The 69,529-nt window shown below is 46.1% G+C and overlaps 5 protein-coding genes across 5 annotated transcripts; 2 read left to right on the forward strand and 3 right to left on the reverse strand.

Moving 5' to 3' along the window:
• The first annotated feature begins 9,436 nt into the window (after positions 1–9,436).
• Positions 9,437–19,992, forward strand: fgfr1b (fibroblast growth factor receptor 1b). The gene is made up of 16 exons (XM_076029782.1): positions 9,437–9,583; positions 11,805–11,903; positions 11,993–12,165; positions 12,253–12,376; positions 12,469–12,659; positions 14,237–14,381; positions 14,496–14,686; positions 14,769–14,914; positions 15,526–15,647; positions 16,325–16,435; positions 16,988–17,178; positions 17,262–17,384; positions 17,482–17,552; positions 18,558–18,695; positions 18,773–18,878; positions 19,444–19,992. Exons 1-16 carry the CDS (start codon positions 9,475–9,477, stop codon positions 19,525–19,527), a joined length of 2,124 nt encoding a protein of 707 aa, XP_075885897.1. The 5' UTR covers positions 9,437–9,474; the 3' UTR covers positions 19,528–19,992.
• Positions 19,993–23,005: 3,013 nt separating this feature from the next.
• On the reverse strand, positions 23,006–25,779 carry stc1l (stanniocalcin 1, like). The gene is made up of 5 exons (XM_076028565.1): positions 25,598–25,779; positions 24,995–25,137; positions 24,588–24,695; positions 24,406–24,509; positions 23,006–23,854 (listed from the first exon to the last, which is right to left on the reverse strand). Exons 1-5 carry the CDS (start codon positions 25,713–25,715, stop codon positions 23,569–23,571), a joined length of 759 nt encoding a protein of 252 aa, XP_075884680.1. The 5' UTR covers positions 25,716–25,779; the 3' UTR covers positions 23,006–23,568.
• Positions 25,780–29,774: 3,995 nt separating this feature from the next.
• On the reverse strand, positions 29,775–42,296 carry LOC142890591 (cGMP-dependent protein kinase 1-like). Its single transcript, XM_076029783.1, has 21 exons — positions 42,030–42,296; positions 41,052–41,285; positions 39,921–40,056; positions 39,760–39,826; positions 39,582–39,681; positions 38,220–38,333; positions 36,463–36,568; positions 36,271–36,334; positions 35,979–36,056; positions 34,997–35,091; positions 34,841–34,906; positions 34,641–34,715; positions 33,029–33,125; positions 32,765–32,904; positions 32,121–32,210; positions 31,889–32,030; positions 31,621–31,784; positions 30,423–30,545; positions 30,259–30,321; positions 30,078–30,144; positions 29,775–29,989 (listed from the first exon to the last, which is right to left on the reverse strand). The coding sequence occupies exons 2-21, from the start codon at positions 41,266–41,268 to the stop codon at positions 29,891–29,893; spliced, it is 2,103 nt and encodes a 700-aa protein (XP_075885898.1). The 5' UTR covers positions 41,269–41,285; positions 42,030–42,296; the 3' UTR covers positions 29,775–29,890.
• A 564-nt stretch (positions 42,297–42,860) lies between these two features.
• On the forward strand, positions 42,861–45,839 carry lage3 (L antigen family member 3). Its single transcript, XM_076029786.1, has 3 exons — positions 42,861–42,981; positions 43,237–43,365; positions 43,452–45,839. Exons 1-3 carry the CDS (start codon positions 42,932–42,934, stop codon positions 43,564–43,566), a joined length of 294 nt encoding a protein of 97 aa, XP_075885901.1. The 5' UTR covers positions 42,861–42,931; the 3' UTR covers positions 43,567–45,839.
• Positions 45,840–47,195: 1,356 nt separating this feature from the next.
• On the reverse strand, positions 47,196–52,548 carry wdr45 (WD repeat domain 45). Its single transcript, XM_076029785.1, has 11 exons — positions 52,413–52,548; positions 52,075–52,191; positions 51,907–51,981; positions 51,189–51,293; positions 50,986–51,091; positions 50,801–50,895; positions 50,636–50,715; positions 50,331–50,539; positions 48,682–48,783; positions 48,435–48,580; positions 47,196–47,696 (listed from the first exon to the last, which is right to left on the reverse strand). Exons 2-11 carry the CDS (start codon positions 52,121–52,123, stop codon positions 47,587–47,589), a joined length of 1,077 nt encoding a protein of 358 aa, XP_075885900.1. The 5' UTR covers positions 52,124–52,191; positions 52,413–52,548; the 3' UTR covers positions 47,196–47,586.
• Between the last annotated feature and the right edge of the window lie 16,981 nt (positions 52,549–69,529).

Below are 69,529 nucleotides of genomic sequence, written 5' to 3' on the forward strand. Positions count from 1 at the left end.
TGCCTGCCTGCTGCCCGTCTGTCTGTCAGCGCGACACAAATATTGAGCACTGGGTTGGGCACTTTAGTTCCACCCAGGAACTAGTGAAACCTCCAACCATCTCCACAACTACACCACAAACTCCCTGTGGCTGCAGGCTGCGTGACCTCTGGGTGGGGTAGGAGGTGCGCCCGTCAATGCACTCTTGAAAAAGAAGCTTGCGCACGCACGCACGCGCAGACGCGTCCGCGCAACGCACGGCCAGATTTTTACGACCAAAGAGTTTGCAGGTTTTGCACGAGCCGAGGGACCACACAGGACTCCGAAGGGAGGATAAAACTCTCACCGTTTGATTAAACGCAGGCCTGTAAGGGCAGGGTGCTCGCGCTCGTGCAGGAAGACTCGGGCGCACTATCATACAGGCCGGACTCTTTCATTAGCGCGCGGGGCTGAACCTTCTGCCTAAAATTACACACTTTCCTCGCTGAGGCTCAGGAAGCCTTCAGGATGTTCCTGTTTAGCGGCGGGCTGGAGATACTGGGAGGAGTTGAAGCAGGTCGCCTTTGGTGACACCGCTGCCGATTTGCATAAAAAGTTTTTTTTTTCGGGCTTTCCACGACTGGAGTCGACCTGCTTGAAAAATGGAAATGTTCTGAGGAATTTAGAAATAGACAACAAACCAGAAGAAGTCAGTACAAAACACAGTGCTGACAGGATGAGTCGAGAAAACTTTAAGAATAGCCATTCAGATTCCATAGATTTCTCAACTTGTGCTATGAATTCATTTCTCTTTAGAATTCAAAAAATTTCCAGTAAAAATCTATATTTGTTCGGTACCTTGTCAGATAGATTTAATGAGAAGAGCAAGTGACAGCAAGTGACTGCACAGCTGTGCAGCTGTAGGAGTTCAGGCAAAAGTCTTGAGGTTGGTTTTGGGTGACTAGAAAAGTGTTTTTTTTTTTTTTATTGGTCTGGTCATTCCTGGCTCCCTCTCCCTCTGCTCCTCTTCATCGTCTCTCCAAAGTTCTGGGGTTTTGGCTGCAGCTCCAGGTTTGGGTGGGTCCGCTCCAGACTAGTCTGACTGTGTGGTTTAACAGGGTCAGCGGTTAGCGCTGCATGGGCCGGGGCTGCTCACCAAGTCACAGAGACATCTGCTCCGAGCAGCGAGCGCTCAAAAACAATGACGGAATATCCAGCTACGATGCGTCCGGGAGGTGGAAAACGCCCACTCCGAACTCTTTACTGCCACGTTTGTTTTGGAATCCACCAGGGCTTTATTGTCTGAAAAACACAAACATCGCATTGCTATTTGCTCTGAGACCCTTTTGCCTTGCATTATCCTGAATTAGCGTTGCAAAATTCCACCTAAAATGACCAATTATACAGGGGTTCCATGTGGTCCTTTATTTTTCACTATGCTGGGAATGTGGCTACGAGCAATACTTCAGCCCACCACCAGAGGGTGAAAGGATATGGCTTTATTTTGATTATATGTTAAGTTGCTTGCAGTTGGTGTTATTATTAATAACTGTGTATTTTCTGTATTAAAACACAAATCATGAAGTCACAATTCTTTAGTACCATTGTGAAAAGTGTGGATTTAGGTAAAGTCTTTCCCCAGATGGATCCCTCACGTCCATGTTCATCCATTCAGTGGTACAATGCATGAAAAATAAAGCTAAATATGCAAGATAGTGGGTATAGTTCACCCTCCTCCAGGATATAAAGATCATGATTACAATTTATTATGTGATCTTTTATTCAAGCAAGACTTACTTCCTGCAAAATCTATTATAATAAAATGTAAGTTGGAGAAAGACAAGGTTCATGTTTATGACTTATATGTACAGTATAACCTTTTGAGTTTACCTTTATTCAAACATTGTCCCTGGACATGCTAAAGTAACCCCAAAAATGCAGACAGTGTCTTTTCTGCGAAACAGGTGCGGAAAATGGCGTTGGCGTAACGTCTAAAAGTGGAGTGGCCGCAAAATTATTAAGAAAACACAGCCTGCTGAAAGGCAGCACATAGCCGCACTTCATAAGCTGCGGTTCAGCAGGAATTAGGGCCACGTCCTTGTGGACGGCAGCACTGTTTTTCATGTCCTGCGCTTCACCACAGGCAACTTTCAGTGACACAACCGACGCTTAACTCAAGTTAAAGTGCGGCTTTGATCCAAGACTTGCTGCAGCAGATGAGGGGCAACAACCTCAACATGTCGAGTGATTACAACAAGTCATAAATGTCAGATCTAATGCAGAGTGCAGCAACTTTGTATAGCGTCACAGCAGTCTGTGCAACAAATGTTTTTTTTTCATTTTCATTCTTTTCTCATTCTTCAGAGGAAATGTTCTTTTAAAAGTCATTTCCAAGAGCTGTGCGCAGGGACACCACAGACTGTTAAACACATACTTGCATCCTGAACATGCTAGCAACTTTTGTTCCATGTTGCATTGGTAACGCCCAGAATTAATTTAGATGCGTAAATGTATCACTTGAGTATTCTTTTTTTTTTTTTCAGCCAAGATGGCCAATGCACCCACCATCCACTTTTTTTTTTTTAGGGGACTGTGAGTGTATCTATAAACTGCTTCAAGGTTGGAGATGCTATTCTCCAAGTCTTGGTTGTAACCAGTGGTTATGTGAGTTACTGTTGCCTGTCCATGGTCTCCAACCAGTCTGACCAAGTTTCTCTGACCCCTGACATCAACACATTTTTCGGCACGCAACTGCCGCTCACTGGATATTTTCTCCTTCTGTGCACCGATTTCTGTAAAAACCCAGGCGATGCCTGTGCCAGTATGAAAATCCCAGTAGATCAGAAGCACTTTGACAAACGCTCAGACCAGCGGGCCATCTGGCACCAACAACCGTGCCACGTTCAAAGTCACTTTCTGATACTCGCTTTGAACTACAGCAAGTTGCCTTTGCCACGTCCACACGCCTCAATGCAATGGGTTGCCGCCACGTGATTGGCTGATAGGCGAGACATATTAATGGTGAATTGAACACTGTTCCTAATAATGTGGCCGGTGGGGGGGGGGGTATGCAGCAGTAATGAGAATTTTCTCAAACTGGATGACATTTCACATTAAAGGAGGAACAAACAATGGCCCTGAAGAGTTTGAGCATTTTGTAACTTGATGGCACCCATTTAATGCCTTGTACCAATTGCGCTCTGGAACTGGAGGGTTTAAAGCTGCTGTTTCTTGTCGATGTTGTCCCTTTGAGAGAATCAGAAGTCGGGCTTGCATTTGGGCGGCAGTCTTGGTAAATCTACTGAACATTAACATTCAGCAAAATAGAATATCAGCATTGCAGCAGAGTCTGTTTGTTGATCGCACAATACGCTTTCTGTCTCCGACCTCCGCTCACCAAACACCCAAACAGAAACACTCAGATTCATTGTTCGCAGCCTGACACTCTCAAGCACACATTATGCCGATCTGCCACTGAATTCACAATGGAGTCCGTGTGTGTCTGTGTGTTTGTGTGTGTGTGTGTGTGTGTGAAGAGTTGTACATTTCAATGCAACATCATTGTCATGTCAGATCAGTGTGCGGAATTAACATAAAGTACAACAACTGGTGTTCTACCAAAAACATGAACAATTTAGAAAACCCAAACTTTAATCTTTAAGCTCAATTTTTCCTCCACTTCAATTGAGTTTTCAGATGCTTCACTTTATTCCCTATTTATAAAATTACCATTTAAAAAAAGTTATAGAAATAACCCAATTGTTTTGGAAAACTAATTTCAAGAGTTTTACCAATTCTAAAACAAAACAAAGCACCCCAAAGATGTGCAATTCATTCAAATACGACACATGCTGAATATGTTCCCAAAACAGAAGTCTCTTTAATGGACTTTGATTTCGTATGATTTGATATGAGAGCTGTAGACAATCGTACGCACTCTACTAAACAGTAGTGAGCAATGATGGGTGACTTTTAATAACCTAACCTAAATATCCAATGTGTAGCACTTTAACACCAGTTTATGGCCTCCCTCAATACTCAACCCTCCGTTTATGACAGGATGGCAAATCCTGCGGCTCACGTGACGCTCTCAGTGCTTTTAATGAGCACGGGTTAATAATTGTCCACTTTCCATCTTGTCACACTTCTACAGTATTACCTGTAATCACAGGTCAAACGCGAAGTTTGCTGAGCAGCAGAGCATGCAGTGGTGATGGGAAGGGCATTGGGCCCTGGACTGCTTTCAGGAAATGTTTATCAGTTCACTTGGAAAACAATGCAGCCCTCCTATTTACAATTCTTTTGTTTTCACTCATGCGCTGCTGTCTATTCATTCGTTTTCACCACACACACCAGGGGAGCCTCGGCGCTTGTGTTATTATCAGGGCAAGCCTTGAAATGCTTCCACATTTCCCACAAGTTATTTTTTTTCTTTTCCCTTTTCAGTGCTAAAGGTGGTTTTTTTGGAGCCCACTCGGAACGTCAGTAACAGTCGGTATCCCAATACGTATCAAACCCCCAAATCGAATCAAGGTGTCCGAGTGTAAACGCCATGAATAACTAATCTACTTTAGAGCTGTGGCTGGCCGCGCACAGCAGGAATTTGAAAAGGAGAGGAAACAATCTTTTCCCCCGACCGACTCCTGCGAGACAAATGGGGGTCGGGCGGAGGAACACACACACACACACACACACACACACACACACACACACACACACACACACACACACACACACACACACACACACACACACACAGTGCAGCGAGTGGCAGGCGAGACGCTGGATTGCGCCACTCACTCATGCGCGCAAACTCCCTCGGAAACTGGAGTCAGGACCGTGTGTTTAAATGGCGCAGACGCAGGGTATTAATGAGTGGGGGGTTTGCTGCTGACTGGTGCGTAGAAGGAAACACCCACTGGAGGCGTTTCTCCTCGGCGAGTGTATATTGAGACAATGCCGTGAATGGACTGCGCTTTTCCCACGTTTTTTCTCTCGCCCCTGGAGCCAAGGGGACGTTTGGAGCCGCAGCGCCGAGGTTGAACGTGCGCCGCCCGAGGGGATGTATTCCGACTGGCGAACCACTTTCTAGTCGCTAAGTTGAACTCTTAATTCCCGTGCAAAACTTTTTTTTTTTCTCCCCCTCCTCACTGCCGAGACGGGGATAGACAACTTGTCCTCGGCGTTTCTCCCCCCAATTCCACAAAGCACATCGGTTAACGTCTCGAGAGCTGAAGTAACCTTTGGTTCACAAAGTTAGACTTCACTGAACTGCGGAGAACTGATTCAGGTAGGACATAATTTACCATAAAACTGTTTTTAAAAAAATATATATATATCTATTAACAGTAATACCAGGCGTATTAAGATATTCTCCTTTCTGGGAGCGGCTTCGCCGTCTGTGTTTGGCTGTTTGTTTATGGAGCAATTTAGATTGTTTTGTTCGCTGTTGTGTACCGCACGTATTCTTGGGGCTAATTAGCTAGCTTGTTAGTTTATCGTTGAGAAGCTAAAGCACCGTAAACAAACTGCATCACACAAAACAGTGAAGTAATAAAAACAGCTATAACAGAACAGGGTTTTTTTCTGTTACGAAGTAATGCCAGCGCTACATAACGACACTATTCCCTAAGTCAAGTCTTTGGTTCCGTGGTTTTACACACACACACACACACACACACACACACACACACACACACACACACACACACACACACACACACACACACACACACAGCTTGTTACTGTGGTACTTAAGGAAGCAGTTGTTGAAAAAACCTCTGCGTAATGAATTTTCTGCTGGACGTTGGAAATGACCTGAACCTAAGTCTATATAATTTGCTTTCATTTCAAGTGACATGGTGTAATACGCTAGAATACCTGGAGTGCGTTATTTCTTTCAAAGTAACCCCTTCATACATAACCTTTAAAGCACTTCAATTGGAGTTTGGGGACAAAAGTTTTGCTTGAATACTTATTTAGAAGAAACAAACTGCGTTTTTTCTTTTTTTTTTCTTTTGTAAAGAAACACTGACAAAACCTGAATTCCCATGATTATTGTTAATTCCTCATCCCTTTCACCGTTGAATACCTTGGATTCTTTATTGGCCTGTAATATTGTCGCAATAATTTCAAGAGCCGACCAAAACCATTGCCTCCATTTCTATTGTTTACGGTAAATGCATTGTCAAGTAACATATCCAAGACTTGTCTTTTTTGCCATACCACTTCCTATTTGTAAAGTAACTAACTGATTGATAAACACATCCAGTGTCTCGCAGCTCCTGAATCTAGAACTGACGGCTGCAGCATGCATCCGCTGCAGTTCTAGCGGTTAGCAAGACCCCTACAGTTTAGTGCCACACTTATCTGCAGCCGCTTGGAATCAGCAACATGCGTGGCGCCGTTTTGCAGGACTAAGCTATGTGGAGTGTGCATGGGGAGTCTGACTCACAGCCTTCTCACACTGCTGTGAAAACACCTCCAGAGTGCTCATGCCTCGCGCTTCATGCTAATTTATTCTTATTTGTGCTGCACATCTGTCCGGCCGTCGCCCTCTCCGTCTTCCTCGCTCGCTGAAACGCAACCTCTCCACGAGATTTCCACTCTCGTGCCTTCAAATTCAGCGTGCTCTCTTCCTGTTTGGCACTGGCTGCGTGCTGTTTTCAAGCCCAGACGGACGGCTTGGCGGATCAGTGGTCGGTGTGTCAGTATGACAAGCATTCCGAGCCTGCCAGCCTTCTGTAGAATCTGGTGTGTAGGTGAGGGCATGAGACCGAGACGTCCATCAGAGGGTGGAAGAAAGTGAGGGAAGTTATGTAAAGCACTGAAATGGTGTCATGATGATACATTTTGATTGGTGGCATTTGGTGATTTAAGTAAGAGCACATGGCTGTTCATATGTGTTTTCATGTTATGTGGAGTCCAGTTATGGAGCAGGACATCTGTTTGTTTGTCAGTTTGGTGTCCTCAAGAACTTTCCCTCTTCATTTTCTTTGAGCTTGCTGATTGTGTTGTTCGGATAATGTTTTTTATTCGTACTACTACTGCTACTACTACTACTACTGCTACTACTACTACTACTACTACTACTACTACTACTACTATTACTGCTACTACTTCTACTTCTACTACCACTACTACTACTACTACTGCTACTACTACCACTACTACTACTACTACTGCTACTACTACTACTACTACTACTACTACTGCTACTACTACTACTGCTACTACTTCTACTTCTACTACCACTACTACTACTACTACTTCTACTTCTCCTACCACTACTACTATTACTATTACTACTTTTACTACTACTACTACTATTACTACTTCTACTTCTACTACTACTACTACTGCTACTACTACTTTTACTACTACTACTACTACTGCTACCACTACTACTGCTACAACAACAACTTCTACTACTACTACTGCTAATAATAATAATACAGTTTATTTGTTATGGTGCCTATCATGACACTCAAGGTTGCATCACAGAAACAATTAAAAACACAAAGTACCTGAAACAAAACAAAACAAAAAAATCATACCACAAAACACATAGCAATAAAAATACATTAAAATGTATTGAAATAGAACTTTATATAAAGACTGATTAGTTTAAGCTCAATCTTCAAATGTGTGTTTTAAGAAATCCTACACTTCAACATCTTCATATAGGCTCTGGATTTTGCACAAATATTTGATAGTGTTACCCAACAAAACCATTTTTTTGTCAAGGCCCATATATCCTTTCCTACATGCAGTGTTTGGCAGACAGCTTAGAATGTAGCTTCACCTGCTGTAACTCGGCAACAGGTTTGAATCGTAACGTTTGTTTTTTTTTGTGAGTGAGTGAGTGAGTGAGTGAGCGAGTGAGTGAGCGCGGAGCCTTTCCAAAGCACGCAAATCTGTTTAATTCCCACAAAACCCTGAGCTGATTCACGATGCCCCCAGCTGCCCAAAGTGTCTTCTGTGAGCGTGCGCGCTATTAAATATGCCTTCATAAACCTGACACACTGCTGGTATGCTCATCACACTCGGCAACGCCACCCGCAACCGCATGCCAGAGCCCTGCACACATGCTCGTCTGTGCAGAATGAGCCACTTGTCCTCTGTTACGTCCTGACTTGAGTCGACTGCAGTTAGCGAAGCCTCAGATTGGATCATCGAAGCCAGCTAGTGTTCATACTGGAGTGGAAAACTCAAAAGATAGGTTTTTATTTATTTATTTTTTCTTAGTTTTTGAGAACCTTTTGGTTGGGAACAGAACCGTCCCAGTCAGAAAAATGCTGTTTTTGTATGCAAAAGACAACGTGTTTGGGTCAAAAAAAAGACACATGGCTTCATCCGTACTCCTCTCATTCCCGTCTCCGTGCAAAGTTAACGCGTTTCCCAGCTTCGGTTTCGCACCTCGGTGGTGACAGCAAATGGTGGCGGTGTTTGTTTTTGGGAAGTCCTCCAGCAGCCTGCGAGTGCGACTGTGAATGCTCCCTCTCTTTTGTTTGACGCCCCGCAGAAATTTAAGGGTCACAGGTGAGCCTGTGGGGGGTGGGGAGAGAATGGGGGGGGAGGGGATTCCTCGGGGTGCCGAAGGGTTTACGGCTCCCCATCACCGCGTCGTCGCCTACGCCGACCAACAGCTGCACAGGTGTGAGCAACATTTGTTGCGCGCTACGTGAGGACTCCAGTTAATCCCATCAGAGATTTCTCACCTCAGCAAGCCGGAGTTGTCGTCGTAAATCCACGCAACCCGTCGACCCTCGCCGGGTTTATACCCAATTTGCCGTCGATAAAGCGGCCGCTTGTTTTCGGTTTTCCGAGCTTTAACGCGATTGGACGGCGCGGGGAATCGACTGCCGCGAGTCAAGGGTTCAACTTCTGTCTTTTTGTGCTGCGTTTGCATGTTCTCAGCGCGTGTGCGGGTCCACGGGCAACAAGAAAACGACAAGAAAAACAAAAACAAAACAACAAAACAACATTGGGTGCAAGATAGAATGCACCGCGAGCAGCCGTCTCACAAACGCTGCTGCTCGCACGCAGCTGGCCACCATTTGTCGGTAACACCTGGTTTACACGCACAAAACAAAGTCATTAACGGTGTATTTTTGAACCAGAGAAACCCTAATGAACGTATTATTTTATTGCGCTGTTTCGGTTTATGGAATTTATGTAGATTTTATTTTTTTTCAAACGACGATATAAAATAAAAATGCCATCAGACTTGCTGCTTAAAGGGCTTAAAATTTAGAGCCCTTTTTCTAATCGGAGTGAAAACAGACACGAGCCAGAGCCTCTTCTTCTTCTCTTCATTTACATAGAATTAAAACCAATCGTGCTTAAGTATAGCAAATCATTTATGTCAGCAACCGTTTTTGAAACTGATTCCTTTTTTTTGTCAGTTGCAACTGAACTGCGAACTAAAGACTAAAGTGATTTCTGTCCTCCCCCCCCGTCTGCAGCTTGTTTTCCCGGCCCGGACTTCCCAGCGAGTGGCCGTGTTGGGACGCCATGTCTTCCCTGCGCTGCTTCCAGCTGTTGCTGCCGTGCATCCTGCTGGTTCTGCTGGTCCACTTCCCAGTAACTCGGTCCAGACCGGCCACAGAGGACACCAGCACAAGTAAGAGAATTCACAGATGGAACGGAGACGCACATGCCTGCGCGCTCCTCTCTGCAGATATGTTGCACCGTGCACGTTTTCCGCTCGCTGCCACTCGGCACATTTGGGATTTGACCTCTGACTCGAAGAAATGAACCGAAAGACTCATTATTTTTCATAACAAGTGAACAAGTTTGTGTCGGTGTGCTGTTCATTTCTTCAAATACTAAAGTCCGATTCTTAAATTAGACTTGCTGAAGTTTAATAGGGCAAGATAAAGAGGAAAGATGGCGATTTTTGCTTTGTCAATCTGGCTAAAGTGCTTTGATTTTTTTTTCACCCTCTTTTGTTCTTTGAGCCTTTTAATGTTCACTGGCACTTGTTGTGGGCTTGGACTTTTTTCTTTTCTTTTTTTAAACTCGTCCCGCAAGTTGTTTTGGACTTTCCTCCTCCTCCTCCTCCTCCTCCTATCTTTTTCTTTGACGGCTTTTGCGTGTCTGCTTTGTTACCGCAGTTGTACCGTTTTAGAAACTGAAGAATTATATAAAAGGTTGTAAAAAAAAAAAAAAAAAAAAAAAAGAAGTTTCCAATGAGGGAATTTCTTTAATAGGAAGGCGCTCTGAGAGGTTCAACCATGTCGGGCGGTGAGGCATCTGAAGCTGGTTAGAGTGATTTTCACGGTGGAACCAGGGCTCGGCTCTCGGGGTGCTGGTTATGGTCTGTATATCCTGTCCAGACGCACAAACACGTGCACACACTTTGCAGTCTTACGGCTTCTTGGGCTGAAGTATGAAAAAAAAACAAAAAACAACCTTCAAAATCCTTCCTCTCAGTATTTGCCTGCGCACACACAGGTATTTGCCCCAGATCGAGGCGCACACACCCACACACAAACACACAAACACAAACCTATATCCCGCATGTGTCGGTCCCTTTTGTTTCCAGCCATCTGGACTCCAGCTGAGCGCGAGCGGGTCTATGCGATACTGTTGTTTCTGAGCCCATAAATTCTTGTTTTTTTTTCTCGGCCAAGTACACGTCAAAATTAGCCTTTCCTTTCATAAACAAGGCCTGCTTTCAATTTCCCACCTCCACCGCTCGTCCTCTCCCGAGCAAAGGGCTTTGGTCCTTTCAAAGCCCACCACTTCCCTCCTGTTGGTTCTGGGTGCAAAGACCTTCAACGTTGGTCTCAGTGCCGCGAACCCGGTTCCTGTATAAATGCATCTTAAAAACAACTCACTAGGCAACCTGATCTTTATATGGACTCGTTGATGTGTTTCACAGAAGCTGCACTTTTTCCAATGATCTTTTTTTGAACGCAACACATTTTTTGGGCGGATTTTCGGCTCAAAATATTGATTTTGCAATCCGGGGCGCCTTTCGCCAGCACCCTTGTTGATGACACTTGGGACACGAGCAGGAAATCAGAAGAAGCAGGGGGGGTGAATCCACGAAGCCGGATTAACGATTAACTTGCATTCTGACGGACAGCACGCTGTAGTACGACGCACTTCACACCCACTCACAGCGACCAAGTGTCGTTGCTGGCGCACCAAACATGTTGTCGTCCCCGCGGGAGCTCCTTGCAGCTTTTGGGGCTCGAGAGCTCGCGTGTGTGAGTGTCTGTAACCACAAAAACAAGAATCTGGCTTTAAAGGAAGGGTTCACCTAAAATTAACCTTCCGCTATTTTTACTCCTTACCTTCTGTTGTTGTTGTTTTAAAAATGATGGATTTCATGTCCACAGTGTTCATCCATGGGTTTGGAATTATTCCCCTTTGAAATAGTCAGAGAACTGTTACAGTTTTGGATGAACTCCCGCTTAGCTAAAAATGTTTTGGACCATTTCTTTTTTTTTTAAGTGTTGCAACAGCAGCGTCCAATCAAAATGGAGAATCTGCTGATGTTGTAACGTGTAAGTTTCCTTGTCCCAGTTTTTTTTTTTTTTTTGAGGAGCCAATTTTTCGAACCTTTGAACCCGTTTTAAGAGAACGTGAGTCAGTGGAGGGAAACAACAGCAGCGTCTTGTTGCCCGCGCTGTTAATAACGCCTGCCGTCAGGGCGGAACTCTCGGATGTTTTCGGAAGTGGCGTAACTCAACTGAGCTGCACTCCTGAGGTCACAGGTCAGAGGTTAATCCACAAAGCCATTTTTTTTTTTTTTTTTTTTTTGGGAAACTTCTGAAAGCCTCGGTAAAATGATCCGCCGCCCCTTCTCAACACCTCGACCCCTCTCGCCGCAGACGCCGTCAAATCCTCCGAGGACGAAGAAGACGACGAGTCGTCCTCCGAGGAGAACAAAGTGTCCAGCGAGCAGTCGGCGAGCAACGAGAAGCTCCACCGTAAGCCAAGCCTCCCCTCCTTCTCTCCCCGCGTCGCGTGCTTTCGCACCATAATTGTCAACGCGTTGCCATTCGTCCCGCTCCCCCAGCGTCGGCGCCTCGCTGGGTCATGCCGGAGAAGATGGAGAAGCAGCTCCACGCCGTCCCTGCCAGCAAGACGGTGAAGTTTCGCTGCCAGGCCGTCGGGCACCCGGTGCCCAGCCTGCGCTGGTACAAGAACGGCAAGGAGTTCAAGAAGGACCAAAGGATCGGAGGCTTCAAGGTGGGCGGCCGGGCCCTTGGGGGGGGGGAGAGATCGGCGAAGCGTCAAGGCCACCGTGGTCGAATTTCCCACTGTTGTCCCTTTCAGATCAGAGACCACATGTGGACGCTGATCATGGAGTCGGTGGTGCCGTCCGACAAGGGGAACTACACCTGCGTGGTGGAGAACGAGCACGGGAGCCTCCAGCACACCTACGTCCTGGACGTCGTGGGTAAGGAGAGAGAGGAACTCTCGCTGGCGGAGCCGAGCGTCTGACGCAGAGCCCCTCACCGCCTCACTAACAAAATGTCTCCCGCCTTCCAGAGCGCTCCCCCCACAGGCCCATCCTGCAGGCGGGCCTGCCGGCCAACCAGACGGCGGTGGTCGGCACCGACGTGGCCTTCGTGTGCCGAGTGTTCAGCGACCCGCAGCCGCACATCCAGTGGCTCAAACACATCACCGTCAACGGCAGCAGGGAGGGGCCGGACGGGAACCCTTACGTCCTCGTTCTCAAGGTGTGTTGTGCGTTGTGGAATGAATCAAAAATGATCGTCTTCCTGCTACATTTAACCTCTTTAAAACGTCAGAAACTGCAACAACAAAAAAAATCAGTTTGTTAGCGTGTAGCCGTCCCAGGTTTTTACTCCTTGCGGCATTTTGTTTATTTTTTATTTGCAATGGACTGAACAGGGGAGGCAGCGTGTCGAGGATCAGCCGCTCTGTATTCCCAGTTCAAACGTTCCACATCTGGGAAACATTGTCAATCAACTTTGTTTGAGTGCCAGCCATCGCTGATGTAGAAACACTCGGCCTCCTCTCATTGTGCCAGATCAAGCAACAGCTTGATCCAGCTTTTTTTTCTTCTTTTTTTTTTCCTTCTTTCTTTCCTTTCTTTCAAGGGCGGGAGGGGGTGGGGGAAGCGAGGTGGTCTTTGTAAAAGATTTAGGGTTCGACATTCTCTTCCTATTCATGTTCTCCGCTCCAGGACTTGAAAGCCGGAGTTTACGACCGATCCGGAATGAGCCGCCGCGGCTTTCCTTCGCGCCGGCGTTTGGCCTCCTTCTCGGAGACGGCGTCCCTCTAAATTCCTCCGTCTGTCACCACGTGCACTTTATGCATATATTCCGCTCTTGCAATAGTAACAATACCCAAGAACGGACTTGGCGCGGGGGCTACCGCTCCGGTTTCCCCTCGGGGGAACGCCGCACACCTCCGACGGAGCCGAGCACCGACCACATCTGTGATGTGTTATTTCGTGATGAAAGACTCACGGGCTCGGTGGTTTGTCGAGTCTGGCGCGTCGCCAGGAACTGCGCGCGTGTTATTATGCCCTCCCTCCTCCCCCCCCCCGAATACAATTAAAGGCCCGGTGATAAAAAGCCGGCCTTTAAACCAGAATCCCGGCTTGTTTGCTCATTTCTCAGCCGCGGACGCCGGGAGTCTGTTCAGGCCGTGCAGTCTCAGTACACTTACAATACCATTAGCTTGCAGCGCGGCGGCTCGGATTAAAGCGCTCCGTCGACTTCTCAGCGCTTTGTTTCTTCACGCACAAAACACTTTCCACGGCTGCAATCCCCTCCTTCCTGAGCCTCGCCGTGGCCGGATTACGCCGCCGCCCCTCCGCGAACGTGCGCCGTGAGCGCACAGCACGTTTTATTTTTCTATTTCTTAATTTTTTTTTCTGACTTTTTTTTTTTTTTTTTGGCGAATCCCACGTTCGCAGCGCCGCCGCTGCTACAAATACTCAGCAGAACACCACAGCTCAAAATACTCGGGTGAACCCGGGTGCAGCAGCGACTGCTCAAATTCCTCCGCTGCTGCTTTCGCGATGCGGGCCATTGTTTAGCCAATTTAGAGAATGACCTAATGTCTGCGAAAAAAAAGAAAGAAAGAATGAATTTGCAATTTGTTTTTAAAGGCCTCGTCTGGGAGAAGAAGCAAGCGGCTCAGAGCTGCAGAAGGAGCCCAACGATGGAACATTGTGTTCGCTTCAGGCTGCTTTATGGGGCTTTCTGTTCGCTGACGATGATGAGATGCCTGGGATGCAAGTTTGATTTTCTTTTCTTCCCCCGTCTCTGTCATCTCTGCTCAGACTGCAGGTGTGAACACGACGGACAAGGACATGGAGGTCCTGACTCTGAAGAACGTCAGCGCCAACGACACGGGGGAGTACACCTGCCTGGCGGGGAACTCCATCGGCGTCTCCCACCACTCGGCGTGGCTCACCGTGGTGGACGGTGCGTTGGACGCCACGCCGACTACCGAACCCGGGCGCCGTCTCCTCAGCAGACGTCTCACTGTTTCTCTTGTCTGTCTCCCCCCCCCCCCCCCCCCCCACCTGGCGGCTGCAGAGCTGCCGCCCTCGCCGCTGCCCTCCCAGACCTACCTGGAGATCTTCATCTACTGCCTGGGCTTCTTCATCATCGTCATCCTCACCGCCACCGCCGTGGTCTGCAGGCTCTGCTGCGCGCCCAAGAAGAGCGACTTCAACAACCAGCTGGCCGTCCAGAAGCTGGCCAAGAGCATCCCGCTGAGGAGACAGGTGGGTGGGGGGGGGGGACGGCTCCGCTGCCGTCGCTCCAAACGGACAGGGCGCCTCTGACCGAGACTCTCCTCCCGTGCAGGTTTCGGTGGAGTCGTCGTCGTCCCTTCAGTCCGGGGTGTGTTTGATACGCCAGTCGCGCCTCTCCAGCGCCGCCACCACCATCCTGGCGGGGGTGTCGGAGTACGAACTGCCCTACGATCCCGCGTGGGAGCTGCCTCGCGACAGGTACGGCAGAATGCCGACACATTGGAACTGAGAAATGTCCAGATGCCCAGGTCGCCTTGTTTCTTTCCCGCTGACTCACCTTCAAACCCGGCCGGTGAGTCTGCGCTCCAGAGGCTTTGCCCGCGCAGTCATCCGCTCCTCACCTGCTCATTTAAGCGCGACCAGCATATACTCAGAAACCCACACCGCGTCCTTCGCGTGTTTTAATTTTCAGTTCCCGGCCGTGTGGCCGCCCTCGCGCCCCCCCCCACCCCGAGTCTCCCTGGCGCAAAACAGGAGAAAAGTTGTGTCACTTTGCCGCAGACCAGGACGAAAAAGCCCAGCCTGACTCGCGACTCAGGCGTCTCTTTACCAGATTTGAGAGAAATCCCGCAACTGCTGTGACAACAGGCTGTCTGGAGTCGTAAAAATACAGCCTGGCAGGATTAAAAGCGTCACTCTCCCGAGACTGCTGTTATTGCCCGTTCGTTTCGTGAGCATGCGGATATGTTGCACCTTTCACATTGTGAATCTGTTCAGTATTTTCTGTGGCTCTGCAGCCTCACCCGGCCGCTTGCATGCACTGCTGCGGCTGAAGCGTCGCTAACGTGTCTCTCCGTGCGCGTCCTCAGGCTGACCCTGGGGAAGCCGCTGGGCGAGGGCTGCTTCGGTCAGGTGGTTCTGGCCGAGGCCGTCGGCATCGACAGCAGCAAGCCCACACGTCTCACCAAGGTGGCCGTGAAGATGCTCAAAGGTAAATCTTGGCAAAACAATAAAAAAACAAAAACTGGAAATGAAAATGGAATAAAAGCAAAACTGCAGTGGGGAGACTTAAAATTCACTGTTGCAGCAGCTCAAAAACAGTGACACAGAGGAAAACTGCTTTACAATGCGGCAGTAATGGTAGTAGTTTCAATATTATACACACAGCGAAGGAAAATATTCATTAAAAGTACCTCAAAGCAAAGATTATATGTAAAGTGCAACATGATAACAATTTGAAAAAGAAGCAAGTATTTAAAGGTCCAGTGTGTACATTTATCAAGGAAGCCCAGTATTTAAATACAGGATTCGTATTTAGGGCACTGACAGCTGGCGGCACAGGATTGCAGCTAGCTAGGAGCAAGACTCTTGCTCTATGTATATTCTTATATACGAGAACCGTTCCAACTTAGAACGGGTAAGAGGAGGAAAATCAAACTACTTTTATTGCACTGCAAGTACACACTTTTATTAATGTATTTATGGGCAGTATGTTAAACTCTTACCAATTTAAAAAAAAATTAAAAATCAAGCTATATTCTACATACTGGTACCTCTAACCAACTCGCCTTGCAGGCATTTTTTTATGGCAGCATTTTGTCGCTGCGTTCACTGCTGTGTTCATGAAACTTTGAGAAACTGACATTGTGCAATCTTTCTGCTGCGCAGCCGACGCCACGGAGAAGGACCTCTCTGACCTCATCTCCGAAATGGAAATGATGAAGATGATCGGGAAGCACAAGAACATCATCAACCTGCTGGGAGCCTGCACCCAGGACGGTGAGTTGGACTTGGACTCGTTTTTTTTAAAGATCAGCACCGCTCCCTCCTTCTGCGCTACTTCCCCCGCGTTTGCTGCTCCTTACAATGGCATATTTTTGTGTTTTCATGCCGGCTTAAAATATCCAAAGCCCACAAACGGAGTTGAAGTCAGCCAGAGAAAAAGTACAGCGTAGCTAAAGTCACCACCTGCTATCAATTTTCCTCATCACCCTTGGTGGTGGTAGTGGAAGGAGGTGGGGGAGGGGAGGGAGTGTGGGGGTCCTTGGCTGATAAATAGAAAGTGTTGGCAAGGCGGTGGCGTTAATATAGTAAACATGTGTTGGACTGGTGGGTAAAACAGGCCATTCATCAAGCAGCAAAATCATAGCAAGCGGTCAAACACCTGGGGCCTGTTTCAGTCTTGTCAGACACTCTGATTTTTCCGTTACACAAAAGAACTGAACTCAAGCTGTCAGGTCAGTTAGCGTAGTAACAGACTGCATGAAACTGACCTGGTGGGGAGCAGGACTTCCTGAGTGACCCTGGAGTTCCTCTCTCTCTCTCCCCCAGGTCCTCTGTACGTGGTGGTGGAGTACGCCTCGCAGGGCAACCTCAGGGAGTACCTCCGCGCCCGCCGGCCCGTGGGCTTGGAGTACTGGAGCGGCTCGCGGCCCGTCTCCCTGGCCAGCCTGGAGATCATGGAGCTGGTCTCCGCCGCCTACCAGGTGGCCAGGGGGATGGCGTACCTAGCCTCCAGGAAGGTGAGTTTACCGAGCCGCCGATTGGACGAGGCGACTTCCCGCGGCTTCCTCTCGCTCACCGCCGCTCCCTGCTTCTCCCGCAGTGCATTCACAGAGACCTGGCCGCCAGGAACGTGCTGGTCACCGAGGACAACGTGATGAAGATCGCCGACTTCGGCCTGGCCCGCGACATCCACCACATCGACTACTATAAGAAGACCACCAATGTGAGATCATACAGACCTGAACCGATCGAGACCTGGCGGCCGATGTTGTTTTGTTATTATTATTTTTTTTTAACTGGGGCCCCGTCTGTTCCTGCAGGGTCGCCTTCCGGTCAAGTGGATGGCGCCGGAGGCTCTGTTCGACCGCGTCTACACCCACCAGAGCGACGTGTGAGTTTTGGTTGCGAGAGTCTAAAACCACTGAAACAATGGACAGAAAATAGCACTTGAGTTTCCTGTATCACTGTAGCTGTGTTTCATTACCCCTAGAATTGCGCAAAACCTAAATATCACGATAAAAAACTGCTACTGGAAACAACACAACACTTTGAAAAACCTCTCAAATATTGAGGTTAAAGTGTCATGGAAACATTTTTTTTTGCATTTACACATGAAAATGGTGCATTATGTTTGGCTGGAGGAGGAGACGGAATGTTATTACGTTGTCATAAATATATGACAACTGAAATCGCTGCTCCAAAACGCAAAATGTTTTGTACCTCCATCCTCTTAAGTGGGGTCTGGAGATTTTACGAGAATGACTTACTAATGCGCTTCATCTTTCAATGGAAACTCCTGCCAATCGCACTTTTTTAATTTTCAAAATTTTTTGAAATAATGCTTTTATTTTGCTATAAAAAATGTCATGGATACACAGCTTATCAGACAGTGAAAAACCTGTGATCAGTGTTTGTTTGCTGGCAGCTTCGACGCCCGTCCCTAAGAACATGCGTGCGGCTGTAGCTGTCTATATTTGACCCAAATACAATCAAGACAGCATTAATATTGAAGATTCAAGTACTTGAATCACATGAATGTCACGTGTGCAGCACAATGTAAAAGTGGCAATGCTTACCGGAGATCATGCAAACAGCAAAAAACAGCATTTTCTTCAATAAATACAAAAGAAGCGCAACTTTCACAAAGGCACTTATTTAGAAAAATATGTGGAGTGTGTGAACAATTGTAAAAGTGACTAAAAGTATGTAAAGCGTGTAAGTGTGCAGGCAGTAAACATTATAACAAACATGTAAACCTGAATCAGGACTGATGCAGGACTGCATGTTGGACCCAGCAGTGGCTGATGAACAACGTTTCCTCAGTGAGAGTCTCACGTATAATATTCCCAGAGTTCGTAAATCACAACGTGTGTGTGTGTGTGTGTGTCACTTGCAGCTGGTCTTTTGGGGTCCTGCTGTGGGAAATCTTCACCCTGGGAGGGTCTCCTTACCCGGGGGTCCCCGTGGAGGAGCTCTTCAAGCTGCTGAAGGAGGGCCACCGCATGGAGAAACCTCCCGCCTGCACCCAGGAGCTGTAAGTGAAGCTAGCAGCAGCTCGTCGCTAGCGCTCTGACCCGCTGGGGTTTGACGTCTCTAACGCTGCTCCGTCAGGTACATGATGATGAGGGACTGCTGGCACGCCGTCCCGTCCCGCAGGCCCACCTTCCAGCAGCTGGTGGAAGATCTGGACCGCACTCTCTCCCTCATGGCTAACCAGGTAACGGCTAAGTTGCAAATTCTTCCTCTGGAGTTTTAGTTTCACTCCGTAAAGGTTTGGTGTGTAAAATGTTTAAGGAAGCCTGACAGTGCGTTTCGTATACAGGGCGCTGTTAGGTATATACAGTATACACTGTACATACCAGTATTGGGTTGAGGGTTAGGGTTGAGTACTCTACTCATACTGTGCCAATACCATGACACCGATACCAGTTGTATATGTACAGTATGTATATGACAATTTTGTTTGTACTGCAGTGAAACTTCACCCATGCTGACGAATATTGTTCATGTAACAGTACATTTGTGGAAGCAAACTCTATAATGTGCAATGGACTTATTAAGTACTCAGTAACACTATCGTTGAGTACTGAAATACATGTACTGGTATTCTACTCCTGCTGTATGGAAGTGGTATTGGTGCATCCCTATTCTTAAGGGTAGGGACACCACATTACTTTTATTAATGCGTCACTGGGCGGAATGTGAGGCTTTCACTAAATCAAGCCAAACTTTACAACGCTGGACCTTTAAATCTCCTCCTCATCTTCCACCCGCCTCCTCAGGAGTACCTGGACCTGGCCGCCCCTCTGATCCAGTATTCCGAGGTCGACGTCTCCGCCCTGGTCCCTTGCAGTAACGCGACATAGACCCCCCCCACCACCACCACCACCCGCCACCCGCCCCCCTTTTCCTGGATCACCTACGTCCCGTTTTCCTCCGCCTGGCGCGGGCCGCAGCAGTCCCGGGTTGCCGGGGGGGCGGGGGCGGGGGGGGGGGGGCGGAGGAGCTCAGAAGAGCCACACTGACAGCAGCAGCGGCAGCAGCCTGATGGGAGAAACAGATGGACTGAGCCGGACTCCCCCAGCGAGGCCTCAGGAAGCAGCTCACACTACCATTGAAGGGTGTAAAGACTGCCAGAGGCAGCCAGAGCCGAGCCCACCGGCCCCCCCGTCCTCAACTGCCGCGTTGTGCACTGGCAATGTTAACAATACGTGTAAATAGTGTAAATAATATTTTGTGCTATACGGACGAGCAAGCCGGACAGAGGAATATATGACATGGAACGCATAAAGGCAGAAATGGAAAATAAATTGCACACACACACACACACACACACACACACACACAAAAACTATTAAGGATTCCAGAACTTATTTAAAAAAAACAAACAGAAGTCTTCATTTGGTTGTTTACCAGCATTTTCCCTGAAGTATCTCAAAAAGTAATTTCACGTACTGGGGGTTTATTTCTCGGTTGACTTTCCCACATTTTATTTCAGCGTATTTATTTTTCATGAAATATTTAAATATTTTCCAGTCAGGCTGGGTCCTTCCTCCGCAGTAGCATCATGTCGCCAGCGTTTACTTCAGCACTGCACTTATCCTACTGCTGATTAAAGCTGGCCTTTTGACACAGACGTGCTTTTAGTTGAATGTGCAACACAACTGATTAACAGTATTAAAAAAAAAAAAAATCATTTGAATGTTGCCTCTCGCCGGGATGTGATGAATGGATGAGATGCGATTCCTGTTTGATGTGCAGACGGATATTGGTAGTATTCTCGTTATGTACTGATATATTACAAAATACATCCATGCCTGCTTTTTTATATAAATATATATATATATGTATATATATATATAACATTAAATTGGTTTTTGCTTAACCCTGAAACCGAAGTTTGTTCTTCAAAACAGTTTGCGTTTCTTTGTTCGAGCAGAGACCTCATGCCTCGGAAAAAGAAACATTTACAGATAAGCCTGATTGCGTCGGGGAAAGCAATGAAAAGGATTCAGAGAAAAATGTGATGGCGAAAACAAAGGGTCCAGCGCGACTGAAGGGGAGGCCTTCAACTGAAATGACTGCAGACAAAAAAAAAAAAAAAGAACGACTGCGCTGATGCACGCGACGTAACTGACGGACCGAAAAAGAAGTTTTGTCGCTTTAGAAAAAGTCAGCGCTACGGTAGCCACAGCGTCATGTAGATTGAGATTTTATTTTTCTTCTTTTTTTCCCTTCCATGTCCATCACTGGAGTCAGTAGGACTGATGAAATGATTCTTTGGCCGAGCTGGTTAAGTTTTTCTGACTTGAAAAATGAAAACCTAGTACGACTGAGGCCTCTTGGTTGCCCCCTGGTGGTGGGATGTTTTTTTTTTTTTTTTTTTTTTTTTTAATAAAAATAATAATAATAATAAAATAAAGTCCCACGGATTGTCACATCCCGAAGAATGAACCCAAAGTGTGCCTTAACAAATAGCATCATGATTGACATCTAAATTCTGCTTATGCTAGTAAAAAAGTAACTGACAGCATTTAAGACGTACAGCAGTCTTCAAAGAAGTGTCTTGAAGATGGAATCCTCCTCCCTGCTTTCACCCAGCCTCAGATGGAAACCTCCGTCCTTGATAAGTTGTGCGTCTGTGACGTCCTGATGTCTGCGTCGGCCCGTTTACGGCCTCTGGTAGGTTCGCCCGTCCTCTGTGCGCTTCCCACAAGTCTCGTCAGGTTCCGACGCGGACCTCGCTGTAATCCTGCGGAAACATTCCTGGGACTATTGTTAGAGAACTTACCTCTATGCAGAGGTGCTCCAGAACACGCGAGTAAGTGTAACATCTAGTCTGCTGTTAACTGGCTTTACAGAGCAACATTCTTCCAGTGCGGTGCCTGTTTATTGCTTTGGCAAACACCTTTATGTAAATGGAAGAAAGATGTAAGGCAGTAAGGTCACACGCTCGTGGGTTATTATCATATCGTTGCCATATTAGGCAACACTGCAGTCTGGCCTAATGTTATGTAGGTGGGCAGGAGGCATTGCATAAACGCCGGAGTCTAACTAGGACATGAGAACAACATAAATCTCTCCACCTCACAGCCGTTTCTACAAATTCTTCCCATGAAAAATTACCTCTATCTGTGTTTTCTCACACGAAGTAATGCAAGTCAGAGGGCAGAGCGGTTGCAGGGGATGTTTTTTTTTTTTCTGTCACTACACATAACACTTAGATTTCTTTGGTCGCCTTTGAGAGTAGTATGTGTCATCTCGTGAGAATCATTGAAACTAAACACCCAGACATTATATGACAAAATCAATACAGAGAGTTTCATTCACTCTCAGATGTTCAGGATGGAGACGCAGTGGCGGAAGGAGCAGCGGCGCTGATGAAAGAAGACTCGACCCGACCCCGCTTTGGTGCGACGCTAACGAGGTGCGTTCCTATTTTTAGGCAAACCGTTCCTTCATTAGCTTCCCCCCTTCACAAAAGCAACGCGTCACGGCGTCCTGGAGCCGCTGAGTTCCAGAGTTTGAAGGATCACTTGTCAGCAGTCTCACCCTCCCAGCCACCACAGCTCCCGGCCTGGCCGTTGTGGGTAAACACAGCTAAATAAGGTCCGGGAAGGGGGGGGGAGGAAGGGAAAAGGGGGGGTGGCTTGACATCTTTCTTTCTCGCCCGGCCTGATGGGAGCTAATGGGTCATAACAGTGAGGTGAAGACCCGTGATGGGTCAGCCTTTCGCACCGTGTGACAGATGGCCGAGTGAAGAGGCATTGTGGCGCCACTTAACACCTCGGCCACGGTGCCAACAAGCCTGCGCAAACACCGAGGAGCAATCAGGTTGTTTACCCCTCAACAGAAGGCCACTTCCAGAGAGGTGACTGACACTCGGCTCTCGAGTGAAAGAAAAACACAAAATAGCAAACAAAAAAAAGAGATAAGGAGGATAATAGAGAACTATCCTGTTACCAGTTCCTGACTTCACACCAAGACTTTAGAAAAACAAACAAAGTCCTTCACACATCAATCCTAAGTACAGTACAAGTAAAAGCCCTGTGTTACATTCTTATATACAAGTGTGTTTGGAAAACTTATTCTAACCCCTTTTAATGCAGCTGCGATGCAAAAAGCCGTACGATTAGCAGAAACTTTTGAGGTTTTTGATTGGCAAGTGAACTCTATCGGCCAATAAACTGTGAGAGTGGTAAATGTGCAGGTGGAGCAACGTTAGTGTCAAAAGCAGTTATGGACTGCAAACCTGGAATGGAATGACAGAGTAAAACAACACAATGCAACTTCTTTACTTTGGCAGAGTGGTGGGAAGGAAACTGATCATCAATAGTTTATTGTACCAAAGTTAGATTAGATTACAAGGATTACAAAGATTTACACTTCATTATGTGCAAGGCCTGTCTGTGTAAAAGTTGATTTGTGTGATATTTTGTTTCAGCACAATGATTTGACACGCGGTGAAATCATCAACAGAGTCACGGGAGGCGAAAATCAATATCATAACATCATTTATTTCCAAGACAGAGACTTTTCCTCACCGCCACATAACCTCTCCAACCAGTGAAACGGCCTAATGTGGGGGGGGGGTCATGCAGAGCTCCGCGACCAGCGCCAAAGCATCTCCTGACCCCTGCAACCACGTTGCCCTTTACATTAAATAGAACAGCATTCACGTCAACCTCATAAATTAACTCAGCAAAGAAAATAAATATCGATCACAACCTCAGTAGCGGGAGACTTTTTAAAACTTGTAACAGGGCGCTCTCCTCATGAAACTCGCCAAAGCTTCAAATCACGCTAAAATGCTAACACGATGACTAATAAATACGCGTAATATTTTCTGCCATGTTATCTTGTCGTGCGTGTGGACAGCCGTAATTGTGAACGGCAGTAAGGTGTGTTTAGTTGGGGCCGCCCTCGGCGTCGTCCAAGGACCTTTTCCTGGCGAACAGGTGGGTGGGGTCTCGGCCCCTGAAGCCCGGCTGGATGTTGAACACGGGCACGTTTCTCCAGCTGGAGGGGTTGCTGTAGGCGCTGGAGGCGGAGCTGTCCGTGCAGGGCTTGCTCTGCACCAGCTGCAGGAAGGTCTCCATGTCCGGGCCCAACCTGGCAACCAGGCCGGCCCTCACCGTCGCCACCGTCTGTTCGTCGCAGGCCTGCAGGGACTGCAGCAGGGTGCTGTAGTATCTGGAAACAGGAAGTGAGAAGCCCCAGTTAACCATCCGTGGTCCACGTGTATGGTGCACACTTCTGCCGCAGTCATGTGTTGAAAGTTCACCGGAAATGGCGGGCTACGGCTAACTAGCCCACTCAGGATGTCATTAGCGGTTCTACAATTTAAAAATTTAAAAATATTAAATGAAAAAAAGTTGTGTTGCGTTTTCCACCTTCGTATTTAATACGGTCACCGGTTCGAAAGCCAATTTGCTGCGGCAATTATGTGTTTTGTATTTCATGGGGCCTTCCAAGTGTAGCTAAAGTCACCATCTGCTAACAATTTTCCCCCATCAACCTTGCTGGTGGTAGTTGGGTGGGGGAGGGGTCTCTTGGCTGATAAGCAGAAAGTGCTGGCAAGCAATGGCGTTAACGCAGTAAACGTGCGATCGACTGGTGGGCAAAGCAGGCTCTTCATCGCACAGCAAAATCAAAAACAACGCAGGAGGAGCCTGAGAGCGACAGAGAGAGAAAGCGACAACACCGCCATCTAGCTGCGGGGCTTTTCAAGTCGGCTTCCAGACCTGTTGGGGAAGTGCGCGGGCACCTGCACCACCTCTCCGATGGCGTCGGGGTTGGTCTGGGCCACGGTGCAGATGTCCAGGCTGGTGTAGCAGTCCTCTTGCACCTTCACGACGACACAGAAGCAGGTCACCACACAAGCACACACACAGGGACGGCTGGAATCCCGAGGAATCACACGCACCTCTGCGATCATCCTCTGGAAGATGTTGCAGCGGCGGATGGTTTGGAAGACCTTGGAGGAGATTCCCTGGGAGATGCACTGAAGGCTCTTCTTCACAAAGGTTTTACCCTGCAGGAGAGGCGCACAGGCCAACACACACGCATCCATTTTAAGACTGAAGGACAAAAAACAAGATGAGACGGAACCAGAAATAATAAAAGGGCTACAAAATATTACAGCAAGAAAAAAATAAATAAAAATTCAGAATCTGTTTCAGCTTTTCCAAGACAAGATTGAATGAGCTTCCAGAGACCAAGAGGTTCATCAGGAAAAACATCATCTTGGAGAATTAGAGCAACTTGTTTCATCCACAGCGAGTCCGTCTACCAGTTTTTCTAGCTGATCAAACAACACTTTAAGTTCTCCACCTCGGTGTTGAAAGTAGCAGCCGTGTGGAGGAAGAGCTCGCAGATTTCGTGCATCCCGTCCGTGTCGCAGGTGGAGTTCTCCAAGCAGGAGAAGAATCCGCAGCCCGCTGCCACCGCCCCGTTCAGACATCGGGCCACGTCGGCTGGAAGCGGAAGAAACGCAACACGTGACGCCAAGAAAATTGGAGCAAAAGAATAAAAAAAAAATCTAAAACTCTGAAAAAAAAAAGTAGACTATTGAAGTCAGTGCTGCTCCGTATTAGTGCTGGTTTGGAGCTGCTGCCTAGTCTGGTTCCAGTTTGCAAACACCTGAGGCCTGGCAGAGCCACTATGAATGGGGACCTTTGTTGCTTTAGTTGGAATTAAAAACAGTTGCTCCTCACAAAACTCCAAGCTCAAGGGCTCCTGCAGTCGTTCATCCCCTTGCAAAAAAAAGCAAAAAACAAAAAAAGCACGTCCCAATTTAAAGTGTGAACTAAGGCCTTTATGGGCGACCAGCCAAAAACGAAAACTGAAACAAATTGCCAAACGCAGTCATTAAAACAACGGTAACGAATTGGCCCGAACGCAGAACACGGAGGCGGACGGGTTTGAGTCACTCACCGGGGCTGTTTGCGGAGAAGCGCGCCCGGCGAGGAGCGGCCTCCTCTGGCAGCACCTCGAAGCAGGCGGTGGAGCCGAGGCCCAGGAGGAGGAGGAGCAGAGCGGAGCCTGGCTGCATGGTGCCTCACAGTGGGGGAGAGACGGTCTCTGGAGGGACGGATGGACGGATGAAAGGATGGAGGAGATGACGTTTCTCTGGTTCAGGTGCTCGGGTTACCCTGCAGGTTCTGCCTGTTCTTGTCACACGGTCCCCACCTGGTATTTCAAGGCAGCCTGTTTGGGGGTGGACCAATCAGAGCAGGCCACACCCTGAAAGGGAGGGGGGTGTGTGTGTGTGTGTTTGTGTGTGTGTGTGTGTGTGTGTGTGTGTGGATGTTTTTCGTGTGCTGTTAATGGATTATTCATGAAGTAATTAACTCACCGGGCTAATTGGATGTTTCCACGCATTCCACGGCATGCACGGAATTTCCGAGCAGGAGCCGCCGCAGGATTGGTCCATTTATGAGCCCTGTAAAAAAAAAAAAAAAAAAAGATAATAAAAAAAACACAGGGCTTCTCCAAAGTAATTCTGAGTATCATGCTCAATTTTATTAAAATTGCTGTCAATTATAACAGGCGAGAGCAGTGAGTCCCTTTCGATGTGTGTCCTCTTAAAGGTCACATGATTTGTTCACTTCGGAAGGTTGACTTTCTAAAAATATCCAGGCAAGTTAGGGACAGGATGCGGCGGTTAGCGATTCCAGTCACGTCTGGAGCTTTTCCTGTGAAGTGGTTCAGCAAAGTAGAAAAGGCCAGTCAGTGATTGCGAACGCAACGCAAACAACTCCGCCGGCTTATTGAAATTAAACTCCCAGCCGGAGATGAGTTTGAACTTTGGAGGGCGTTCAGCGGGCCCCTCGCTCCGCAAACACGTTTTGGGCTCTTCGCACCTCCGCGCGAGTGACTGGATTTGTTTTGGGGTGAATGGGCTTTAATTGGCCCATACTTGACGGTTTACCGTTGGCAAATTTAATTAGCAGCGGTGGATGCGAGGGCGGAGCCCCAGCAGCTGCCTCTTCTGTGTCCTCGCACTTTGAAGTCGGAATTTTCACAACTTTCCCCTCTTTGAGAAACCTCAGCGGCTTATCTGTGTGCAAGAGCGGGAGGGAGGATTAAATGTGAGAGAAAAAGAAGGTGTCAATCACCAGCGTCTGTCTTTTTTTTTTTTTTGAATCGTAACCTTCCTCCACGTACAGAAGGGAATATGGTTGAAAGTCAAGTGAGGTTCTTTTTTTTTTTTTTTTTTTTAAATGTTCAACACGAAGGGTTTGTCTCTTGTGGTTATCTCCAACTTTAAACATTATACTGTGCTTTATCATTATAGATCATATGATCATCATGGATTTAGGAATACGGCATGGTGAACAAACAAAATACAGAAGGCAATATCAATTAATTTAGCGTGTTGGTAAAAACGAAATGAAATCGTCTTTATGTTTTGTTATAGTTGCAGTTTCTTTATTTCAATTCCCATCCACAGAAAATGATTAAAACTAATAGAAATGAAGAATCTCAAATGTTTTATTACAGGAGCTTTTAAAGGCCCAACATGGAAGATTCAGCACCACCTACTGGTCAGACATTATACTGCAAACATTGTAAAAAATGATGATGTTATTTCCTGTTTTCCGATGTCCTTCTTGATCATAAAAAGGAATTTAAAAAAAAACCCTCCTCCAAACAAGTGGATCTTTATGTAAAAATAAACATTTATCATTAGCAAATAATAGTGACTTTATCTTACTATCTGATTTAAAAACATGTATGTGAACAAATTTAAAACCAATACATCTATTTGGAATAAAACACAGAGCAGGTGAAGGTGTATTGTTCTCACTAACTGCTTAACTTGAGTGAGTGGCTCCGGCCAATCAGGATCCGCACTGCGATTCTGGAGGAAATGTGGAAAAACGTGTGTGTCTTATCTGGCCGTTAGTTATCAGTGGGTTCTTAGAGGAGACGGCTGTGTTTCCGTCACGGCCCGGGCCCGCGACACCAACCGGTGAACCGTGCACACCTTTGCTCGCTAACAGCCCCGAGGTCACGGCTCTCTGATAAACATCTCCCCATCTGCAGGGGATTTGGTTTTTTTTTCGGTTTGCACGCTCACTCACCTCCACTAGACACCAGGTGGGAAAAAACATTCAGCCTCAAGGCTCCGTTCGCCTCGAGGCAAAAGCAGCGCTTTAAAATTTGAATTGGTTCTGCGATTGCGGAATTGAAAAAAAAAAAACAACAAAAAAAAACAAGTATGAAAAGGCATTCAAGAGAGATAAAAGCACTTGAAGGACACACGTTTTGGGTTTTTCAGAAAGGTCAAGGTGGTTGTTGCAGTTGTGCTTATAATCTTTTTATTAGATTTTTTTTTTTATTATAATACATGAACAGCAGCGCTTGAAGATCCAACAATAGGCTTATATTTTTTGAAGATTTACATTTTTCATCATCAACTTCAGTAGAGCGGCCAAAAACAATTAATCCCCTGATGGAAAACAGCATATTTAGCCCTCTATACTCTGGGTTTTCTTTTGTTCAGACAGACCAAAGACAAAATAGCACCAGACCAAAAATGCGACATCGTCTGTTTAAGCTATTGTCTGTCTGAAGAAAAGAAAACCAAGAGTATATCTACCAACGACGACACAATGAACATTTTCAATCTTATTTAGCCGTCTGTTCAAAGCCTCCAAAGTAACAATAGTTAGTTCAGAAATATATAAAAAAAAACACGCTTTCTTGACCCAAATGTATCCAACTTTGAATGAACAACCAACCAGGGGCGTTGTCGCTAACCTGAGAGGTGTGCCTTCCCTTTGTGACATCACTAAGGGTCATTCTCCCCGAGCTGTGTTTTAGACAACTGTCTTAAAGTAAAAGAAAAAAAGAAAAAGAGTTGGAAAACTCTGCGAAAAGTTGATTTTTTTGCATAATACGGGAAAGAGTTGCGAGAAGATGATGATGAGAAACAGGTACGGCCTCGGGGTTGAAGTGCGAACAGCAGGTAACTCCAATCAGACGATGTCCTCCACGGTGTTCCGGCTCTTCAACGCCAAATCTCACCGACGTGGCGACGTGAGCCCAGGAGCCCAGCTGTCCTGTTGCTTCTGCCTCTGTGGTTTTTAGCACATTTACAAAATTAGCTCCGCCGTGTTGCATCCCAGGAGGCGGAGAACCTGAAGGCAGCGCTGCGTCCTCACTTACTTTCTCATTTTTATAGATATTGATGTCCCAGTTAGAAAGGGAAAATTTGGAACCGTTCCTCGCCGATCAGCGGGCGCAGCGAAAGTCGTGGCAAAGCAAAAGTAAAGCCAGTCGTAGGAGAGAGCTCCGGGCCGGTGTCTCGGTTTTGACACTGTTATGAATCACAGAATGCCAAACGCTGATTGAATGATTCAGCGAGAGAAATGTTCAATAAAATTGGCAGCAGGTAGAGGAGTAGAGTCACGGCAGTGAGAGAAAGATTCGCTTATTCCCAGACTGGCCCTTTGAGAAAATTGAAATAAAAAACGTTTAACATTCAGGATATTAGATTAAAGCACGGCGGAAAGTATTTGTAAAAACATCTCTGCCACAGGGGGAATAAACAATACTGATGTTCTCGGTGGAAATAAAACTGTTGCCAGCGGAGCTTGCAGAAAGCTGCGCTCACTCTCACTTCCTGTGGGTTTTTTTTTTCTTGGCTTAACCTCTACGGTTTTAAAAGGTAAATCAAGCTGTGAGAATTCAAGGTTGAAGTTTTAACGATCCGGGCGAATCGACTGGGATGGAGTTTGCTTGGTTTCTGCTGAGAGAACAAAGTGGAACAAATCAATACGCTACAATAACTTTTTTGATTTTTCAAGTTCAATGCTTTATTTCTTTCAGTCCGCACAGCACTTCATACAAAATAATCTCAATACATTACTTGTACGCTCTTTCAAGAGCACAACTTTGAAACGAATATGCAGCCACACTGTGCAAACCACACTTGTCTTAAAGTCCGGCTTCACTCATGAATCCCTACTGCTCTCATCGCACGGCGTCATTTTGTTACAAACCAACAAAAAAACGACTCAACAACGCACATTTTTACTGGAACGACGACACACCAAACTATCCTCGCTGCTCGCGAAATATTTTCAATCCATGCGCAAAAATGTCGTGTTTGTTACTGATGTTTGTGTTTGAGAGCGCCATGCTTGAGAATCCAAGACACTTTGGTCCCTCTGAGGTCGCTACGCTAAAGCAGCCGGCGTCCGCCTCCTCCCTTTCCCGCTAGAACTCCAGGTCCCAGCCGGGCTCTTCGTCGGGGGGCGGTCCCTCTGCGTCCTCTGGGAAGTAGTCAAAGTTGCTGTTGTCCAGCGGCCCGTCCACCTGTGCGATGGATGGAACGGAGGACGTTAGCTCTGCCATCTGTACCTCAGAGCCGCGCTGCTGCGTGTGACGGCCAGTGAACGCGTACCGCGGGTGTGCACGGAGATTCCACCGTCCCCTGGCAGAGGCCGTCCCAGTTGAAGCCCTCGAACCACCTGAAGGACGAGGAGGACACGTTGCCATGACGCCGCTGCGTCGAGCACATTCAGAGAAGAAGAAAAGAGGGGAATGAAAAGGAAAGTTCTTTCGGGTCAATTTGCAGGCTGTACTTGTGTTTCTGGATGTCCTTCACTCCGTTCTTCTGATTCCCCAGCCGCTCCGACGGATTGTCCCTGAGGGGGGGGGCGTGGGGGGCGAAAAGAGAAAACACACATATAGGATTGCAGAATTGTTTGCGACAAAACAAAATAAAAAGACGTCTCAGAGAAACAACCTGCACAGCCGCTTGATGAGGTTGGCGGCGCTCTTGGAGATCTTTTTGGGGAACTCGATCATGTCGATGCCCCGCAGGATGATGTTGTAGGTCTTCATGGGATCAGAGCCTGAGAAAGGAGGGCTGGGGACAGGGAAACAGCGTTTACACAGCCGAGAACCTCAACAGGGGAGGATTAGGTTCCTGGGATTTGGCTAGACGGAGTGGAAATGCATGATTTTCCTGCTTGATTTGCTTTTGGAACATGAAGGTTTTGGAGGCGAACAGAGGAAAAGTCTCCCTGGAACAGCTCGTTTGCATCCAAAAGATCCAACAAGTTCCACATGTAAATTAGATGATAGAAAATGAATTCAATCTGTTTAATCTAATACTAAGCAGCAATATTAATGAAAAATCATTCTTATAAATAAATGGTCAGTGGTAGATGCATTGATTGATTGACTGACCAGCTAGCCACCTTAATTCTAACCACACCCCCTGACCTTATAAAAACCCCACCCATTGACCTACTTCCTGTTTATTTTTTCCCCTCCAAACCGACAGAGAAGAACCTAACGTAATTTTAATGTTGAAAGAGCATTTTAGTTCAACCTTTGGATACATCAGCAAATCATATATTTATGAAAAGTGTGTTTGTTTATTTTTCCCCCTCCAAACCAACAGAGAAGAACGTAATTTTAATGTTGAAAGAGCATTTTAGTTCAACCTTTGGATACATCAGCAAATCATATATTTATGAAAAGTGTGTTTGTTTATTTTTCCCCCTCCAAACCAACAGAGAAGAACGTAATTTTAATGTTGAAAGAGCATTTTAGTTCAACCTTTGGATACATCAGCAAATCATATATTTATGAAAAGTGTTTTTTTTTCTTTTTCTTTTTTAAAAACACCATGTTGCAGACGTGGCTGTCCATTCAATTTGTTGCAAACAAACCCCTGATTGCAAAATGCCCTGACACAGTGATTGTGTTTATGGGGAGACTGTGAATTTGCTTTTATTACTACTTTTGTGAGTACATTATTTTTCAGTATTTTATGTTTATCCCGCATTCAACAAAAGGCAAATCAACTCCAGGAAATGGCGTTCTGGCTCCTGCGTTGAATTGTGTTCAGTGAACCAGGTTCACTCACTTTTTTTTTCTTCTTTTTTTTAAGCAAACAAACAAGAAATTCTTTTATTTTCTGCCGCCGGCTGTACCTGCCGCTGAGCAGCTCGAACACCAGTATTCCCAGCGACCAGCAGTCGGCTGAACTGTCGTGGCCTTTGTTCAGAATGATCTCCGGCGCCACGTACTCTGGGGTCCCGCAGAACGTCCAGGTCTTCTTGCCTAGGCCCACCTTCTTGGCGAAGCCAAAGTCCACCTGGGTGGAGAAACCAAAGTGTTGTCCGAGGGAATAAACGAACAAACAAACAAACAAAAATATATATGCAGCTTTGTTTTTCATTTCATGCGCTGCGTCCCCACCAGCTTAGCGTATCCCCGGTGGTCCAGGATGATGTTCTCGGGTTTCAGGTCTCTGTAGATGATCCCTCTGGAGTGCAGGAACGCCAGAGCCTCGATGACGCAGCCGGTGTAGAAGCGGGTGGTGCTGTCGTCAAACGAGCCCCTGAGAGGCAGCGGCAAGAGGGGCGTTCAAGGATCCGCTCGGCTGACGGCCCGCCGATGGCGAGCGAACGCTTAAATCTGTGGCGCGCACCTGTCTCGCAGGAGGGTCCACAGCTCTCCCCCCAGGCAGGCTTCCATCAGCATGTAGAGGAACTTGGAGTCTCTGAAGGTACGATAGAGTCTGGAGGGCAGGGTGTAATATAGTGAGATCTATCTATCTATCCATCTATCTATCTATCTATCTATCTATCTATCTATCTATCTGTCTGTCTGTCTATTTATCTACCTATCTATATCTATCTATCTGTCTGTTTTTTCTGTCCGTCTGTCTGTTTTTAGTCTGTCTGTCTGTCTGTCTGTCTATCTATCTATCTATCTGCCTGTCTGCCTGCCTGCCTGCCTGCCTGCTACTTTGTACATTGGTCCGCCATCCTTACGCTGTGCACGATGGTAAAAGTTTGCTTTGGTTTCCATCAAGTCAGGCCATTATTGTTACGCTTTGAAAAATCATTGTCACGCATTGATAAATCCACAATCATTTGCGCTGCTTCTTTCGAAAGCTTTTTCCAAAGGAGAGCGATAAACGCTTCACCTTGGAGCGGCCCGTTCCTTGGAAACCAGCTTTATCGCACGACGGCGAGGGATAACGCTGCCAATCTCGCCTCATTCACAGTCTGCACGTAGCTTGCTACGCCCAACCCCACTTTAACGACGTGGCCACATGAAAGGCGGCACCTGATGATGAAGGGGCTGTGGACCTCCATCATGATGCGGCGCTCCGACAGGATGTGCCCCTGCTGGCTGGTGTCCATGATGTGACGCTTCTTCAGCACTTTGAGGGCAAACGACCGGTGGGATTCGCTCTTCAGCTGCACCTGGAAACGGGTTTTTTTTTGGGGGGGGGGGGAGGGGCGTGGGGGGGGGTGAAAGAGTGGAGGCCCGAGTGGGTGGAGGTGACACGGCCGGCGCCGTCACTTGCACGACTTGGTATCAACTCACCAGCTCCACTCGACTGAAGCCCCCCATCCCCAGAGTGCAGACCGTTTTGAAGTCGCTCAGCGACACGCTGGAGAAGAAATCGGCCTCCACCTGCAGTCTGCGGGGATTAAAGAAAGAAAAAGAAAACAGAGCGCGAACGTGTCCGGCTTGAACAAGAAGCAGCTTATGTGTTTTTTCTCTCCCTCCCCGGAGATGAGCGAAGCCCGGCCGTTACTTCATTGTCTTGCATTAGTTCACACGGAGTGTGTGCCCAAACACACGCTTCTGGAGATTTGTGATGTCACAAGGACACTTGTACTTCTCCCGGGATATTGACGGCACCGCTAGCGAGGTGTTTACTCCGCCCCCCCTGAGACCAGCCCTGTTTGTCTTCCCTTAAAAACACAGCATCAGCTTTAGCAGGTTATAGTTAAAAGTGAGTGTTGATCTTTTGCTGAAGGCAGAAAACAAGTGAGGAAGTAACAAAGTACAAATACTTTGTTTCTGTACTTAAGTAGATTTTTCAGGTATCTGTACTCTACTTGAGTAAATTACTCTTACTTTTACTCCTTACATTTGTACACAAATATCTGTACTTTCTACTCCTTACAATGGCAAAACACACTTGTTGCTTTTGTGTTTATTTCTCATAGCCGCCATTGCTTGAAGTGGAGCTATTTGAACTCTGCTGTTATGTAGTTCAATCTACTGTTCATTGTTTGTTTTCAGACAAACAGAAAAAAAGAACTAAAAATGCAGAAAATAACATTGGTCATTGTTTTTGAAAGTGTAAACATCCAATAATGCCTCACTGGTTAAGAGATCTTGATCAGACTCAAGTCTGAGCTCTGCTCAGCTCAGTGCAGACCAGGGGTGGGCAAACTACGGCCCGGGGGCCATATGCGGCCCGTTAAGCTTTTTAATCCGGCCCACCAAACTTTATAAATTATAGTCATAGAACAGCAGTATTTCATCCATGTTTTCAGTGTTTTAGGAGTCATTTAAAGAAAGAGTTGAATACCGTGGAGCTTCAGACATGCTTTGTTGTAACACTTTTGTTCATTTTCAATTGACATTAAAGCACATGTTTTCTACATATCCCATGATATATTTTTTTTCTTCTGTGAGGTGGCTCACCAAAACACTCCATCCATCTGCTGCTGCTCCGGCTCCTCTGTCAAATTTTAGAACCCATTGTGGCCCCGCCAGTCAAAGGCTTTGACCACCCCTGGTCCAGACTATTCTGTCACAACATTTCAATTTTTGCCAACTTCTCAACACAATTCTCCATACTCTTACTTAAGTACATAATGTGAATACTTTTGCCACCGTTGCCGTTATCTCACCACCAATGCCAGTTGTTTTGTTCAGTACCATATTTAACTCCCTGCCAAAATGCCACCTCGCACGCTGACACAAATCTCTGCCGCTGGTTTCGCTGCGGCCATGCAGTCAGCTGACTGCGGGCAGATGAGCCGCTGATTTTGGAGCATGAAGCCTGTCAGCTGATGTATTAAGCTCGGCTTCAGCCCGCAGCCTGCATCGGGGTCGGCGAGCACTTCCAATCATCCCACATTTCCTTTGGAACCGAAAAAGCTGACAATCTCGCAAGCTCACGACCGGTGCGACTCACTTGGCCTTGACCTCGTCGCTGTCGCACTGCTTGTTGTTGGCGTCGCCCAGGCCGCCGATCAGCTGTTTGAAAGACCTGAGACGGACGGAGAGGAGCGAATGAGGGCACGAACGTGCATGCGGTACGACCTCGAAAAAATATTTTTTTCTCTCTCCCGCCGTGTGAAAAGTGGTTATCGTCAAACAAAGAGCCCCTCTCACTCCCTGTCGATGACCAGGCATGTGACGTCTCCCACGGCCGTGTAGCTGGCTATGCGGACGTCCTCTCTGCAGGGGAACGCGAAGCGACACGAAAGGTCAGACTGATTGAACACCAGGGATTCAGGATAACCGAGCGCGTGTGTGGGCGTGATTCACCCTTTCAGAGCCTGCTCCCCGAACCAGTCCCCTTTGGACAGTGTCTTCACGACGACCTGCTCCTCATTGACAGAGTTCTGCTGGGTGACCTTGACCTGAGGACGGCGTGGAGAGGCATCTGTGTTTTTCCACTTGTGGTATTTGTTTGTGTCTGTGATGTTCCCTCAGATGTCTGACATTGAAAAATTGAAATTCTACATTATGTTAATGTTAATCTACCAGGGATTGGTACCTGTGTGACAGGGCGGTGCAGGAGCATGTGTGTATAACAAGAACCGGAAACCGGACCGGTAATATGGTGGTATGGCAAATTTCTTTTGTTCAGTGGCCACTTTAGGTACTGCACCCAAAAACCGCAGCCGGCCTAAAATGCATTTTGCCCATTGACGGCAATACAAAAATAAAAGCCTGTAAAATGGAAAAGAATTTATTGTGTCTCTTGTGTCTCCTGTCTCTTTCTGATTGGCTGAAATGCACGATGGGAAGTGGCACATCTGCACGTGCTCTATGGGCCACGTGAAGCGGAAGTGAACTGGAGGCCTGAAACATTTTCGGCACATGCGCAAAGTGAGCAACTCCATTGAAATGAATGGTCCGCCATATTGGAAGCTGTGCAGGGGTTATTATCGTCTCCTCTGTAGCAGCTGGGAGCCCCAGCCTTGGGTGTCAGTGCACAACTTAGAGAAAATATGGACACGTGCACGTCTCCTTGGGGTGGGTTTATAAATAAATGAATGAGCCTTAACATGTCAGAGCCTCGGCCTCAGAGCCCTGTGCCAACTATAGATGGGGGAAGAAAAAAAAAAAAAAAAAAAAACAGAGAGCGCACACGACTTCTCAGGGCTTCTTATCGCCCTTTCCCAGCCCATTTCTCCCCCCCCGCCCAGCCTCCTCCTTCCGTCCCTGCTAATGACCCTCCTCTCCGCGTCCTAATAACTAAGAGGTATTAATAAATAATTCCCGTTCCATCCCTCTTCCTCACCTGTCCTTCGCTGATGATGAAGAATGTGTCACCGGTGGCGCCCTGACGGATAATGTAATCAGAGTCGCCGTAATGAGTCTGCGAGGGGAGATAGAGAAGGCAGGGAGGTGAACCGCCGCCCAACCCACAGAGCGCCGCTCGCCGTTTGGCGGCGGGTGAGCAGTGGGTGGGGTGGAGTGGTGCGGGGGGCAAAGAGATGGCACATGGAAAGAGAACACGGGCGAAGACAGGAGAAAGGGAAGGGGATGGCTGGGGAGGGGAACAGAGTGTTTTTTTCCCGGCGTGACGTCACCTCCTCCAAAACATCGGCCAGCTTGCTGAGGACGTCCTCCGGCAGCGACTGGAAAGAGGGAACGCTGGGGGGGGGGGGGGGGGGGGGAGAGGTGGAGGGTGAGAGCGAGGTGAGGCAGGTGAGTCATTCCGCTGGCGGCGAGAGAGCGAGAGAGGCAGAGAAGAAGAGGGCGTGAAGTGGCGAGCGGCGTACCTGCGGAGGAAGTCGGTGTACTGCGAGTGCTTGATGAGGCCCGTTCTCATCATGATGGTTTGGAAGCCCTGCCGGTCGATGGCCCACAGCTTAATGTCGGTGAGAGCTGCAGGCGAGAGGAGACACGGCGGACGCGAGATTAAACTCAGCCTGGGGAAATCATCGTCACAGGTTCAGTTTATTCCCCCCAAACTCCCGGCTCAAAATAATGTCACCCATCCTCATTGCCTCACAACCTCCAACAGAAAACCTTTTCAGCCGACTTCAGCAAGCTTTAATTCTTCTTCTTCTTCTTCTTCTTCTTCTTTTTTTTTTTTAATTCTGATGTATCCTGGACGCTGTTGCTGTGAGCTGCCCTTTAAAGGCCCGAAATTTGACGAAGGACATACAGGAAGTGACCCCGGGGCTCGGCTGATTGAGAGACAACAGTTGCTTTTGCTGCAGTGGAGGCAGTTTCATCGGTACTAGGTGCTATTTTTCCCTTTGGAAAAAAAAGAAAGAAAATGGCCCTGAAGATTTATCCCCCCCCACCCCCCTCTCTTTTTACTTCATTCACAATTGGGCAATTGGTCATAAATGAGTTGAAAAAGCACAGAGGCGAACCCTGCTTGAATAGATGTATAAAACCGAATCAGTCGAGTGAGAGTGTGTTTATCCCTCCCCTCCAGAAATGCTCTCTATGGGCTCTTCACCAGAAGGACATACAAGAGAACCATTCAGAACGTTTAGGTTAATTACTCTCCTTTATCTGTGCTGTATTCCTGGATTTCTTTGGAGGGGATGCCAAAAAACGTCCGTTTGCATGGATGAACCAATGTGCAAATACACGTCTTTCAGCGAGCAGGCCTCGCGGCCCACTGCTAATATTCACTTGTGTTGAAAGGAATAATATCATTTTTACTTGGCCTCCCCCACCGCCACATTTCATATAACAAAGTGCTTCTCCAAGGGTGGTTGAAAGAGCTTCCACCTGGAATGGCGTCTTCTTTTTACACGGCCCTTTTGTACACCGTCTCCCTCACTCATAAATAAGTGCGGGGGGGGGGGGACAAACGCACTGACTGACTGTGGCAAGCAGCCAAGAAAAAAAAAAAAAAAACTGAGGTCAACCTCACTTTAAGAGGTTCGTTTTTTTTTTTATTCCTCGCACAGCCGAGGAATATAAATTCTCCGCTAAGAAGATTTGTTCCTCGTCAAGGAAGAGAGAAGCAGGCAGAGACGAACGGCTCTGACGCTGTGCAGTTAAAGCTCTGCCATTCACTTAGGGAAAAAAAAACAAACCGGCCGACAGAAAGTGTAACAATGCTGCGACAGAAAGGGGCGGACATCTGGAAGCCAGTCGGAATCAGAAATGCGTCAAGTGTGAGTGACAAAGTCACAAAGTCGTGACGGGTGAACAGACAGACAGACAAACACTGGCTCACGTGTTTACCTTGTGCATCCAGTGAAGGATTGGACAGAATGGGCACTTGTTAAAGAAAAAATGTCCACTTCTGCCGGGTGAAAAACATGTTGCGCTGACATGACGTGCCGATGTTTCAAAGAGCCATTACAGCGCTCAGAATTCATCTCCAGCGGCGCTGATGGACGCGGCGGCCCTTCCAGCAGTCAGGGTCGCTCCTCTGCCGGATTGACAGGCAAAGTGTTCTCTCTTCCCGGCATAGATTGCCAGATAATGACGGGGTACGGCCGGGTCACCCGACCTCCCATCCCCTGTCCTTCGCCCACGGGTGATGGTGTGCATTTATTTTGTTTACCTGTTACAGAGGCCGTGCGGGTGCAGTTGTACAGGATGGCCAGCTCCCCGAACACTTTCCCCTGGCCGATGGTGCAGAGCTTCTTCCCCTGTTTGGTCACCTCCACCATCCCCTCTGAGGACGGTGAATTTAAAAAAAAAAGAAAAAAGAAAATGCGATTGAATGCAACATGGCGGGAGGAAATGCGGGGAGTGAGACGATTAGAACAACGCGGAGGCGAGCAAATCAATCAAGCCCAACGCCGCTTTTGTGACGAGCAGCAAAGCAAACACCTGCCGCTTTATTGAGAGCTTCTCCGCAGACAGAACAGCCGTCCTTGAGAGTGATTGAGGGGGGGGGGGGGGTAAGAAAGACGAGACAGCACTCCGAGCGGAGGGAGCCAAGGTGTCAGGAGCACATGACTGAGGGAGGAACGCAGTCGTCGACGTTGGCAACCACAATAATGGGAGTATGAAGTTTTCCTTCCCACGCTCCGTTGTAAAATGTAACTGGATGACAGCCTGTTTCCCGTCCCTTGCTCAAAGTGTTTCACACCTCAGTGGCAGCGTTTCGGAAGCCATCTCTCATATTTTTCTCCTGTCACTGTTTTTAAGTACTTTCTATTTTGATGAGGTGTTTTTTTTCTTTTCCTTTTAACCTTTGAACCCTGCTCAACAACTCTTATGTGCCTTGACTGTTGCGCACAAATGGAATATTCATTGGGCGCCCCCGGCTCTCAAAAAACAATGATTCTGTCGGATGAAATTGTCAACCCCCCCGCCCCCCAAGCCCCTTTTTTTCCCCCCTTTTGCGTCCTCCATCGCTAGCACTTCAATGTTTAGATGAGATCTCTGTGTGGTACCATCCATTGCACAAAAAAGTGTGTTTGAAGGAATCCCTTTGTGATGTCACAATGGGCACGGACACCTCTGCAAGGTTAATGACAAATCCAACAACCAGGTATATGTTTCTTGTGAGTATGTTGAAGTCAAGACCACCAAAAATCTTGATTAGCGACTGCAAACATAGTGCTAAATATGCTGTTTAATGGTGAATGTATGACGAGTTAAAACTAAAAAAAATAAGAAATATATATGTATATATATATGTGTATATATATATACATACATATATATTTATATATATGTTTACATATATATATACATATATACATACATTGCATTTTTGATTATGTATGTTGGAAAAAAGATGCCTAAATAAGAACTTTAAATAACAGTATGGAACCGCTCACTTGCTTGCACTTGATTGCACTTCCACTCAATGACAAATAAACTCATTCAAACGCTCTGAATCTAGTGTTAGCGTAGCAGTCGTGACGATATCGGGAGAACCCCCCGAGGGTCAGAACAGTCGGCTTCTCACCTTCCAGGACGTAGACGGTGGAGCCATCGTCTCCTTCCTGGATGACGCAGCAGCCCTTGGCCAGGCTGGTGGGGTACATGCAGTCCATGATGGTGACTATCTGCGCACACAGAGCGACGTCTGACTCCACAACCTCTGAAACGGATCATTGGAGATGAGGACGCCAGCGGGTGGTCACCTGCCCGTGTTCCAGGTGTTTCATGAAGTCGTTGGCCATCAGGGCCCTCTGGATCAGCTCGCTGGACCTACAAACACAGAGGATGGTCAACAGGGCACGAGCATGTGCTTTGTATGTATGTATGTGTATGTGTGTGTGTGTGGGAGGCATCCTGTGCTCACTCTTTGCTCTTGAGATAGCTGGTAAGCGTGACATCGGTCAGTTGGGAAGGGTCCAGAGCGGTGGGCTCGGCCGAGATGGCCTGTCTCTTGGTGCGCTGAGGCTCATCGGGCGCCGCTGGAGTCTGAGCCGCCGTCCCTTAAAGACAGAGAGCACTTCTGAAATGGCACCAACTCCACTGCCGGTCAAACTCATTTCGGGTACGGCAACTTGTTTGTAAAGGGTTAGTGCCCAAACTTTGTAACTGTGCTGTTGTTCTTTTAGACTGAGTTTGGTTTTGTTCACCAACAGAGGGCACTGCTCAGTTTAAATTCATATTAGTTTCAGTCATCACCCGATCAGTTACTCTCTCTTTGATTGTTAAAAGCACTTTGAGACGCCCTTGGAATAAAAATTGATTGATTGATTGATTGATTGATTGATTGGCCTGTTGCAAAGTTTAAGGTAAATAATGTCAGAATGTTTTGATGGGAACCCCCCCCCCCCCCCCCCCCCCCCCCCAGAGAAACTGGCTGTCATTTCTGAGATGGAAGTGGACGTTCAGGATGAACGATGCAAAAACGGTGTCTTGTGGTCTTGTTCTTCCTTCCAGTTGAGCTCACAGCCACCCAAAAATTGTGTAAGCTGTGAATTGGACATTTCAGGATCCAAACTGCAAATCCAAACTTATTTATTTATTTATTTATTTGCTCCAAACATGCCAGTTCAAAATGAGTTTGAAGAAGCCGAATTGGAACGTGGCCGTTTTGTGCGAGAGCCCCGACAGTGATGTCTTCTCTCGTGCCATTTGAATCTCGAAAGCCGACAAATTTGAAAAATAAAGCGGTCGTAGCCGCATAAGTGCAGTTACCACTTTTCTGTTACGGCAATCCTGTTTCTGCAGCAGTCTGCCAGACCACAGGACCACCGCCTCGACATGTTGAACAGGCAGAATGACCCCCCATTCAAGTTCATCTTCTCCAAACACTCTCGTCAACAGACGTGATAAACCTGAGTAAATCTGAGTACACAGCAGTATTTGTTGTGGCCATAAAGGACTGCGACGACCCTTTTCTTCATTCAGCACACATGCAGCCGACTGTGCAGGAGCACGGTGCATCTCCTGAACAGCTAGTCGACCTCGAGCGACGCACCTGTGTTGGTGGCCTCCGCCGAGTTGGCCCCCTGCTGCGCCGAGCTGCGGTGGCTGTCCAGCTCTATCTGCAGCTGCCTGATCAGGTCATCTTTGGTGTCCAGCTCCAGCTCCAGCTCATCGATCAGGGCATCCCTATGTCGCAGCTCCTGGATCTTCAGCTGCAGAGCCAGCTGGAGGTCCCTCAGGGTGCCTCCGCTCTTGGACACGGCTGCCATGCGCGGACGATGCAACGCTACGCGTTCGCAGAGAAAGAGCGATGACAACTTCAAAGCGACGTACACACGTCAGAGGTGAAATGTTTGAGATTTTTCATTGAGACGTCCACAAGCTGCCACCGAGGAGGCAGCAAATTCCTCCTGTGGTCCACATGTGCACACAGTCAGCAAAAGAAAAATCACAGAAATTCCATTCAATGTTTTTAATAGAAAGAAATGACAAAGAAAGAGCAGAAAGAAAATTACAAATAAATCCTTCACGGTTTGTAAGGGTCATTTTTGATATTATTTTTCAGTCATTTGTTTGAACTTTACTCAGATGTACAGATGCCCTTCTTGGTTTGGTCTTGGCTTGAAGTGACTCTGACAGCCTGCCTTGAACTGACACGTTGAGGTAATAAAGCGCTTGTACGCAATGTTCCTCTGATCATTTGGATGATATCTCATATAAACTGATTGATTAATTGAAACTGAAATTTCTGGGGGGGAAACAAAGCTGGGCAGCAGCCACATATGTAGGTGAAGACACATATTACTAGACTTCAACCTATTTTCTGCTTCTTGTTTTTTCTGTTACATCATTTCTTTCGTGTTAACAGTTTGAGCAAAGCATTTAATTACTTTTCCTGACTCTCCCTCTCTGTCCTTGTCTGTAGTTCATCTTTGACATCCCATCTAGTCACTGCCGATACTGACATCCTAACACACACTGACACATAAATTTTCAACAGAAGCCCGACGTTTGATCATAAATAACTCACTTTTTCCCCTTCAGATGCTGCCGAGTCCTTAATAACGCTGCCGTGCTGACAGTCCAGCAGCAGCAGAAGCGCCGGTCTTCGGTCGTTTTCTGCCTTTCAATATCCGGAGAATAGGGGGGGGGGGGAATGGTCTACTTGAAGCAAACAGTCATACTCACATGTCTTCATAAATGAACACATTAAAAAGACGTCATTGTCCAGGATACACCCACAGCGGGAGCAGCGGTGACACAGACTGAGCTTCAGCTTCAGCAGTTTGGGACGATGAAGCGACGCGCAGCTGAGTTCGACAGCGGCTGCACTACAAAATAAAAGTCCAAAGGATGGAGGGAATATTATCAAAGGCAGATCGTATTGCAACTTTACTCCCGTTGCTTAGCTATTAATGTAAGAAATTGTATGTTGTAGACATACTATCATCGTCCTATTGGTTTATCTTTTGTGAAATGTGGTGTGCTTTATTCTGGTGATGTTGTTGTATTTTGACAGTATTATTATCATTATTTTATTTTACTTATTTATTTTGACATTATTTTATTGTATTTTATTGTTTTTATTTATTGGCATTAGTGTGAAGTTCACCATACATTAAAAATACAACAACAAAAAACATACAAAAAAACAACAAAACATAGAAACAAGTGAAATGAGCCGCTGAAACTTTAAAATATAAATAATTTGCTTAATTTTTGATTATCGTGTGTATTTCCTGCATGTAAATGAAAACACCGGGACTTTTCCTCACATAAATTCATTTTCGTTAACATCGGCTTACAAGTGTATTACCTTTCCACAACGCTTGGGGGCAGAAGCTTGCTATCCTCTGCATCACCGGAAGCCGGAAGTTATCTCCCTTTTTTTTTGCCCGGAAAACTTTATTGTTTCAACACAACAAACTCGCTATGGCGGCGAACGTGGGAGATACAAACCACGAGACAGACAAACTGGAGTTGTATCCTTTATTTTCCAACAGTAACGTTTAACATTTACCTCTTGTTAAGGTTTTCAAAGTCGTGTGTTGATTGCCATTGATCAAAACGCCCCTGTAGTCGTTCTTCGTCCGTTAAACCCCTCCGAGTTTGGCTCCTGACATGTTTTGTATCACTGACAGCTGTCGAAATGTTGTTTGCGACATTTCAATGGTTGTTTGTTGTGGTCGAAAGATAAGTCGATGTCCCATCCTAGTCTTCCTTGACTTCATGTACAGTTCTCTGGATGTTCCCTTCCCTTCTGCGCGGGAGGCCACTATTGCTCTGCGCTCTCTGGCCCCGGACCGGGAGCCGAGGAAAGGCGGCATCAGCAAACAGCTCTCGGTGTCCGGCAGCACGTTATCTGTGTGAGAAAGACTGTTGGAATATGATCATTATATCGAAAGGAAAATAATCCTGCCATACGCTGAACCCTATCGTCTCTGTGTTTCAGGAGGTGGAGTGCAGATGAAGCCCGGATCCTCCGAGTGTCCGTGACCTCGTTTATGGATCATTTGTCGCTCGTGCTGGAAACCATGGAGATGTTCGGACCCCCAGTTTCCGACTGAACCCTGGCTGATGATACAGGACACATATCTTTTCATCATCCCCCTCATCCTTCACGAGGACTTGACTCAGGTGCGACATCTAGTGGAAAATGCGAGAAATTGTTTAATTTGCTCGTCTTGTACAGCTGCCAGGACGATGTAATCACGATTTTGAACGTTATATTAGATTTGAATGCATTTATTTTATATTTTATGGAAATCAAAAAAAAAAAAAAATCCAAATATCTCACACTATAAGTCTTTGTTTCGTTTGTTCGTGTAATTATCACAGCATGTGCAAAACACATTTAAAAAGGAGCTGGGCAGCTCCAAAAATAACCACATATGTTGTTGAAATTACATTACATTGCATCTGTGGCAATGTCAAATAAAATAGATCTATACAATCACTCCTAGTGAATTGTAAAAAAATATCTATTTAATTGGGTAAGACACTCAAAAAAAAAAAAAAGATTGGAAGGAATCTAAAACATCTATTGCCTTGGTCACTATTGCTTTCAAAATTTCTATGGATTTTGGCTCAAGTCAATTAATTTGCTAGCTGGCCACGAGATGGCGCCAAGTGATCGTATCTATTCACTGTTAAGTCGCTTTTACTGCAAGAAAAGCTCCTCTGACCAGAACAGAATAAAGGCTGATTAACTTGCCTCGCCTTCTGGCGACCTCGTTTCTGATTCAAAACGGGATTCGAATCAACAGCCTCCCCCAAAGTCGGGGTGAGACAAACACCCTTCACATTAGCAGACAAGGCTCATTAACAATGAACTTTCCGCGGAAAGGAAATGAAGCTCCAAGGAGAGTGACGGCTTATAAATTACACTTCAGAAAGACACGAGGCCATTTAAATGTCTCCTTTGTCTGAGGGGTCTCTTTTACGATGGTTACGGTTACATGATAAATTTAGGCATTATTGAAATATTTAGAGAGCTGAAGAAGACACCTTGTTCTCCCGATCCTTTTAACTGCCTTGAATGCCCCTCAGGTGGTATCAGACTGAATAAACATCTCTGCTGAAATATTCTTTTGATAAACTCCCGACCATTAAAAAAAAAAAAAAAAACATCAGAAGGGGTTCTTCTTTAAAAGTCCTTGTTATATGGAGGGTTTTTTTTGTAGTCCAGACAGGCATTATGACTCAGATCTCTCTCCCAGTGTAACAGAGGCGCTGCGTCACACGTCTTTATGCCGTGCAGCCGCTGAATAGCCTTTGGAAGCGAAAATAAATGAACAACGTGATCCAAATCCGTGTTGTGCTAGCTGCATCCTCGATGCGTTTGCGCACGTGCCCATTCATTACTTTTTTTTTTTGTTGTTGTAGGAAATCAGATTAAAATAAAGTGTGGGAGTGGGAGGGAAAGGCTGTCTGAACGGCAAAGAGGGCCATTTTTTATTTTTATTTTTTTATTTTTTGCAACCAATGCACCCACACCAAATGGTAAATTCTCCCCTAAAGCATTCTTTATCCAGTTTTGATTCATCCATTTTTTAAAAACAAAGTTCTAACGTGCTGTGCGGAACATCCAAACACATTCACATTCACTTGCGTAATGCCAAAACAAAGTAATCTCGGGGCACTTTCCACGCTGGAGCGAGCCGAGCGAGGCGGCGCTGTTCACACAAAGGTAATCGTTCCCGCCGAAAGCGAAAGCGAGTGCCGAGGCGGCAGTGGGAAGGAAAAAGTGCCTCTTGGATGGACAGAAAACTGAGGAAAAAAATAAACAAGATTTATAACAGCTCCGTGGGGAAGATCAACACAGAGCACAACATTCTTCCGATTTCATTCTACGACGCCATCACTGGGCGCAACACAGCGACCCAGCAGCGTTTCTACCTTAAAGGGGAGAAGAAGAAAAGAAAAAAAAAAAAACAAACCCGCGTTCCGTTGACGTGAGCCGCAGGCAGTGACAGCGTTGATATCTCCTCATTGGGCTGCACCACTACCTTCAGCAGACCCAGACAGACACATTCCCCCCGCTGACCACTCTGTTCCCTGTTCCCTGTAATTGGCTCCTGTCGAATCCAACTCCCAAGACACGGGGATGTTGGAGAGACACTTGGAGAGCTCCTCTTTTCTTTTCTTTTTTCTCCTCCTCCTCCTCCTTTTTTTTTTTTTTTTTTTGTTAAACGTGCAAGTGGAGAAGCTTCCCAGGACAGCTTGACCCACCAAAACTTCCTGTGTAACCACTTCAGTGACAGAGAACACACCTTCAGAGCTCTGGGCCTCATTAGACCAAGGCCATCAGGAGAAAGAAGAAGAAGAAGAGGAAAAAAGATCAGTTCCTCGAATTGCAGGTTCACTTGTGTATTTGCTCATCTTTGGAGCTCAGAATAAATCAGGGCAAAGTAATGACAATATCGGAAACTTAATCTTCATGGTACATTTGTTTCACATAGGAAAAAAAAAAAAAAAAAACTCCTGAGTGTCCACAGCCGCTAATGACTTTTCGAAATTGTCATTTCCATGCACCACGAGCTCCCAGGTTTATTATGGATTATTTGATATTTTTTCTTTTTTATGACCCTCATAATTCTCTGCATGTTGGTGTAACAAGAGGACGGTAGTGATGAGAAATGCAGTAAACGGTTCTAAATACAGAGGGGTTTGCTATATATTCTTTGTTCTTTTTTTCATGCTGGGTTTATTCAGTTTCATGTCATTTTCGTTGTTCAGGAGTTTTATTTTTTGTTTGTTCTTTTCCTTTCGTATGAAAACATTAAATACACAACAAGACTTGGTCAAAAGGCCTGTTTGGAAATTCTTCTAAACAAATGCTTGAGTGTTGCGGCTGCGATGCAGTTTCCTCCAGTTACTCTGAATCAGTGCTGTACGACGCTAAAATGTGATGAGCGGAGCTTTTAAATAATTACATTTGACATTAAACTGGAGCCAGCTTTAATTGCATTATGATTCATGCTGCAGCCAGTGACGCAGCCGCTACACTAATAACAATGAGCCGATCTTTTGCTAACGGGTCTTTAACCAAATAGCACAACGCTCTCTTTTCTGCACAGTCGGTAAAATGGAGTTAGGAGACAATCGGTGGGGTGCAAAAACATTTAGAGCTCGTTTTGTATCTCAAAGATTGTGGTACATGAATTACACATGGTATTGTTATATTTTATTTAGTTTTCTTAGTGGGAGGTTTTGTGCTGCCAACACATTTAACAGCAACAACAGAGTCTTGCTTCTTTTTTCTTTTTTTTTTGACTTTCCCTAAACAGTTGTGTGGTTTCAACTTTGGATCTGCAGCCCACACAAGCTGAGTGAGATGACACCAAGGACAGCTGGTGGACTGCACCTACATCTGTGTGTTTCACTTGTTAAGAGGCTTTGGGAAGAAAACAGTGGAAAGTGAAGCCACTTTATGGAGTTGACTGTCTGAAGCTGTAACAATGCAGGTAGCCAGCCGCTACTTTAGACGTCGTTCAAACTCTTCGGTCGCTGGAAAGTGGCACTTTCACATTTCTCATTTGTGGGTATTTTTGTTTAGGTTCAGCCACTCGGGGAGGCCTTTACTTGCATGCTAAAATAACAATGCATTTCTTATATCATTTAAAAAAAAAAAAAGAAAAAAAAAGTTTTGCACGACTAGAGAAAGACTTGAAGGAGAAAGAAAACCATTGGGCAATTTCTTTAAAAATGGCTTTAGTTTCACTTTCATCACAACTTTTAATCTCTTTCATACAACAGGACGCCTTCGTCGGCCTCACGGTGGAACAAGGTCGTAGACTAATAGAAAAAAAAAAAAAAGAGAAACCACACTGATATTGTGTACTGCTACATTGTGTACGTACAAGTGATGACAAAAACACAGCGGATCAAACGAACCCCCGGCGCCGAGTCTCTTTCTCCGCGCGTCGACGGCCCCTCCGTCTGAAGCCATTTTTGCCGTCCGTCTCCCAAAAACGGCTCAATAATCGTCAACCCCGGCGGGTAATTTTCATTTGTCATGCTTGTCCCTCGCCGTTTCCTCCCCGCCGCCTCGCGTCTCCCGGGCGACGTCGCCGCGGGGCCCGGCCTCAGAAGTCGTCGTCATCGCATATGTCCAGATACACGTCGAAGGCCTCGCGGTTGCAGTTCCCGTCGGGCGTGAACACGTACTTGTGGAAGGTCCCGTCCACGCATATGGCTGCCGGAAGGAGGGGGGGGTGGGGGAGAGAAGTGTCAGCGACGGCGTTTCCGCAATAGGTCGAGGTTGCCATCTGAAGTGCTAAAACACTTCAGGTGACTATAAAGCAATGAAAGCCGCCGACGTTTATGATGGCGTCGGTCGAAGCAAGGCGACACTCGCGATCCGACTCCGGGCTGTGGAGTGAACGATGCTTCGTTATTCTGCTGCTGGGATGCAAATACGAGCAACTGCGAGCGAAACCTCTCGGTTTAAAGTGCACGTTATAAAGTCCCTAATTAAAAGTAAGTGGTGTAATGGCCCCATCGAGGCGGGCACAGACAAAGAAGGGCCTTGATAATATGAAGCAGGGAATTATGTCAAGTGGTCAGGCCCTATTAGAAAAACTCATTTTAGCAAAAAAAAAATAAAAAAAACATATTAATATATATATACATATATATATATATATTTAAAAAAAAAATTAACTAGGTAAGTGCTGTCCAATAAAAATCCAATCCATAAAAAAAACTTTTAAAAGGTCCCACAGTGTGAAAAAACTTTTAAGTGGTGGGTTAAATATGCAGTTTTCTGGAGATCTGTCGAGTGTTTTGAATAATTACGTATGGAAAGCGACTCCACTGGAGTGTGAGATAAGATCAGGAGACGGCTGCATTAAGAGGACCTGTGACTTCGCCAGCACAAAAAAATAAATAAAAATAAAGAATCCTCCTAAACTCTCTGCTGCGTTTCTCTCACCAATGACGGAGTTGACGTTCTTGGACGTGTTTTTCCCAAAAGCGCAGATACAGGCGCACTCGGCCGGCACGGTGAAGCTGGCCAGCGACCACTGGCTGTCCACGTACTGGCCAATCACGGGGCCCACCTTGCCGACGCGCGCCAGTCTGCGGGGAGGCGAGAAAAGGAAAGGAGACGTTAACGCCGCCGCTGAGCCGTCGCGCCGGAGCCCCCCCCCCCGTTGGCGGCCTCGCGCTGGCGGCCTTACGCTGAGCGGCGGTTCAGCTTGGTGTCTTTGAGCGCGAAGATGTGCACGGTGCCCTTGTCGCTGGAGGCACACAGGAAGGAGGAGTCGTGGCTGAAGTTGATGCTGCGGAGAACCAAAGGGGGGAGACGCACGTCAGTCAAAGCCAGGCATGGGCAAAGTACGCATGCGGCCCTGTTTAAGATTTCTAATCCGGCCCGCCCTAAACTTGAAGAAAGGATATTAATACTAATCATAAAATAGCAGTATTCCATCCACTTTTCCAGTCTTTTAAGACACATTTCAATAAAGAGCTAAATACCGTGGAGGCTTCAAAGGCAGATTTTGTTGTAACGCTTTTGTTCATTTTTGAGTGACATTAAAGCACATATTTTCTACATATCCCTTGATATATTTTTTCTCCTATGAGGTGGGTCACCAAAACACTCCATCCATCTGCTGCCGCCCCTCTGGCTGTGTCTCAATTCAGGGTGTGCATCTGTCATCGCCTGGGTCCTGCTCCGTTGGCCCGGTTCCTTAGAAGGACCCGGCTGACGAAAGACCCGCCTCCCCGGTAACCACATGGGACGGTCTATTTCCTGCTTGCAGGAATCACCGCCGTTCCCTACTACTGGCCAACCCAGGAAGTGACGTTTTTTTATAGCATCAAGCGAACCCTTACTCGGCATTAACAGTCACATATTTTAACTGAATTTTGAGGTTTTGGTTTCACATATATGGCGTCGGATGTTCAAATGAGTAAAAACCCTACGGTAAAAACATAATATTTTATGTGAAATTTGAATACTTAAATTTATACGTTGTGTCTTTGCAGCCATTTCAGCTGACTTCCCAGGATGCTTTGCAGCAAAGCATCCTGGGATACCCTGAATCGAGACACCGCCTCTGCCAAAGTTTGGAACCCATTGTGGCCCACCAGTCAAAAAGTTGGTCAAAGCTAGCGTAAGGATGGAATAGTGTAGTGGATTTCATTTGTTACAGTTGTTACATTTTGTTTTTTATTGTTTACACAGAAATCATCACATATTGTGCGATATTGTGCAAAACTGCAGGAAAATAACTAGTTAAGATATAATGACGAGCTGCTTGCAAGGATAAACACCCGCGCAATGTCAGCAATTAAGTTAAATGGTTTGTTGTTTTTGGACAGAAACTGGAAATGTGCGTGCGTGCGTGTAGCGCTGCAAGAGTAATCACAGTAGTAAATTGGCATTATACAATGTACATGACGCTGAAGAGCTCATCGACTGTTTGCTGAATGGAGAGGGGGCGAGGGGAGGCGCATGTGCCGGATCTAAATTCAGGGACGGCGGTCGTGAATGGAAAAAGGCAAAGTGGCAAAGTTCAAGTCACTCTGTTGCGTGGTAACAGGGAACATTTTCTGCTCTCCTCTGCCGCAACACCCAGAGCTTCACACCAGTCGGTGGGATGGAAAATCTAATCGCAATATCGCAACTGCTCTCGAATTGCCATTGCACAATTTTACCAAATTGCTGTTTGACTGTCTTGCAAAACAGCTTGAACAGTCTCTCTCTCTCTCTCTCACACACACACACACACACACACACACACACACACACACACACACACACACACACACACACACACACACACACACACACACACACACACACACACACTTGATCTCGTACCAGTAAAGTGTTGCCGGGTCGGTGCCCCGGCGCAGCTCCACCAACTTGTCCCTGGTGGTCGTGTCAAACAAGCGGATGAGCGTCCCCTTGCGCGAGGCCGATGCCGCCACGCTGCCCGGCTGGTTGAGCGCCACGCAGGCGATCTCGCTCTGGTGGGCGTTGATGGTGAAAGGGGCGGACGACGTGCCAGGCTTGGTGTTGGACAAATCCTGCAGGAGACAAGAGATTTTTTTTTTTAATACTGCCGTCTTTTAAAAGGAAAATGGGCTCTGCACGCTGTGTGTGTGTGTGTGACTTCCGCTCACAATCAGCTGCAGGCTGCCGCACTTGTGGCCTGGAAAGACCAGCAACTGCTTCTCCAGACTGGGGCATAAATCACACAGGCCTTGGAGGAAAGACAGAGTCACATTTATTAAAATGTTTAACGGCGGCGGACGGAAAACACGGAGAAGAAAAAGGAGTCTGTCGACCTTTGGGGTTGTCTCTGGTGTCAAACTCGAAAAGTTTAACGGGGTTGTCGGGAAAACTGTACACATAGATCCTGTTCTTCAATACGATGATGATCCTGAGGAAAAAAAAGAAAAGTGTGAGGGGAGATCGTCAGTCACCAAGTGCGCGCAGCCACACAAGCACAAAGTGCAGGCGGGAGACTCACTTGTCGTGCCTCATGCGGACCGCCAGGACGGGTTTGGTGAAGGTGAACTCCAGCACCAGCTTGTCTTTGGGGTCGCGCGATTCTCGGGCGTCGTCCCAGATCAGCACTAAAAAAAATAAAAAATAAGCAAAGAATACTCGTTCATGACCATGACTATGATCCACGCACGAACAATTCTGGCTTCTTCTTGTGGGAGAACTCACCAGATATTTCCGAAAACTTGGGGTTGACTCCTCCTCCGACGACAGCCAGCAGATTGGAGCGGTGCAGCATGGAGCACTGGGCCACGCTGCCCACCTGCTCGTGGTCTGTACAAAACACACAGAGGTGGCAGGTAATTAAATACGTGTCCGACATTTCTGGTAGAAGAGGACAAAATATGGCCGCCGAGGTGGCTTTGACTGCCACTGTTCCAGGGGTTGTTTCAATCGAAACAGAATGAGGGGAGGGGGCGGGGGGGATAAGTGGTTTGACGGACAACTGCAGCATGTGACACTTATTCTAATGCAGTGTGGACGCTGTGGTCCAGGTGGTGAAACAGATGACTCGTTAATTACAGGGTTACAAAGTGTCCTTGAACAGACTGAACCCTCGGGTTGCTCCCAGTGACTTTACCGTAACAACTATGGCGGATGGCAGATTTATTATAATTGTCTGCCAGGCTGAGGTGTAAATTAGTCTTTCCAAGCCTTGTCAATTTTTCTTTTACGATCCTTTGTATTAAAGTTGGAGTTCTCTCAGCTCTTCGTGCATCTTGTACTGTAATTTGCATAGTGCCTATGATCCAATTGTAGCATCCGTGTTAGTGCTTTCAATACAAATGTTTCTGAATCCCCTCGATCTCCTGTAAAGATTTTTTTTTTTTGGCAAACAACAAACACTTGATAATGAGATAATGTTAAGGCAGCAGAGGAAACAAACCCAGGTGGCCCTTCTCCATCAGGGGCTCCACGTTATAAATCCTGACCCCAGTCTCCATAGCGCAGCAGAAACAGCCTGTAAACGAAAAAAGAAAGAAATGAAACCGGATCTAAGAAATGCGTGTCGCGGGCAGACTCACAGGTAGCTCGGTGTTAGCCATCAGCTTACTCTGGTCCTGGTTGAACTGCAGGCTGTTGACTCCTCTCTGCTGAGCCATGGCTGCTGAACTGTTGTTAATGGGGCGCTACCGGTATACTACCGCATCAGCCGGACAGGGAGGACAATCTGTGACAAGAATAAAGAAAAACGTGACGACGATTGAAGGCAGTAAGACGATCTATTTTCCCCTGTCTGAACGCGGTCAGCTGGTCGTTGGGCAATGCCGTTGTTCCGTTCGCTACGGCTAGCTAGCGGGTTAGCTAAAACACACTCGCGCCAGATAAAAGCGAAAGGTGCGACTGGTGCGCTGTTTTCACGAGAGTATTTTAAGACACGCAAAGTCTCACCATTAAGGCGTGGAAACGAAGCAGCGCGGGCACTTCTCTGTGAAGAAAACACGACTTTGGATGGTGGGAAACAGCAACAACAACAACAACAGGGACGTAGCACGACGATTTGTTTTCGTTTGACGAAAGTGACGTATGCCACACGTGCTTCCGGTATTTTTAAAGTTCCTGTTTACAAGCCTAACTTTAGAACAGCCAACGGTATAATTAGAGGTGTTTATAAGAAACAGTGTAAGATACGTTTATATTTTATATACCTTTTTATTTTCTGTAAGATTGTTTTGAGGGCTATAATTATTGTTTGTGTGTATTAACATATATTATTTTATAACAGAAATGCGAACCGTTTCTTATAAATATCTCCTGAGGACAAGGGGTCCTGGAAGGCGTCATTATCTCATTAGAATTTAAAGTAAAGTGGAACCTTAAGGACAAAAGTGTGACTGACATATACCAAGACTGTAAAATGAAGCAAAGTAGAAGTACAACGTTTTCTAAAAGAGAAACATTAAAGGAAATGTTGACTTGCCACTACTGTAATTTAGCAAATTTAGCATCAAATGGCCTGGCAGGGTATTGAAAACATGATGTCAATCCCCATTTTTCAGTTTGCCACTTGATTTCAAATCTTTGGCTGATGTCAAAATAAAATTGCCATTTCCTTAGCAGATCTACATTCTGAGCTGCTGCAGACATGTGTCAGAACTCCGTACTCATGTTTCTATAAACATCTATTATTACTGTGTTGTTTTTTTTTAAGAGTTCAACAAACGAAAAAATGTACCCATTTCATGACCACAATCTAATTAAATTACGAACAATAGCGCCTTTAATACACATTCAACAAAAGTGACTACGTTTCGTGATATGCACGGCATTAAATGCACTGTATAATCAACCACGAGAGAGGAAAAGGCTTACTTCGAGGGTTGGTGAGGAGAGGAAAAAACTTGACAAGCTGAGTGAGGCAGCACAACAGAGTTTCTTTGTGAAAGCGTCTGAGTCAGAGGCAAAAGAGCAGTACAATGCTTTTTTTCTTCGTAATTGAAGCTGATTTGTGTTGAGGGTTGGAGGGGTTGGAGTGGTTCTGATTAGGTTTTTTGTGTGAAAGAGAAGTGACTGAGTTAACAGTTTGTAGTGTTCTTGTCGGGGGGGGGGGCAACACATGCAGCGATTGGAAGGAAGTGAGACAGATTGATTACATGGTTATTCCACTTATTTATTAAAGCTCACCAAATTCTTTGTTGTCAGTCCATTCTTCCATGTCTGCCCGGTAGTACACCACCCAAGGACGCCCCCCCCCCTCCACTAAAATAAAAATAAAGCTCCTCCAAAAATTAAGATTTATCTGCTTAATATGGTTGATTTCAGATGAAAGTTTCCTGTTTGTCAGTCCATCATTCCACTTCATGGGCTTAGTGCATCACGCCAGGAACCTCCCACTGAATTTCAGAATAATTCTGATGTAGCGTTCCAAAATAAAGCTCCTCCAAAATTGTCACTGTGGTTATGCTGTACATGATTTTAGATTTATATTTTGTGGAAATTCCTAATTGTCAGTCTATCATTCCACTTCAGGGTGGTAGCACATTACCCAGAAGTGGAGTAATAGACCGTCAATCAGGAATTTCCACAAGATATCAGTCCAAAATCAAGTACAGCACACCACAATTTTTTAATTTTGTGAAATTCAGTGAAAAATTATTAAACACAGCAATAATAAAATCTAAACACATAAAACCATGCAGAACACTGAAATATAAGCACAAAAATGTATCTAACTGTATGTAACTGCAATAATGCAACGTCTGGCTTGCAACATCTGCTCAAAATGACAACGCAGTTGAGAAATAGACAAATAATAAACCATGGGAGGGCAAACACACTCATGACTGCACACAGGGGTACTGAGCAAGACATCAGGGAGCAACAACAACACAATTCTTAAACTACACATGTATCTAGCAGCAAAAAAAAAGAAGCCTTTTTTAAACATAGCTTTTTTCTGTATGATGCCACCCGACAGAAAATCAGCGATGTTTCTCTTTATTAACAAGCCGGCCATGTGGAGAATGACGTGATGATATAATTGTTCACGTTGTGCACATCGCTAGATTTTCATGAGGCACTTTCTCACTACTCTCAAAATAGACAAACTCTCCAGGAAAGTCAAAACAAACAGTTGCTGTCGCCTCTCACCTTCACTCACTTGTAATGTAAACTGGCCAGAAAGGGTTTGCAGTTTACAGAGGCCTCACACAAATGGACAGGGATGATAAATATTAGGACATTTCACTGTGGCACCAGGGCATGTTTGACATTTATCCGAAGGCCCAAGGAAGCGTTTGCTTATTAATTCCAGACCTTAGCGCAAAAGCAAAGGTGGCCACGGCTGACTTCGCTCAGGGTTTTTTGAGGCTAAGGAATGACATAGGAGCCACCCCCCTCCCACACCCACCCCCAGCCTGTGTTATCTGCATTAAATGTAGACCAGGGTCCAACCAGCTTTAACAATAGTCAGTTTTTTTTTTCACGTACTGCATAAAAACACAGACCTTTGCAGGGAAGCGACATCCTCTTTTCTGGAAAATCTCATATTTGATACTGACACGCTGGGTGCTTGAGCCTCAGCTCTTTCTCCTTTCTTCCTCGTCGTTCTCTTGCCTTCTTGTCAAGTTACGCTTTAGCACAAGTGTGAGCCGGTGAACATTTTATGGAGTCCTGCACAGAGGTCACACCGTAAATCCGTCTCATAGGTGGTGGAAAGTTACACCAACATTAAGATTTCATACTCGTAAATTCTGGGAAATTACCTCAATAGCAAATGACACTATAGATTTTGTGACACCCTAAAAGTGACAGGAAGCTTTAAGGTGCATCATAAAGCATTGCCCTTATTTTGAATCACATGTTCAGAGTAATTCTTATTGTGTATGTGTGTATGGTCTGTGTGTGTGCGTGGCCTCCTGGAAGCTGTTAACCTGTCAGCACAGTCTATCTGCAATTATAACCTGCTTTGAACGTGCGCGCCGCTCGGGCTGACTTTTTCAAATGGACCAGAGTCGTGTGTGTCTTGAGTGTTCACGTTTGACGTGTTGAAAATACCTGCGAAAATAATTATACCACTGGAATAATGGAAAATCTGCCAGATGGGGGGGGGGGAATAATTACTCTACTTTGTGCACTAGTCTCACAGACATCCTGTAAAGCAGTACCAAAAAAAATAAAAAAAAGAATAAAAAAAAAAACAAACGCAAAAAATGAGCAATGTCTCCTGGAGATAAACCACAGTGGCTCACAGAGAGGGACAACAAATAGCTATAATGCGGTGGGTTTGGCGGGACACTGAGCAATCCTAGATTACAGTTCTGTCTGGATTAGCAGCTTTTCATTGACTGAAATATGCAAAATCGTCAGGGCTGCCAACTCAATTAGTGAGATCGGCTCTTTGCAAAATTGGCTAATTGCTTGGACAGACTGTGTTCTTGGCTAATGATGACAGCCGGCAATTTCTGTGATGCGGACCCAAAACAAACCGAAGTACAAACATCCGAGTGATGAGAAAACTTTGATTTGTTTGCTGAAGCAGGGATTTCTTTGAAAAAAAACCCCCAAAAAACCCAAAAAACAACAACAACTCTGGGATGACGAAAGCGTGGGTGGATTAATCAGGTGCCATTAGGCTCAAATTCGGTGATTTGTGATCAGCTGGTGTTTTCCAAAAAGGCCAATCAGAAGGGTCCAGTGAGAACTTGACACTTTAATTTGCCAGTCAGTACTCTAACCCTAACCCAAATACAAAAACATGATGTCCTTAACAATCACAAATTTCAAATGTCAAAGTCAGTACTTGCAGTGAATAAGTAAGCGGATTGGCTTGATTGGCATCAGCTGATCCCGCTGAGATGCTGCAACCAGTCGTTGGCTCCACACGCACCCTAATAATGGAGCAAACATTGTACAATAGAAATGTGATTGCGCATTATTTTTGTGACACCGGAATCCAAATAGAGGAGGAATAAAAAGGTTTTGTCTGAGTATATAAAAAAAGAGAATCCTAAATATATCTTGCTGAAAAAAGAAAAACAACTCAGCGTTTTACTGTCGCTCGACTTTTCCGGGTTGTACGAGTGAGAACAGCAGGAGGAATAATCACAGGTCGAGTCGTGTCTGTCACGCCAGCGAGATGTGACACCGTCAGCGATATCAAGGCGAAAATCGAGACGACGGGGAGTCACAACCGTCCCAAAATACCCCTCACCCCCCACCCCCCCCTTTTTTTTCTTTCTTTTAAAGACTCGGAACCTGATTAATTCAGCCCAGTGGCATTGGGAAAGTGGCTGTGTGATTACATTATTTCATCTTGTGTTACGGGGCCAACAGGAAGTCAGTCGGGAGCACGGCAGCGGAGGAGTCTCAGATCCACACTTAGTCCTCCGCTCCGCTGGGGAGGAATCATCAAAAAGGCTCTGGGCGCCCAAAGAGCAAAGCAGCGTCAGTGCGCACACGCAGATATATTTTTGCATGTGATTAGCAAGGAAAACCATGATGCTTTATGTTTTTATGTATTTATCATAGCCGACTTCTGCTGAAGGGTCAGCAGTGCACGATGGGTCAAGATGTCGGGTTCATTTTTTTTTGTTGCACAAAACCAAATTATATTGATAATGAAATGACCAAATTAACTAAATCGCTTTTTTTTATAATATATTTCTATATCTGTGCTTGAAGTGAAGTACTGGCTGTTCCGACACTGTGATCCCACAGTTTGAGTGGGAAGCGAGAGTCTCTCCTGCAGCCTGCCATCAACCTCACGCATTCCGCGAGTCTCCACAGTGACGGGCGCCATCCACTTTAATCAAGTCATTATGGTGATTTTTTTCCCCCATTTGTTTCTCTTTCTTCTTTTTTGTCAAACGTATGCAGTTATTTTAATTCGGTGACCCCGAGCTCTGACTCCTGCTTGAAACTCCCCTCAGAGGTTTGTCTCAGTAAGACCGGCTCTAAACGAAGGGTGATTTCACTTGGTTTTCCGGTCTGAGGGGCAGATGGCTCACTGTTCTGCGACTCCTATGATTTTTATCCTCTGCTGCTGCTTTTTCTCACCCAAATCTCCTCAGAACGGAGGGGAAAAAACACAAAAAGCAGAGCCTTTTACCTTTTACTGTCATAGCAGATAAGCAGCATTTCCCGCTATTTCTCCTGGCTGAGAGGTGCAGTCGTGGACCTTCCAACTTTCCAATTCAGTGATTCTGATTAAAATCCTTATTATTTGTATTATATTCAGCAGTTGAGGAACAACTTCAGGAGACTTTTTCTGTTGTAGTTCGTTGACCGAGTGCACTGTCACGTCTGCAGTGCGAAACTTTTAAATCAATGCATGAAAATAGAGACAAAGGCCGTCCACCATCTTAAAAATAAAAGAATTTGTGACTTTATCGATGAAGCCTTGCAAAAGCCGTCTTAATATTTCTGACACGTCAACTGCCAGTGGTGAGGCCAAGTGTTTCTTGGCTGGGTCACCCTTTAAAACTGACTTGAACTGGCTGCAGCTGCAGGTTCCTATTGGTGGAGCTGAACTTATCACCTGTCCGGACTGACGCCTCCCTGCCTGCGGCCAAGCTTTCATTTTTCCCAGACCGGCCCCGGCGCCATTTAATCTGCCTTTGGTGCAAAAGAACCCCTGCGACTTCCCAGTATAAATATTCATGGTCCTGCGAGAAAGAAAACCTAATCACTCTGGTCACCTGGCTGACCCTTGAGTCAGCTACTTGGGTGACCCTTGGACACCACGGACCGTGTAAATGTATCATTAAAACTAATGGCCACATTTCCATGTCATTTCCTGCGGATGTCCACGCTTCCCCGAGGACCAGTCCTCATGTCTGCGGCTCTGCTTTGACTTTTCCACGACCCCGCTGTCAAGTTAAAAATCTATTATTAATTTGATTTTTTTCGGGGGCGGGGGGGGAATGGAAAACTCGAATAAACTTCAGGGTTTCTTAGCGCTCACACTGTTGTGTTGCCTCGCCGCTTAAGGGAAGGATGGGTGTCTTGGTCCAATCTTCAATCGATCTGTGCAATATTCCCCAAGATGCACCGATGCGGGAATATTCTGGGATCAGCATAACCTTTAGCGTGTACGTGATGCAAATACCAGCGTGGAAAATATGCTGAACCGTAGGAATTGAAGTTGAAATTATCCACAAAATGAAATGATGGCCTGCTGGGAATGCTGGGCCAAGAGTCACCCCAATCATTAGGTGGTGTCACATCATGCGGGTACACACCCTTCCAAGTCAGGTGATAGCTGTTAAGATGTTTCCGTCCGGGCCCACTGATCAACAAACATGTGGTCAAGACCTTCCCATCAAGAAATATGCATTTTCATTTCCGTCGCATGCAAATTCATGTTCATTTTTAAGCTGCAGCATTTACGCAAGACATTTCTGAAGGAAAAGGTGTTCTGACTTGACTTTATAAAAAAAAGTTATGAAAAAAAAGTTAACAACTTAACATGGGCAACTGTGGCTCAGTTGGTAGAGCGGGCTGTGAATTGATGATGGAAGGGTTGGCGGTTCAAGTCCTGGTTCCAACTGTCCCCATGTCCTTTACTGAACCTTAATTGCTCCCAACGGGGCGAGGCAGCGCCTTGCGTGACAGCAGCCACCCATTGGTGTTTGAATGGGTGAATGAGAGGCCAATGTAAAGCGCTTTGGGGTACTGTCCATTTACCATTCAAAACCACAGTTTGTGCTGTTGCTACCTTGCTATATCTGATTGGTCCACTTTAAATGTAACTGACATACGTTTGTCTAGGTCTGCCTTTGTCAAATGTTGTTTTGTTTTTGGCTCCTTTACAACATAATTATGTTAAAATCAATCCAATTTATCTCATAATCATCCCAACTCCAGTGTCAACTTGGCAAATTAGACAAAGTGATAAAAACCCACACAGCCAAAACACGTACGTCTACGAAGGACACCTGCCTGGACTTCGTACAATATACAATTCCGGAACACATTTTCTGTCGCACGCTATTAGCCTTTGGTGATTACATCTATTAGAGATCTTCTTTCTTGAGTCCCAGCTGCTCGGGCTGAGGTGACGCGGATCAGGAGTGAAGTCGCGGTGTGAAATATCAGCAGACAATCCCATTATGTCCCGCCGCCAAACTAACAAGCCATGATGTCACTCTGAATTAACCTTTTGATCTGGTTTTAATCTAATTGTGGCGCTAACGGGATACGTGGCGCTTATGATAAAGGCTGGAAAGCGGGAGGGTTCGCATGCATGCGAAATAACTCATTCAGATGGACAAACACACTCGCTGGCGCAGGGCTGGGACACGGCCAGCTCTCCTTGTAATTACCCATAATCTGTATTTTGATGTTGCCTACAATTTGCCCCAGCTCCACCCCCACCTTTAATGTATAATAACGAACTATTCAATTTAACAGCTGGCCTCTGCGCTGCTAAAAAACCCCCCAAAAAAACAGCCGCTTTTCATCCTCTCCCCGGAGGATTCGCTGACGTTGATCGACCAAAAATGTGCGCGTGTCGCCTCCCCTCTGCCCTGCCTCCCCCCCGAAACAACAGCGCGGCTGACTCACACACTCTGACAAACTGTGTTTTAGACAACAATGGAGCATCCTCCTACTCTATCTGAGCTCAGGCGGGTCGGGGAAGGGGTTTGCCTCGGTGCCCGAGCGAAACGCCCAGCCAAAGAGGAAGACGGCCGGCGTCCTTTCATCCACGTTTCTACACGTCGATGATTCTGTAGGGGCTGCGTCTTGTGTAAGCAGTGACTCACGATCCTGTCGACACACTCGCTGGAGTACTGTATATACGAGTGGCCCAGTTTAGGCGGTGTGCGGAAGCTCTCTCTCGCTCTCTCTCTCTCTCTCTCTCTCTCTTTTTGTTCTTGCGGGGAGCAGCAAAGCGTTTTGTAATGTGTTATGCAGGTGAGTTGGGAGCGGATCGAGAGTCACAGTGCAAAAAATAGCAGGTGTTGCATGAGCCTGCACTCTCCTCTTGCAGTCTGAAGGTTTAAAAGCGTTGTGCAACGGCCTTTTTGAAAAAAAAAGAAAAATCAAAAACGCATTTTTTTTTTTTTCGCGCTAAATCAGTACGGCTGGCACACAAGTGAGTTCACACGTCTGGTTTCTGTCGACAATTTTTTTTTTTTTTCTGCCACGCTTTTTTTCCACCCAAGCGTGCAAACAAGCATCGTCGTGATTCGTTGTCTGCTGCTGACACTGCGGCAGTAATCGCATGCCCAATTAGCTGCTTGCCTGCGAACTAAAAAAAAATGCGCAGGCAACCTCCGCTGGGAGATCAATGCAGAACTGTGGAAAATCTTAAATGATGTTGGCAGTGCCAGTTTTGCATTTTGGTCGTTTTTGTGCAATTTCCCCGCAGATCTTGAGGACGGTGTAATGGCAAACCTTCTGGTTTTTAGGTTTATTTGGGATTTGTGTGGAAATTTTAAGCAACCATCTGGTCTTTGCCCCAAGAAAGTATCTATAAGACGAAACCCTGAAAAAAAAAAAAAACCCAACGTGATGACTGGAGGAGCCCTCTATCTGTTCAATTAGCCCATTAGCCTGGATGCTACAGCCGGCTATATCTGCATGCCGCTGGCTGCCCTGTGGTGGCCTTCTCCGCGCGCTGCTGTTTAACTTAACGCTTTCCAGACGCAGCCGGGAGCAAAGTGGGAATGCGTCTGCTGAGAAAAGCCTTCGGAGGCATTTTTATATTCTGACAAAGCCGCCAGAGCTGCCGTCTCTCTGCAGCAGCAGCAGCAGCAGCAGCAGCAGCAGCAGCAGCAGCAGCAGCAGCCAAGTTCGCCGCTGCTCCCTCCGCTTCCGTCTTTTGTCTCCTTCGGGGCCTTTTTAAACAACAAACTGTGATCGACAACGAGCGACGTAATTGGAAGCGCAACGTGGGCCGTGTTTTCGCAAAGCGCTCCCTGTAATTAAGGGCAGAACAGTACGAAAAATTCATGTTATTCTGTAACTCTCGGATAAATAGCCCTTCGCAAATGGAGCTCGTGTGTGGCCCGGCGTTGAGTGTCTATCCAAATATTTTCCATCCCATTAAAGGTTTCATGTGATGGGAACAGGCGTGCATGGGTCCCGGGCGCGCATTGTGTCTCTTTCGGCGCCGTTAATAGCTAATTAAGATGTGAATGATCTCCTTGGGGGGAAGTGTTCTACTTAACTGGCTTTCAAGACGCTCCTCGTCCCACATTAATCTCGCTCCGCAGGGAGGAACGCGGGTATTGATCTGCTTTTTCCCACGACATCAATCTCACTTGGAGGAGTTGGACAAGATTAAAGAGAGATGAGCGTCACATCCAGAGAGGGAGCTGATGATAACCTCTGCGACACCACCTTCAGTCTGACGCAGCGAGCCACCTCACTTTGGGCCGGCGGGATGACTACTCAGCAATGAGGGATTTTTTAAGACGCATCCAGAAGCGTTGCGAGAGGTCGCCCTCCCTTCCGAGCTCCGCGTATTGTGCCTCGCATTTTCAATTTGCGGCGATAATGGGATCAGATAATCATCTTCAGCTTTGAAGGCCGATTGTATCGGCTGTGCTCAGGTTGAATGTGTAATGCACTCAAGTGCGGTGATGAAGTCTGCATCCAAATTGCTTTTTCTTTCTCAAAAAAGCACAGGAAATAATAAATTCCGGGAAAAGTTCAAAATTGAATGAGCGAGGACACAGAAGATCCCAAAGCAAACATATTAAAGTCCTGCCAATTAAATGCAATTCAAATAATAATTCAGTCTGAATCATATAGGCAGTGAAATAACATCATTGAGATGAGATTCATTTGACACTAAAGGCAAGTTCAATACAAGATATGAAAGAAATGGTAGTGGGGTGACATTAAATCTTTGAAATTTGATCCTGAGCATCTTAATAATGTAGTTCAGTCTGTAACGTTGGATCATTATCTGTTCATCGTGTGAGTAGTGATTCATTAATTTTGCATAGCGGCTGAAGACAGACTGATCGCTCGTTCATCTTGCCACCTACTCATCGTAAGTGTTTTTCTGGCTGGTTTCAGAGTTTTTCAACCAATCAGATGGATGGCTAAGGCTGCCCTCGTCCCAGTCTGGAGCTGTGGATGAAGTGGTGTTTAAAAAATATATATGATTGCGAAGAATGAACACACAAGGCACACTTAAATCAGTGCTTTCTAAAATATTTTTTTACACCTGTGGCTCTCCTAAATGACATCAATCTTCACTCTCCACATCTTTACCAATTACATTTTGCTTTTTTGCACATCCCTCCACACTATAACTATTCTACCCTTATTAAATGACAACACTGATTTATTTGGACACATTTAAATTGATGACTAATGAAGTAATTAAGTCATTTCACACATACCCATATACCAACACATCATGTCAGATGTAAAACAAAACATTTCAAGTCTGAACTCCTGAACACCTGTCTCACACACGTGCCACTGAAGACGTCCATTCATCCGTTTGCATTCTGATTTTTCGCTTTCTTCGAACTTTCAGTGTCCAAATGAAAATCCAGTCATTATCTAATTACTTCCAGCCACGTTGAGAACTCCTGAACTGAAGGATTTTTGTAAATCTTCCATCTGATGTTCCAGATTATTCGTCTGTTTTCTTCTGAAACTGCAATTAGACTGAAATCACCAAATTTAGTTTTTGCATTTCACAATAGTATTCACCTGACATCTGTTTCACCCCCCCACACCCTCGACAGATGGTGTGAACGGCGCGTCCGGATGTCAACAGGTGAGGGAAAACCTCTCTTTGATGTCGAGAAAAAACTTTGACAAACCAAATGGCGTCTCTCGTGAGATCTGAAGGCCCGACGCGTTCTGGGTTCCTCCTTGGCGCTCGCTCACTCCTCCGTCATTTCGACAAACTTCGCCGGAGAGAAAATTTGAAAGTGTTTCTCGCCGTTATTCATGACCGTCTGCGGAGTGAACCGCCAATTTTTCATCCGGGCGTCGTTTATTGCGAAAAGAAAACGCGCACAACATCAACCTGCTTTGGAGACCGTAAATGAAGAATCAGCCCCTGTGGCGAGATCCATCACACTGACGTGACATAGCTGTTAATTAACGTGCGCTGTTCTCGCAGCGTTCTCCCCGACCCAGATATTTATCACAACGGGGAGAGCGGCTTTGCACCCCGGTGCGCGCAGCAACCGTTCTGTAGGTCACACATCCTCCCACGGGTGCAGCAGCGCGCGCCTATTATTAGCCTCACACGTGCATCCGTAGTACACAGGAGATCTAGATCCTCTGATGTTAACTTGTGTAAGTGGTCCCGGCGAGGGTGCGCTGCAGGAGAAACGCTGGGGACTTTTTTCCTCCGCGCTGTCCGATTCTCACACCTCACAACTCTGCAAGTCCTTCCTGCCTCAGCGGGCCAGATGATGGGCGGAATGGCAACGAGGCAAACCATCGTTGGTCTTTATCTGTTTAGTTTTTTGATTGGGAGCTTATTTCATGAGCGAAGCTGTTCCTTCTTTCGGTTCGGGTGTTCAAGATTAAGTGTGTAATATTTTATATTTTTAAGGAGAAAGAGCTATTTCGAGTGGTTACATTTTAGATTGCAGCACTCTTTCACTTTAGTCCCCTCAGGGACTCCATACCCTCGCTCTCCCAGGCTTGCCAGTAAACTACGGTGGCCTGCGGGCACACTTCTTTGGTTTATTTGAGGACTGAGCGTTCACCCTAAATACGAAACGTACCGTCAGGCGGGATGCATTGTCCATCCCCGTCTTCCTTCAAAAATATGGCAGTGCAAGATGGTAGCTACCTGGGAGCAAGAGCCTCTCTCTCTCTCTCTCTCTCTCTCTCTCTCTCTCTCTCTCTCTCTCTCTCTCTCCTCACATATATATGGTAACACACCTGTAATCCGGGGATTATGTACGTTATAAACTAGATAATCTTTTTAATGTGCCGATACACTTTGCTACCCAAGTTTAAAATCATTTTGTTTGTCAAAGAAAATGGTTTAACTTGCAAATCTTGGCGGCTTACAACTTGAATGAAGAGTTTAATCCTTCAAGTCTGATGCAGGGCAGAGCCAGCTTTGGTCATCTCTCATCAGCGCAGCTCATTTTTCTCCCTCCGTTGCACAAGAGTATCGGAAGAAAGCGGGGGAAAAAAGTGACTCGACAAGCGAACACAAGACTCTACCAAGCCGCAGCTGCGGGATGAGTAATGTCCCTCAGCCAGGTCGTCTCCGAACAGAGAGGAGACAAAGTGGACCACTGAATCGGTGGCCGCGTTTGAAGAGTTGTGACTCTGTTACAGCTGTGTGACAGCTGGTAGCACACTGTTCACAGGCTCACACTGTAGGTCCTTCAATTCTTTTGTTCTGTACATTTGAGCAAATTGGGAGACGATTTGGACGATGAGGGAGGACAATAGTTGCGACAAGATGCAAGTGGATGATGATCCACTGTAGAAAGAAAAAGAAGGACAAGCAAAGAATCTGTGACTGGCATCAGCGTGCACGTCGGTTAGAACAGTGTCTTTCAACCTTTTTTGAGCCAGGGCACAAAATTTCCATAGCACAACACCAACCAAAACGATTGTAAAATGACACTTTTAAGCCGAGTAAAGACAATATAGTCTTAGAATTTACTCATACTCACTCAGTGTAAAACCTAGGAAACCTGTTTAGATGCACACAAAGCTGATATCCTGGGAGGAATGGGGAGAGGAAAATAGGATGACATTCCTTTTAAAGCACAGTCACTCGACAAACGCAATGTTTTGGTTTTGATTTTTTTATTTAGAACAATCAAGTGAAATTGGATCATTTTTCACAGCACACCTGCCATTATCACACATTTCGCTAATTAACAACAACTCAAACTTCCTACAATCGCAAACATATGGTGTGCGTGAACAATGTTTGCACGCGATTATCTGTGCGTTAGAAATTGATACGTGAATATGTAAAAAAAAAAAAAAAAAAAAAAAGTCATGTGTTAATGTGAGGGAACACATAACGTGGCAACAGCAAACAGACGGTGCGCGGACGGTCTTCCCTCCTGCTACCGTGTCTCAGACGGTGACACCGTGCAGACAGAAGATAAAGCTGATTGATTGGAGAACTGAATGTTTTTTCATGAATCTCCCTTTTCCCCCTTCAGTCATGTGGCTGGTTTAGGTGGCGCGGAGATGCGATCTGTATGATTCATTTCAGACGGGGCCGATTAAATATGACTGCAATCTCTCCTGTGTCACGCTTTGTCAGCATGTGTGTGTGCATTCATATATTGACACATATATACATATATATGATATATATGTACAGTACATAATGTATGTATATTTGTAGATATCTGCTGATAACTGTGTAAATGCATATCTATATATATGGCTATATATAGAGATATATTTATGAGTATACACAGTACTGTGTGTATACATATACTGTATATATATATATATATACATATATATATATATATATATGTACATATATATATATATATATATATATAAATATATGTACACACACACACACACACACACACACACACACGTATATTATTTTTTCTTTCTTTCTTACTTCACTTTCTCTTTCTTCCTTACAGTGGCGCCCTCCATCAGGCCGCCTCTTATTGTGTCCCCGTCCGTCATACTGTATCTTCCCCCTCCAGCTCTTCGCGAGACAAAGTTAATGAGGTGGCGGGGTGACAGGAATGAGTCCGTGTAATGGTGATTTAAAGTGTTAGCGCGCACAAAGCCTCCCGTAACAAAGTTTTCTAATGTGGTGGGAAGTCAAATTGGCGTCCTTTTGGGGGTGGGGCTTTTATCCACATCGATAAATTCTCCCTTTGTGCAACGCGCGCGCGTGTGTGTGTAGGGCAAACGGGGGGTGCGGGTGGAGGCTAGAGAGGGAGGGGGGGAAAGAACAAGCGAGGGGAGGAGAGAGATAAATAGGGACCTAATATGGCGACCTCCCTGAATAAATGAGAACACAGACATGCAGTATTCAGAGGGTTCAGTGACTGCTCCGCGCTGGTGGGATTTGTCCAGCCCTCGGCTGTGAGTCGCTGTGCCGCAGCATTAATGATTCAGCCGCGCCTACCCCGGGATTGGATGTGTGATCTGCCTTTTAGACGGCACTCCTCCGAGCCTTCTCCCAGAGAAAAGTTCGTAAGAAAAAAAATAAAAACTATTTGAAAAAAACGATCCCCCCCCCCTCCTCACTCCCCTCCCGCCCCCTCGAGTGCACTCTGGCCCATTTAGCTCGTTATGTTGCCAAGGGGTTCCCTTGAACCAGCCCGGCGGAGGCGTCGGAGATGTCGGGAGGCTGATTGCGGAGTCAGTTTCCCTAATCTGCATAATCCTCTGAGACTCCTGCGCAACCTGCCGCTGTCACAGGAAACGGGGGGGGGAAAAAAAAAAGAAAAAAAAAAGAGATTCATAAAGGTGGGATCTTTTTTCACAAAAACATGCGCGAGGGTCTCTATTCAAGGCCGCCTCGGCAGCGAGACGAGCGCCACCGTTGTCTTACGTGATTCCCCCGTTGTTTAGCTCACGTCACGGTGGGAGCGTCCAATCGTTTGATGCATTTTTATCGTTGCGCCACCTCACGCCGTTATCCCGTGTGGCGATTTTGTAACGGATGCTCACCCTTGCGAACGTTCATTGCATTCTCAGCACACCGTACCGAGCTGTCTTTAAACGCACCGTGAGGCGACGGCAGCAGCGGCATACGTGCACCATCGCCGCGATCGCAATCTGTCACAAGGCCGAGACGTGCGCTGGCCGAGCTGATCTGCAGGTTCTGACGTACAGCCAAGCAGTCAGCAAACTGCCTCTGCCGGCCGAGCGCTGCTGCAGTTTCCTGGAAGTGGCGTCATTGGGATGAAGTCAAGTTAATGAGAAGCCAAGCATAATGTCAATCAAGCACGGTTAGCTAGATCGCTACGTTACTGGTCTGTGACCCACGGCTGGCTCGCTAGCATTGAAGGAAAGGACAACCGAACAAAAAAAATTTAGGCCTGAAAATGTTTTTTGTGTTGTGAATACCTCCCCAGTTTCCCTCCCAAAAAAAGTTGAAATTGTGAAATGGCGGCTAAAGCGAGAATGCCGTGGATTCATGTCAAACCTTGGAAACAGTGCAAGCATACGCTGTCTGAACATGGTTGCAAAACGAACTTTAAAAGTGTGAAAGGTAATAACTTTTTGTGACCCTTTGACCTCTCATCTGCAGACAGTCAACTCTTTCATTCGGTCAATGCTTTTGTCTCAAACCAGTTTCCCACTGTGCACTAGTTCTCTCAATCAATGGTCCTTCTTAATTGAAATGTCGACAGTCGAGTTTCAATTCATGTCACCAATGCAAGATTTAAGAGTTATGGCTGAATATTAGTTGTTAAATTTTACTTTGGTCATGCTGGTGAAAACATAGGGTGGCTAACAAAACGGACGTGCTCTCAGACACCAAGAGCCTCAGAGTTCAGGATGCAGTTGAAGTTGTTGTGCGACTGACATGAGTTTGTTTCACTGATTCACTGTTTCTTTCTTCTAGAAAGTGTAAACACAAATATATGAGGCTTAGCCCAGCGTGGTTAAATTCAATTCCAAATGATATTAATATGAAAAATGTAATGAACACCACAACACTAACATAAACAAATGTATGAAGCAAGAACTCAAATATAACACAGTGCAAAACGACGGTGTGTGTATAATAATAATAATAATAATAATAACAAACTTTATTTGTATAGCACTGCTCATACACACCATGTGCAACCCACAGTGCTTAACAAAATAAAACAAAACAAAACAAAGCAAAACAAAGAATATTTATAATAAGAACAACAATCATAATAGTAACAATGACAAAAAAAAAAACTCCACTGCCCCTCCCCCCATCCCATACGGACCCACCCCTCCCCACCAATGCACACAGACAAACGCTCACCCCCATATTCATACAGACATTAGATAAAATGGCTTGGCACTGAAGAATGCCAAGCCAGAGTGTGTATGTGTATGTGTGTGTTTGTGTTTCCTGCAGATTTCTCACCGTACAACATGAGCATCGCATCACTAGCGACTGTGTAATAGAATTGTCGTGTAATTAATGGAGCTCTTTCCAAGAAAAGCCTCATTCTGTTCATGCAAAAATGCCGTCCAGTGACGATAGAACTGCTGCGATAGTAGCGTCCATGCTAATCTCTGCAGGAGCGCCTTTTGCCCAAAACTTGTTGAAACTTTTCCTCCCTGGTCTCCTTCCCTGCTTTTTCACAGCGGTCTCTTCTCGCCTACATTACCGCGCCTCATTATCCCCACAGATATTGGTTGGTTCTGAGATCCATGAAATTTTTAGCGCCGATCGACGAGCTGTCGGTTTGCAGGTTGGCAGGATTGCTTCAGAAGGCTTCAGAGAGGAAATTTAGTGGCCAAGTGATCATCATTTGCATAGCTGACGGTAGTGCCGGGCGGTATGAACAAAAATGTATTCACTGTATTTTTCAAATTTATATTGGTTTCAAGGTATATAACTCAATTCTTTTTTCATGCGTGACTGGGTGTTCTCCACATTTTCTCATGAATTACAGGGAAATTACTGGCGTAAATTCCCTTTGAATGGCCTGTTTTACTGCCTTTAGTAGTGAATATTGTTCATTATTAATATTTTTAGTACTACTAGGATTGATACAGGTTTGCATATTACCATTCTTGAAATGGGCAGACACGGTGGCGCAGTGGTTAGCGCTGCCGCCTCACGCCTCAATTAAACACTCTAAATTGTCCGTAGGTGTGCATGTGAGTGTGAATGGTTGTGTGTCTCTATGTGGCCCTGCGATGAACTGGCGACTTGTCCAGAGTGTCACCCTGCCTTCGCCCTAAGACAGCTGGGAGAGGCTCCAGCAGACCCCCGTGACCCTGAATAGGAATAAGCGGGTATAGAAGATGGATGACATTTGAAATGTGTGTTTTCGGTTCAGGTGGGCCTGCAACAACTTTCCCCGGCAAACAATAATTTTCATACGTCATATATATATATATATATTTATATTTTTTAATTTCCAAAAGGACTCCCATACAACAGACACACCTCCTTG

The sequence above is a fragment of the Nelusetta ayraudi genome, unplaced genomic scaffold (genome assembly GCF_046127955.1).
Source record: "Nelusetta ayraudi isolate G7.1 ecotype Tasmania unplaced genomic scaffold, CSIRO-AGI_Nayr_v1 ptg000026l, whole genome shotgun sequence".
Taxonomy (NCBI): domain Eukaryota; kingdom Metazoa; phylum Chordata; class Actinopteri; order Tetraodontiformes; family Monacanthidae; genus Nelusetta; species Nelusetta ayraudi.

Excerpts from the sequence above, each read along its gene's own strand:
- fgfr1b (XM_076029782.1), top strand. The coding sequence starts at position 9,475 with ATGTCTTCCCTGCGCTGCTTCCAGCTGTTGCTGCCGTGCATCCTGCTG. Across the intron at positions 9,584-11,804 it reads CACAGAGGACACCAGCACAA|ACGCCGTCAAATCCTCCGAG; the intron begins GTAAGAGAATTC and ends CTCTCGCCGCAG. Across the intron at positions 12,660-14,236 it reads CTTACGTCCTCGTTCTCAAG|ACTGCAGGTGTGAACACGAC; the intron begins GTGTGTTGTGCG and ends ATCTCTGCTCAG.
- stc1l (XM_076028565.1), bottom strand. The coding sequence starts at position 25,715 with ATGCAGCCAGGCTCCGCTCTGCTCCTCCTCCTCCTGGGCCTCGGCTCC. Across the intron at positions 25,138-25,597 it reads CTTCTCCGCAAACAGCCCCG|CCGACGTGGCCCGATGTCTG; the intron begins GTGAGTGACTCA and ends TTCCGCTTCCAG. Across the intron at positions 24,696-24,994 it reads CTGCTACTTTCAACACCGAG|GGTAAAACCTTTGTGAAGAA; the intron begins GTGGAGAACTTA and ends CCTCTCCTGCAG.
- LOC142890591 (XM_076029783.1), bottom strand. The coding sequence starts at position 41,268 with ATGGCAGCCGTGTCCAAGAGCGGAGGCACCCTGAGGGACCTCCAGCTG. Across the intron at positions 36,335-36,462 it reads TACACCGACTTCCTCCGCAG|CGTTCCCTCTTTCCAGTCGC; the intron begins GTACGCCGCTCG and ends CCCCCCCCCCAG. Across the intron at positions 29,990-30,077 it reads AATCTCCGTGCACACCCGCG|GTGGACGGGCCGCTGGACAA; the intron begins GTACGCGTTCAC and ends TCCATCGCACAG.
- lage3 (XM_076029786.1), top strand. The coding sequence starts at position 42,932 with ATGGCGGCGAACGTGGGAGATACAAACCACGAGACAGACAAACTGGAG. Across the intron at positions 42,982-43,236 it reads GAGACAGACAAACTGGAGTT|TTCTCTGGATGTTCCCTTCC; the intron begins GTATCCTTTATT and ends CTTCATGTACAG. Across the intron at positions 43,366-43,451 it reads TCCGGCAGCACGTTATCTGT|GAGGTGGAGTGCAGATGAAG; the intron begins GTGAGAAAGACT and ends TCTGTGTTTCAG.
- wdr45 (XM_076029785.1), bottom strand. The coding sequence starts at position 52,123 with ATGGCTCAGCAGAGAGGAGTCAACAGCCTGCAGTTCAACCAGGACCAG. Across the intron at positions 51,294-51,906 it reads GATGGAGAAGGGCCACCTGG|ACCACGAGCAGGTGGGCAGC; the intron begins GTTTGTTTCCTC and ends TGTTTTGTACAG. Across the intron at positions 48,784-50,330 it reads GACCCGGCAACACTTTACTG|CATCAACTTCAGCCACGACT; the intron begins GTACGAGATCAA and ends GGTTCTCCGCAG.